Genomic DNA, 72089 nt, shown 5'->3' with positions numbered 1-72089 from the left:
GTAGCAGCAGCCTTGTCCTAACTGATTTCTTTCCTTTGAACGGCAAAGGAAGCATGCCTAGCCACATTCAATGAATATCACATAGCTGGAAACATGTCTTGCATCAAGGCCTGAACTGGCTTCAGTTCTGGGACACAGAATTTGTGTGCAGGAGCTCACCCCTTTCCCAGCTGCACTGTGACACCAGAGCTAATCTGAACAGCTCCAGGGTGCAGTGCTGCACTATGTCGGTGTGTCACTGGTGTGAAAGGGCAGGGAGAGCCTCTGCTGCGTGTCTGTTCGGTGACTAACTCACTAAACTGGGCTCCCTATTATTTCTGATTATGTGGATTGCATTCATGTGAAATAAAGTAGGAGGACTCATCTCTGAAGCTCTTAGCTTGCATGACCCTGTTTGCTGGTGCCTGGACTCCTGCTGAGCACACAACAGCTGCTACTGGGTTTGTACCTTGCCTGTAGCTGCATTTTCTTTAAGAATATACAGTGTTCTTGCAAGGAACAATTACTGCTTGAAAGTCCTTCTGAAGTGCTGCCATATCATGACCTTGTGTGACAAATTAGGAATCAGGTCTGCAGTTGTGCTCGATTACTCAATGTACCCTGGTTCTGACTCAGAGGTGCTGCCTCCAAATTCACTGCTGGCTCTGACTGTACACAAAGTTAAGCACTGTTCTAACCTGGGGCTCAAATGTATCAAATAGACAAAGCCTGAATGTGAATTTTCTGTAACACTGATCTATTTTTTGCAGGCCCTGTGGCTCCTGAAGAGCTTTCCTGCTTTCCCTCTTGTTTCCCTGGCAGAGGCACATTAGGCAGTGTCGTGGTGTCACACTTAGCATTTCTTGCCTTCTGGGCTGATTAACATTTATTGACTGCCATATGTATGACCTCTCACCAGGTCTGCAGTGAAGCACCTGGGATGTCTGAGAGGAGAGTCAGATTTTACTGTCAGTCTTTTGGTTGCCATCGGTCTACCTGCAAGGTATTCCTTTTAGCTGAGTCACTGCAGCTTTTTCCATCTGTTTCCTGCTGGCTCAGAGCAGAAAGTGTCACTTACCACCATTGGGCTGCCTAGGACAGGGAGAATTCCAGTGGGTCCTGCTTTTGGAAGGAGGTTCTAGCATGGGGAACACCAGCTTGGGCAACACTGCTTGGACAGGCACACTGGGTTGAACATAATTCCTTACCAAAGAGGCTTTTCCTGGCGTTTCTGAGGGCTGTGAGCCAGAGGACGATCCCAGTGGCACACTATTTCTTCAAAGACAGTAGAAAAGTTAAAACTACTCTGAAATCCTCTGAGCCCTGGAAATGTTACAAAATATTTATTTGGTTAAAGCCAGAGAGTCTCTTCAGATGCTCCAGAGTAATGAAGTGGTGAAGGAAAAAATTACAAGGGAGGAGAGCAGGTAGATGTTAACAAAATGTATTGCAGAGATTTGCAACACAGAACTACATGCAACCACAGCTACCCTCTGCAGTACTCACTTGCCCCTTTTTTTACTTCCTGGAAGTGGTAATGAGATTAAACTCTTTAAGGTCAGCAGTTGAGTTTAAATGTTTGAGATTTTGTGCCCTGTCCTGACAAAACAAGGGCTTCAGAGCATCCCTGGGCTTAAAGCTAAGGACATGATGAGGTCATTTCTTGTTCTGGGACAGGCAAAAAATGAAACCTGCAAAACATGGAGGACTTTTTTAAACTTCATAGAGGTCTTTCAGACTGATATCATGATGCAGCCAACCCTGTGACAAACTCCTCCAGACCTCAGAGAGGTTGGATTTCCTAGGAAGTGTTCAACTTAATTTTAGCAGGGAGAGGTGTAGGATAGCAGATAACAAGAGGCAACATGCTGATTGGACTGTTTTGCTGAGTGAGAGCCACAAAAAGCTGAATGGGGAACACAGCTTCTCTTAAGAGATCTTGAAGGACTGGCCCTGGCACCATGAGCTCTTGTACTCTCAAAGATGAACGTTTGTACTCTCTAGTGCCCACCAAAGGCACTCAATCATGCTCTTCCTCAGCTGGACAGGGAAGAGAAAATTTAATGAAAGTGAGTTGGGATATCATCAGGGAGAGATCACTCGGTCATCACAAGAGCAGAAAAAGAAGTAAAACTAAATCTTAAAAGCACCTTCCCTCACCCTTCCCTTTTTCCCAGTCTCAATTTTATTTCTCATCCTCTAACTCCTCCTCACAGTGACACAGAGGGATGGGGAATAGGGATTATGGTCACTTCATCATGTTTCTGCAGCTGCTTCCTGTTCTCATACCAGGATTAGGTATCTTCTTCCTCTTACAGAAGCATTATGAATATTAAACTTCTAATCATGTAAGTACAAATACAAATGTCAGACATTCTCTCTATAAAGTGAACATCAATGAGCATGTCTGGGGAACTGTGTGCCAGAAATAAATGTCATTCAGCTGTCACTGCATACAGCACATATTCTGAGTTTTGCAAACTATTCCCCTAACATTACTAGGTGGATGGAGAATTATGAGAAATTTAGAGTGATAATATTTTCAATACATAAAAAAAAATCATATTTACAAGAATCTAAAAAACCTTTTAGTTTGAGAATTGCAGTTGTTACACCTGTAAATATCCAGAAACACTTTCCACTTGCCAAGTGAAAATTATAAAGAAATTGTAAATGAAAACACTAGAGAAGATCAATAGCTACAGTCTCTGGTGTGCATTGGTTTGTGTATTCTTCTTGCTGCTACAATTAAGGATTTCTTGTCATTATCACTTTCTGTGTATCACTATGGTTTTCTATAATTTATTGTGGAGAAAAGAGGGAGAGACATTTCATTCATTATTACAAATCTCTTTTAGGTGTGCTAATCTGCTTTATATGAAGTGATTATACTGACAACATCAGCATTTGGACCCCAATTTATTATGCAGATAACTTGTTCTGCCTTAACTAGGATATGTCCACTTGGGGTAGAATTAGAATTGCATTGCTTTGTCTAAACTTTGTGAAGGACCATGCCTAACATCTCAAGTGGCTGCAAATGCCTGATGGTGCTCTCATCCACAAATTTCTTGGCCAAGTCACCTCAGTGAACTGTAAAAAGACATCTGTGTTGAAGTCTACAACTCAGACCAACAGCAAAGATTGTTTTTACCTAGCTGACATAATTTTGTACAGTATTCCTGTCACATTTCTGCACTTGGAGCAAGCCACCACTGGTGTGCAAATATGGTATAATTCTCATAAATTTTGCCAGTATTGTAAGCTATTTTAAAGGTATCCTTGTTTAAATTGGATCAGGGACACAGAGAAAGTGCTCTGACAATCTCTTCTCTACCCCTTAAACAGGCTATGCCTATGCTTTACCACTGCTAAAGAGCAACCTCAATAACTTTTTTCTTTGATTTTATGAAAGGGGTAGTGGAAATTTCCAATTCATGAGCAAATAAAGGGGAGAGATATGTCAGTGCAATATGAGTAATTAATTTTCTCCCTGCAATGCAGAAATGCTCTATATTATTACTTTAACATAATGGCAAGCTTTTGTTAAAAACGGATGCCCTTTATCTGAAAAAAGAAAAAAAAAAAGAAAACCAATCTTCAGTCACAACAATCAACTATATAGATGGATTTATTCTTAGCTATATCTTTGTCTTGTATTCCTACTGAAATTTAATTAAAAGGAAAACTATTGAACCAAAGCACAAGACAGTAGAATAAATTATTGTGATATATTTATTTTTATAAATGATTTTGTGTTTCTTCATGCCTTATTCAGACTCTAGATCAAAATGGAAACTGTGATTCCAAGGCCTAAGTTTAGAAATTACTAACAATAAAAGTAGCTCATGATACTATTGCTGAGCCATCCTGTCTCCTTAGATAGTTCGTCTTTGATGCTTTGTGCAGAGTAGAAGAAGAAGCAGCATGTTTCTCATCTCATTCAATTGCTCACACACACATCAGTCCTTAACATTAGGCTCCTCATACACTCAGATTAATTCAAAGCATAAAATTGCAACCAGGGAACTGCTAAAGCACCCATCTCAGTGAGACAGAGTCTTTTACAGTATGCTGCAGCTCTCTCTGGCAAAAATTCAAGTTACAATCTGGCAATATCTGAAGCTGTTAGAACAATTGCAGTGAATCCCACGTTCCAGCTATTAGAAAGCAAATCCTGCCTTCAGTTCCAATTTCAAAGCTCCCCAGCTTTTCACACTGCCTTATTCTTCTGTTTAAAATGGCAAGGATAAGAAACAGAGAAGAGGTTGTTCATTCATTTTTTTTTTTTTTGCTTGCCTCTTGCTTAGTTTCCAAAAGGGATTTGCACAGTACATAGTCTTTACATATTCTCCTGTCTCTCTAAAGAATCTGCTGTTTCCCCCCCTTCTTTCTTCCTTTGGAAATCTCTTTTTTACGCACAGCATCTCTTTCGGAGGACTTGTTTGTGTGTGCCATCCATCTTTTCACCTTTCTTTATGTACGTATTTCCGGTCTCATGGCTTCTGAATTCTCACCCACATTAGATTTCCTAATTTACCAATACAGAAATAACTCCTTGACTCATAAGTAATGACATGCTTGAGTCCTTGAAAATCCTAACACTTTATATTTCCCATTCAAATCCTCTCCTCAGGTTATTTATCTCTGGGCTTCTTACAGGCATCTCAGACTGGGAAATTTTGACATAAGGCCCTTTAGTAAGTAGTCCATCTCATAACTAGCTTCTGATGCAGGTTTTAATTTATCATAAGAATGAGTCCCTAGCAGTTTCTATGTGACCCTTTTGTTAAGGGGTTATGCTCTTCAAAAGAGCTTGGTTTCTTTGAGGAAGCTTCCTATCTTTATTTTTTTTTAATTGCCATTGTAATGATTTCTGATGCATGCGCTCACTTCACATCTCACTTTCCTCACTCTTCATCCCACATTCTGAGGAAAGTTCAGAGCAGGTTTAGAATTCAATGCCTCTCACCAAGCTACCACAATGAGAGGATATATTTCCTCTGGCCCAACTGTTGAGTGTTAAGGATACACTAAAAAGAAAATAAAGCTTATTTATCATGCATTCTTCTTGGGTCTCAGGCTTTGTTGGGTCTCAGACTGTGTGTGACAAGTATGTAAATTAGAAGGTGTTCTGGAGTAAAAAAAATTGCATCAATTCCTTTTAATGAAGAAATACTGGTTATGCAGAGAGATGTAGCTATGTAGCTTATCTGTGTGCTTCATATCAGAGGAATCACTGAGATTTATCTCTTTCTGTTGATATCTTGCAGATTAAATAAACACAATTGTGCAGTCTTTGGTGCTCTTCCCATTCTCTCTCATTTCTGTTACAAAACCTGAAAAAAGTGGAGCCAGTTTGCAGGCTGGATTTATCATTCCAAGATTCCTGGTAGGAGGTTTGTTAGGATGGCCAAAGTTCTTGCCTCACCTTTGTTCCTTCCAAATAATCCTCTCAGTTGAGTCAATCCACTTGTTCAGACTGACATGCCAAGTGGCCTCCTGGGAGAACAGGCAGGAGGAAACATAAGGTGAAAAATCACTTCTTGCTCATTTTCTCTGTATAAAAAGTGCTTGGCTTTACAAGGTATAAAGACTTCATAATAAGACATCATTCCTGTGTGACCAATCCCTTTCTGAATCCTGACTCCAATCTAAGGCAGGGTGAGGGCTTGAAACCACATCATGAGGAAATACTAAATGAAACTTGACTATGGTCTCTCCCATTCAGAAACTTCTAGGACAGAAGAGCCCACAAAGCACACTAAAAGAAATTCAGTGTCCTCCCACTTATGGTCTCTTTGCCAGTTTGGTGGTATCCAGCATGGTGGCATATGTTTTGAGATATGCTTGCTTAGTGTAGCCTGTGTGCCCCTCACAAAGGGGCCTGGAGGGGCCTTTGTGCTTCAAAATAAGGTGAGTCGCAGGACAAGCTGGTAGTGTCACACTTGTCAGAGGGTTTCCTGTCAAGAACAGTGACAAAGACAGTGACTTGGGATGTCAGGCGTATTACTTAGTATTTACAGCTATTTCTGGATCAAGGGCTAAGACAAGAATTGGATATGAAATTGCCCTTCCCTCTAAACAGAGTAGTATAAAACAAAGAAAAATGAAAAGCAATTTCAGGAATTGTGGGGTGAAAATTGGAGAGGAGTAAATTGTTCAAGTTGCTGCTGAAAGAGACAATTATGAACACTCTGTGTGGCAGTCAAATTCTCTGTACAATTATTGTCACGGTGCTGTAGTGCCTTGGAGCCCTTTCCATGGAGCAAGACTTCACTGGTCTCAATAATTTTTTCCCACATGTGTTCACCTTTTCATAAGAAAAAGACATGCTCCCAACTTTTTTATTCTCTGTATTGCAGTGAAAGGAGGAGACTCTCTTGCAATACTCCACATGTACAGTTTCTGCAGCTCCCTTCAGTTTGCTGTGTGCTGCCCATATGAGCATGTGTTGGACTGAGCTACAGCCCTGCAGGAGAAAAGGACAAAGACAGCCCAAAGGTTTCAGGAGCAGCCAAAGTCTGTGGTTACTCCACAGTGTCTCCAATATCAGTTTAAGGTATTGCCGCTCTTGCAACAAATGGGCTGATACAAATCTGTGAGACTAGGTTACAACGTGGCCTCTGGAGCTGGCCTACCTTTAAGAGCCAAAAATGTGCTTTAATCTCACTTAAAACCAAAACCAACCAATTTCACTGCATTGAAACTCTGCCTAAAAGTATTTTAGTTACTATTGCAGTGGTCTGATGGATAGGGACTGATAAATGAAAGCTCAGGGCTTTAATCCCCTGCCACAGCCAGATGATCTTGAGTGATTATTTGTGTCTCACTTTCAAAGTAGCTGATCTGAAGCTCCCTGACATGTGCAGCTCTGGACCTCTCCAAGATGAGTAGGCACAAGAAGAGGTAGTCATTTCTCCCCAAAGATGTTACCAGTCTCAGGAAATCACAGACAGGATGAGTGTTGTGCCCTGCTGTGAACTTCCTGTGTGATATATGTTTTCAACTTCTCAAAGGAAAAAAAGCCAAACAAAGCATGTAAACGCTTCCCAAGAAATGATCTGAACAAGTTATTTCACATGTGTAGCAGCTACCTTACAAAACATTTATTTGTAGAATAATAGAATCATTTAGGTTGGACAAAACCTCTAATCCAAGATCACCGAGTCCAACCGCTAACCCAGAACTGCCATGTTGTCACTAGAGAATTTCCCAGATGAAGGGTTCACTTTATTACAGTCAGGAAACTCAGGTGGGGAGAGTGAAAATGGATGTTTCTAAACCCCACCTCCCTGGTCTGCTGAGCTATGGCCAAAATGATCATCTCTTTTCAAAGAAGCTGAAAAAATTAACAAAATAACTATTGCTCAGGGGCAGACAACTCGCAATTTGCTGTTGAATATGGAACAATGGGTGAGTCACTGTTCGATCCACCACAGCCTCCTAATTTGTTCTCATTGCAAGCTGAGCTCTCCTTTCCAAGCGAGGCTGTCAGGAGACTCAATGTCACTGGGGCTCTTTTGTTGCTGCCAGGAGCACTCTTCTTGATGGGCAGTAGAAAATCATCTACTTTTTCACTTCAGGTGCTCACTGCACAATTGAGGCACTCATAGCACAATTCAGGCAACAGCAACTAATAACCTGAGCATTGCTGCTGCATTGATTTTTGGGTGAGGTGTTCTATCATTTTATGGCACTGAATTTAGACACAGTTGCTTTAATTTTCTCCTGAGTAAACATAATGAAATTTCTATGAAAGAAATATGCTTTTCCCTGTAATTGCATAATTCTTTGTGTTTGGTTTTTTTTTTTTTTTTCCTGCTGCAATTTTTCCAAGGACTGACATTTTTATTTCTGAGACAAGACAATGACAATTCCCTTCTAAGTAATCCCTCAGAACTGGATGTAAAGGACGGCTTGATAGTACCAATGGCAACTGAAAACTAGGTGGTTTTAAAAATGAACAGAATGAGAATTAACTGAAACTAAGTACATTTTGACTGGGGTGTGTCCCCTTTCTGTCCTCTTACTATGATCTTACTGGATAATGTTTTTCTTTAGTATGAGGACTTCATAATGTGTTGTTGTAACTGAGGTAAGAAATGCTCTCCAGCATCACAGTGGGAAAAGATTTTGTTTTCTCAGGAAAAAACAAAAAACAACTCTTTTCCCTAGTGAAACCTTGCATCTAGTTTAAAGAAAACTGCACAGGATCACACTGAGTAGAGAGGATTTTTTTTTTTAACCTTTTTGAAATAAAAATAAAACAAGCTGAGAGTTAAAGCACGTAGTGAAAGTTAAAAGCATGGAGGTTTATAACACACATCAGTTGGAGAGTGACCAATTTCTTTCAGAAAAAGTGTAAAATGTGCCATTAAATGGAAAATAATACTTCACTAGGAAAGGTCAGTTCCTCCCTGAAGTTCATAAAGATCAGTATCTCCAGGGTATTACTGTTTTGTTAGCCTTTTGATTTTGGCACAGAGAATTAGACAACTGAGCAGAGGTGCCCAGCTGACCATTAAAAGTGGTATACCAAGAAGTATCTCTCTAGGCTCACTGAAGATTTCTGAGCATGTGAAGAGCTCTCAGACATACCAATATCTTCAAAGAAATAAGGGTAAATTCTAGTTTTTACCTGCTCCATTTAAGAAAATACTTTTCTCAAAAAAAGGAGAGGAAATGAAATTAAATTATGCCACCATTTCCCTAACCACTGACTTCAAAATTAAAGGCAGCCCTCAGATATAACTTTCTAGGTTTTACTGTTCTTCAGATTCTAGAGCATATTTGTGTCATAGTTTCTGTCCTAAAACCAGGAGTATTAGAAAATCATTTTAAATTAAAATTTACAGAACCACCCTATTAATGACATGGAGGGTTACAGGTTTGAAGAATAGCACCTAACAATGCAAGAGCTCACCCTGTGCTTTGAATCCTCTTCTTTGTCTGTAACTTTCTGCTGTAGAAAATACATTCCCTGTTCTCACTCCCAAATTGTCCACATCTGTCACTATTCACACTATGCCACAGTCTCCAGACTTTCTGTTCGCATTTTCAAATACTTCCTAAACTGATTCAGTCACAAGTAGTTGGCTCAGCTCATGGACTATCAATTTTCTCTTTAGATTTAATACAAATCTATTAAGCCCATATGCCTGGCTGTGTGCTGAGCGAGTTAGAGAGCACCCACTTGAGATACTCTGCTGGCTGCCTGGAACAAGTGGTAGCACTGGGATGGAAAGAAACCAATTTGTTGGTGAGAAGAGCACATCACAATCAGAGAAGAGGCTTTCCTTAATGGGGCAAACATGCTCTTTTCTTGCTTCTCCTCTTTCAAGCAGTGTACTTTGCTGTATATAGCCAAGGACTGGAAGTAGCATTAGTCAATCCTGCTGGAACATCTTCTGTATCCATCTGTTTCCTCTGTAAATGGCTCCCTGAAGAGGTTTCACATGCTGCTTTTCCAAATGGTGCCTATGAAAGTCTATCAGTTATCATTCTATACCTGTGGTGATCTACAGCAGGTTTTTCTTGAGATGCTGTTAACTGTCAGCATAAATTGAACAATTGTGCAAATTTAATTTACACATTTAATACCACCATGGAGATGATGATTAAATTACTGTTACCACTTTAAAAACATACTGTCCCATGCAAATAGCTAACAAATTACCCAAGATCTTCACTCAGACCTTGGCCTAAAGAATATTACTTGGCAGCTGTGGACACGTTTGGTGTCAGACACATTAATAATGCTCTGATCTCATCCCAAAGAAATTATGTCCCAGATAAACATTTGTTTCACCAGAGGCAAAGAAGCCCTGTCAAATGGTGTTGACCAGCTGCAACTTCCAAATGGTTGAACACACCTGCTTTTGCATTTCCCTCTGCTCACCCGTGCACATTCTGGGCAGCCAGCACCCTGACATTACAGAGGTCACAGTCTAACATGGATGCACTGAACTGGCTGAAAACAGGTAAGAAAGTGTCTGGAAAATCACCTGGAGGTGTTCACAGCAATGGGGAGCACTGGGCACTGCAGAGCACCTGAACCTGTGAGCATCTTTCAGGCCACGTTCCCTTGTTTGCTGTCATTAATGCCAGCCTGGACAAGCAGGCTAGGGTCTGTGCAAGGGAATTTCAGCCCAGCAGGAGGGATGAGCCTGGATGTCAGTATCCCCAGTGCTGAGGATTGCATTTAGTGCTCAGTGTGCAGCTGCAGGCTGAGTACTGGGGAGAAGCCTGAGCCTGAGGCAAGAGACTCTGAAACTGCCAAAGGGTACAGGGACTTGTGGTGCCAGCCAGGTGCCTGGACACTCCGGGACATGGAAGGAGCCGAGGGTTCTAGACATGGCTCTGCTTGGACTGTGCTTGTGAGGGTGTAAGAGCCCTGATATTTCTTCACTTGGGGTCCCTCCTTGAAGACACCCAGCTCAAGTTGTCATTTTGTTGTGGTATTGTGATTAAACTATTTTAAGGATTGAGACATCAGAGACTTTGCTGTGGGAAACCTGGGGTTGAGCCGGTAAGGAAGCCTTGTCTGACTGTGGGGTGTGTAGCTGCCAGGGCAGCTCAGGTGGTGTGAGTGTGACTGCTGGAGAGGTTTCCGGGCGGCTGCACAGGGAAGTTTCCTTAATGCCCATTGCAGGACTGTGTGGTCCTGTTGGTCAGGTAGCACAGGGTTCCAATAAGCTGCTGTGCCAGGACATGGTCTTTGCTGGGACTTCCACCTGTGATGCTGGTGAGCTCTGAGCAAGGTGTGGGGAACCCACCTGGGTGCGTGGGATGGGGCAACCCTGGATGTGCAGACAGACTGGGGAATGAGGCTGGAAAGCAGCACCATGGAAAGGGACCTGGGGGTCCTGGTGTGTGGCAAGCTCAACATGACCAGCAGTGCCCTGGCAGCCAGGAGGGCCAGCCCTGTCCTGGGGGGCATCAGGCACAGCATGGCCAGCCGGGCAAGGGAGGGGATTGTCCTGCTCTGCTCTGCTCTGGGGCAGCCTCACCTCGAGTCCTGGGTGTCACAATGTAAAACAGACACAAAGCTGTTAGAGACTGCCCAAAGGAGGGCAATGAAGATGGTGAAGGGACTGGAGGAGCCATTTGAGGAACGACTGAGGGCACTTGGTGTGTTCAGCCTGGAGGATACTGAGGGGAGACCTCATCACGGTCTGCAGCTTCCTTGTGAGAGGAAGAGGAGCGGCAGGCACTGATCTCTGCTCTATGGTGAGCAGTGACAGAGCCCAGGAAACAGGCGTGCAGCTCAGCCAGGGGAAGTTCAAGTTGGATACTGAGAAAAGGTTCTTCACCCAGAGGGTGGTTGGGCACTGGAACAGGCTCCCCAGGGAAGCGGTCACAGCACCAAGCCTGACAGAGTTCAAGAAGCATTTGGACAACGCTCTCACAAGAATCAGACGGTGTGGTTCTTGGGGATGGTCCTGCGTAGGAGCTGGGCATTGATGATCCATGTGGGTCCTTTCCAGCTAAGGACATTCCATGACTCTATAGCCCTGCCATGAACCGAGCGAGAACAGAGGGGCTGAGGGGCCGAGCCGTGCCAGACCCCGGCTCCGGGAGGTCCCCGCCGTGCCCGGCTATCCCCGCTGTTCCCCCGTGCCCGGCTATCCCCGCTATCCCCCTATACCCGCTGTTCCCGCTATCCCCGCTATCCCCCTATCCCTGCTGTCCCCGCTATCCCGGCCATCCCCGCTGTCCCCCGTGCCCCGCTATCCCCCTCTATCCCCGCTATCCCCCCTATACCCGCTGTTCCCCCGTGCCCGGCTATCCCCGCTATCCCCCTATCCCCGCTGTCCCCGCTATCCCGGCCATCCCCACTGTCCCCTGTGCCCCGCTATCCCCCTCTATCCCCGCTATCCCCCTATCCCCGCTGTCCCCGCTATCCCGGCCATCCCCGCTGTCCCCCGTGCCCCGCTATCCCCCTCTATCCCCGCTATCCCCCTATCCCCGCTATCCCTCTATCCCCGCTGTCCCCTGTGCCCCGCTGTTCCCCCTATCCCCGCTATCCCGGCCATCCCCGCTGTCCCCCGTGCCCCGCTATCCCCCTCTATCCCCGCTATCCCCCCTATCCCTGCTGTCCCCCGTGCCCCTCTATCCCCGCTATCCCCCTCTATCCCCGCTATCCCCCTATCCCCGCTGTCCCCGCTATCCCGGCCATCCCCGCTGTCCCCCTATCCCCGCTGTCCCTCTATCCCCGCTGTCCCCTGTGCCCCGCTGTTCCCCCTATCCCCGCTATCCCGGCCATCCCCGCTGTCCCCCGTGCCCCGCAGTCGGGCGCCGCCGCAGCCGCCCCACCCCGCCCCCCCGGGGCGCTGTTCACGACAGTGTCGGGCGGCGCTGCCGTACGGCCCGCGCGGTTTCCGGCGGGCGGTGCGGATGGCGTCCGGGGCGGCGGGCGAGCGCGGCCGGGAGCGGCGGGAGCGGGCGGCGCTGCCGCCACAGGTGGGGTCGCCGGCCTTGCCCGGCCTTGCCCGGGCTGCTCAGCACCTCGCCGTTCCCCGGGCTTGGCGCTGGGTGCTGCGCGGGTCGGTGCGCTCCTGAAGGCGGCCTGGCCGCGGCGGCTGCAGGCGGGGAGGCCGAGGGAGAGCCCCTCTGTGCCTAGGGCAGCTGGGCTGCGGCACCGACGGTGGCGGGACGCAGTCTGGAACTCCTGCGTGACACCCACCCGGTTTCGTGCGTTTTGCCACTTGTGGTATTGATCCTCTTGGTATTTCACTTATTATGTATTTCTGTGCTTACACTTTTGGAAAGAGCCGGAGTCTTTACCGTCTCGCTTCAGATCTTTTATACATTGATAAGATGGCACCACCCTCACTCCCCGGCTGAACAGACCCAGCTCTCAGCCTTTCCTTAAATGAGACTTAAAAGGCGATAACTTCTCCTTGTCTTATGGCCCATCTTTCCTAAAGAGTCTGTATCCCTCCATTGCAACATTCTGGTCATAGACTGATAATAACTTGAAGTTGTGTGCATGTGTTAAGAAGTGGGAGCCTGATTTCATAGGGTCAGTTTTGTGCCTGGTGATATGTTACTGTACTGTAAGACAAGAATTAGGAGGCTCCCACTCTCAGGTGCTTTGGTAGAGATGCTGTGACTTGGAGACCCATGCTAATCCTGGTGCATTTTGTTCAAAATCTGCCTGGTTTTGGTATTTGTGATGATTCAGGTTGTCACTTGTAGGTAGAGTGAATGCTGAAGTCACAAATGGCACATCACTTAAGTGACATGGCTTGTTTTTGGGGTTTAAGGGAAGTGTAAGAGAAGTGTAAGAGAAATACTGTGGAAAGAGGATGAGCTTGTGATGATAGGCTTTTGACAAAAGGAAGGCTAGGGTAAGCAGCCTAGTCAAATCTTTCTGGGCAAAGATATTGTCAGAAAAAATGTAGTGGGCAAATGGCCTGATTAGCCTGATGCTGACAGAGCAGTGATGCCTTTTCTCAAGGCAAAGCAGAAAGAGAGAGGATTTTATGTACTATATCATGTGGGCATCTCCTTTATGGAACCATTTCTTGGCAATAAAAGTTCCCTTCAGTGATTTCCCCCCTTTTGACAAGCAGTTGGAAGGAAATTAACTTAGTAACAACGAGTCACACTGCCCTGCAAAAGTTTGTTGATGTTGTTAGGATGTTTGTTGCTTTACTCAAACTTCACCTTTGCTCAGTTCAACCTCTTGGATGTTCAGAAAATGCACTTAACAGAAGAAAAGCTTATGTAGGGCACTGTTATCCTACTTTACCTTTCCTTCTCAGCTGGTGCCCCTTGTACAGCAAGTTGCCTGGGCCAATGCCACTGGCTTAGAATCATAGAACAGCCCTGGCTGGAAAGACCTTGAAAGATCACTTGGTCCAACCCCTTGTGGGAAAGGCATCCTAGGTGAGATTATTTAGTCCTCTGTTCAGTCATATCTTGAAAAACTCCAGTGGCAGGGTTAAGGAAACTCTCCTGGCTGATCATTCAGGAAGCACAGTCCCCAACCCAGGATGCACTCCCACCACACGAGGCTCTCACTGCTGGCACTGGAGCCTTTTGTGGAGAGCAGCTCCAGTGAGCCAGTGTGTGCTCTGCTTGGTTCCCTATACACAACACTCACACTCAGACAAGCTTCCCTTTCCAGCTTGACCCCAGGTTTTCCATGGAAGAGTCAGAGACATCTGAATCCTTAAAATAGTTTAATCATGGTGCAGAACACGAAGTCAGTTTGAGCTGGGTGCCTCCAAGGAGGGGTCCTGAACAACCAAATCTCTGAGCTTTTATACCCTTGCAGTCTTAAGTGTGCCATAGTCTGGGCTCATCCTGCTGAGTCCTTGGCTCCTGCAGTGGCTCCGAGTGCCTCAGTGCTCTCCTGGCTGGCCCCACAATGAGAGACCCAGAGGTCTCTCATTGTGCACAGGGGCAGCACCACTTCAAGGCCTTTTTGCTTGAGGCACAGGTTGTTTTGGCACAGTTCCAGTAGTTGCTAGAAAGTTTGGTATCTTGAGCAGGGGGGCTACACTTCTCACTGCACTACGTCTCAAAGAGTTGCTGCACTTCAGCACCAGGGTACGCTGTTAGGATATGTCTCAAGAGTTGTTTGATGATGCTGCAGCTTCTTAGGTCCTAACTCTCGGTGTTAATTCTTGTAGGTTTAGATTCTGTTCATCAGCCTTGCTGAAGAATATTAGAGAAAGTGGTTTGGAGTTTTTAGAATTAAACCAAATCTGGCATTTTTTATTATTGCTAAGCTGTAGTGTATTAAAAGGTGTGTATATAGGATCTTTGTTGAATTTTGTAATTTTCTTTGACTTGAACAAGAAACAGACCATCATTGTATTGTTCAGCATATTTTTAAAATGCCATGAATACAAATTACTCCTACATGAATATCTTAAAAATGCATTTGCAGTATTTGTGTGATACTAGAGAAAACCCAGTGCACAACACTAATTTTCTGGAGTAAGACAAACTGATTTTCTTTGTACAGCAGTGGGCTCAGAGTTGGCTTTTACCATTCAAAACTAACAGATGGGCAGTAAATAGATCTATAAAGATGCTACGTCATTGCTTAGACAAAAGCTGATCAAGTATTAGAACCACTGAGATGAATAAAGAGCAAAGGAAGTGGTTGCATGGTCATGTTACCCAGTTCTGTGTCAAATAGCTTATGCAGCCCTGGTCTCAGCATCTCAAGAAGAGCCAAAGAACCTTGGGCACGGTGGGAAGAAAGGTGCAGAGATGATCATGGTGCAGACTGGCCAAGGACTCTAGAGGTTTTGAGACAAGGAAAGATAGGGAAACAGAATGGAGTATAATTTGTGAAATGCTAGCCACTATGATTCTTCAAGTTCATTTTTTGTGGAGTGTAGGAATGGATCTGGAGACAATGATGTTGTTTTCTACAGAGGTTGACCATTAGAAGTGCTTGGTCCCTATATGGCTGATGAGAAACCTCCCCAGTGTGACTTTTCAACTTCTTACTGAAAGTCACAATATAGAGTCTGTGTTATATTTCCACATTGTTATGTTTTTACTTCCAGGCAGCCTAAAGCTAAGTCAGATTCTCTGATTTTCAAAGATTCTCTTGGGTGCATTGGGATAATACAGAAACATACATCATTTATCAAATATTTTTCTTTGCTTTTGCTTGTGGAATTGCTGTGTTTGTCATCTTATGAATGTTCTTGGAACTATTTCTTTTCCATGCAGTAAGAACAAAAGTTGAAGTAAGGAGAGGACATACTGAAGGTTGGGAGTTTCTCCCCCTGCCCCCTTTTCTATACCAAAGTTTTAGAATGTGTTAGCAGAAGTGTATGATGAGCATTTTATTCTATACAAGTCCATGTGGGCCAAAGGAAGCTGTAGAGATTCTTTTATTGCTTATTTGGCTGATAGGGAAATTTAGGAGTGAAGCTTTTTTTTTAAAACTCATTCTGTGTTTCGTCTTCCCATTTATGGACCAAATAACTAATATAGCTATGTAAAAGGGCAACATTTTTAAGACTTCTCCTATAGATACTCTGTTATTTCTGTGAAAAGTCAATTTAGCATTTTATAATGTGAAACTGTGAGGATGTCATAGTTGCCATGTCAATACTCTGCTGTCTGCTTTTCAGAACGGACGTGTTGCTGCCTGTGTGAGAACAGATTAATGTCCTAAGTGTATTGACTTTCTCTGCTTTACTTTGATTGTGGCTGGACTGCCTGCTGCAGTGGAACAGCCAGGCAGTCGAGGGAGGGGATTGTCCTGCTCTGTTCTGCACTGGGGCGGCCTCACCTCCAGTGCTGGGAGCAATTCTGGGTGCCTCCATATAAAAAAGACATTAAACTAGAGAGTGTCCAAAGGAGGGCCACAAATACAGTGAAGAGGTTGCAGGCATATGAGGACTGACTGAGGTCAATTGGCTGGTTCAGTGTAGAGAAGAGGAGACTCTGGGGAGATCTCCTCATGGTCTGCAGCTTTCTTGTGAGGGGAAGAGGAGGGGCAGGCACTGATCTCTTCTCCGTGGTGACCAGTGAATGGCCTGAGGGAATGGTCTGACGTAGAGTCAGGGAAGGTTTAGGTTGGATATTTTGGAAAGGTTCTTCACGCAGAGGGTGGTTGGGCACTGGAACAGGCTCCCCAGGGAAGTGGCCACAGCACCAGCCTGGCAGAGTTCAAGAAGTGTTTGGACAACGCTGTGAGGCACATAGTGTGACTCTTGGGGTGTCCTTTGCAGGGGCAGGAGTTGGCCATTGATGATCCATGTGGGTGCCTTCCAACTCAGGATATTCTATGATTCTGTGAACAGAACAGGGAGAAAACTATTGCAACACATTTTCTCAATGTATTTTGATTGTCTTGCTTAGAAAAGCAGCAAGAGATTAGCATGAACTTACCATAGCTGAGTAATGCAGTCAAGACAGTTATTTGGTGATTGTAATTCTGGAATCCCTTTATTTTGGGAAAGACAGTTGGAAAGATGTGTAGTCTTTGCTTCTGGTAATCTGAGAAATTTGCAGAAATAACTGTACTTTAGTAGATCTGTTTCTGGAAAGATGAGATGTTCAGCCAACTCACCTTAAGGAACTTTTTGTTATGAAATACTGAACTTGGACTTGTTTTGATGAACCAAATGCCACACAATTCATTGATCAAGATTTCTCTTTTAAATCTTGGAAATGTATTCTTCTGTTTGTGCACTGATAAAACCCAGTGGCTGATAGTGTTTATGATAATGATCAGTAATCAAATAATTAAGTGTTGACATGCAAATCATTAGAAAGCTGCAGAAATAGCATCTTGTTTTGATGAGCATGATAGTTCATGACACTGATATTTTGGTTTACAAGTTTACAGCAGGAAAATAATCTGATGGGTGTTGTGCTAAGTGCAGAGATGTGTATTTTTCCTAGACACGCACACTTCTTAGCAAGACTTCAAATTTTGGATTATTCTTGCATCTGTTGTTTCATATAGTATTTTTGTATTTTAGGGTTGATTTTCTGTTACTTGGGATTTTTTCCATGGACTTTGAGTGTTTCACTCTTCAGCCTCTGAGGGTGATGTGATTTGGCCATTCCTTGTGCAGAAAATCCTGCCTTTTAATTTTTAAGGATTAGTGACAGATCAGAAGTTGAATGCAGATAAATAAGACCTTGGTCAAATAATGTATATTATTGAAACAATGAAAATAAATTGATACCATAAAACAAGTTCATTGCACAAACAAGAAATTGCGTGTTTAGTTTTACTTTTTTATATTTCTGAAAATTATTTCTATTTCTGAAAAAATTGATTTGAGATTTGCAAGCCATTATTTTTGGAAACATCTCATTTGATGCTTTTGATTAGACTTCTCCCTTTAATTTTTGGTTTACATTTTTTGTTTTATTTTCTTTGAAAATACAGCTTAAAATTAAAGGAAAGAAAACAACCAACAGTGTATAACAGTATCACTGAGTTCACAGAATTAGAGCTTTAAAGAAGCTGTGAAATCAGCAGGTTTTGCTGAAGCACGATCAGGTATTTCCTCCTAAAAGCCTAACAGTTGGCTTTTCGCAGTGATCAGTATTTGCTGAGGTGATGGAGGGCTTGGCAGTATTTTACATTGCAGTTTTCAGTGGAAAATTACAGAAATGTCTCCTTAGGCAGAAATTAGTAGCAAAACATGTCTCTGTTAGGGGTTATAGTTGCTTCTGTGCTGTAATAGTAAGCACCTCCTTTTTCTTCTTTTCCTTTTAAATCCTTCATTAAATGTTAAATCTCCAACTCTATCTGCTGAAGGAAATAAGTATTTCAGCACTTAAATCTGTGGTATTAGAAGAGTAATGGTAACTGAGAAATGAATACTGCCTTTTTACAAAAGATTTTTGGATTTTTGTCTAAGCACCTCTATGCATTTTTTGCAAGCAACATCTTTGAACAGACAGGTCATTTTTGAAGGTCAGTGATGAGGACAGATGTCACATGAACAAGAAATACCTATTTATGGTTTCCTAGCAGTAATAGCTTCTAGTTATCTCTTGTGTCTGCACAACAGATGTGTACCAGCTGAACCTCTGCTGCCTCCCAGATGTTTCTGACTGAAGGCTGATATCTCCTGTAGCCTGCTCCTTAAATCACATCTGACTTTTGATTATTGATCGTGAGAAGCTTAAATGATTGAAGTGACCTTTCTTCTGTGTCTTTTGGCAGGTGAAAATGACAGAGTGGTGACATTTCCAGTTGGCAAAGCTGTGTCTGGAGGAGGTGGTGGTGCAGGCAGTTCTCTGACTCAGTTGCAAGTTCCCAAGTTGGGCTGGAAGCTAAGCTCTTTCTTGTGTTTCCACTCTTGTCCTCCTTGGGAAGTCTTAGTGGATGTAGCAATAATTGAAATATTGAGACTCAAAAAATAATCTAAGCATTCACCAAAGTAAGTGTGCTATTCAGACAGAGAATTGGTATAAAGTTCCCTGGAGCTAAGCACTCGTGTAACCAGGGCTCTCTGTCTCTGAGCTTTGGGGTGATGGAAAAGTGGGAGGGTAATACAGGGCACAGCAACCTTTCTGATAGCTGATTATCAAAACAGTTAAAATAGTGGGGTGGTTTGTATGATAGCATGGGAGATGATCCTGAAATTAGAAAGAAAAGCTCATTGTATATATTTTGAATGCCTTATCTTGATATTTGAAGGACTGGCTAGGTGTTAGAGTTTTTTGAACTTTCCTAACTGAAAGCTATTGCTGAAATAAGTTTTCTCCACACTTCTTTTCCCCTAGGTGCACTTTGCCCCTTTGTTCTTTGAGCCTTGATGATCTTTCTAGAGTGGCAGCTTGTAAAGTTGTTCTGCAGGAAGCTGCACTGTCCTTTTGGTGGGATTTATTTTGTGTCAGGGAGGTCCTGGAAGTGACTTTGCCTGAGACTGGAGCGGAGGAACAGGCCTGGGTGGGTAAGGTGGTGGGGGTATGTGAGGGGCAGTGCAGAGAGGAGAGGTGTGGAACGGAGCCTTGCCCTTCAGTGGCAGGTGGCCAGGAGAGCAGCTTAGCTGGTGCTCTTTCCATTGAAGGTTTTTGTCATACTGTAATGGTCTGATGTGCTGTAGATTTTATTCTGATTGCTTGTGAAGGAAAAGGGAGTCTTTCTTCTTTTGGATGAAGTTGACTATTGAGTCATGGGGATTATAATTTAAAGAACTAGAGGTTGACCACATTTATAGATGGAAAATTGCAAGGTCTTTGTAGCAGTATGGAAAACTTCCCCTGGCCTTCATGACAGCTGAAGCAGTAAATAGAGCTGAACTCAGGAAGGAATATTAGTCAGGTTTTCTGTGAGCTGGGGAGTGAATTTTTAGCTCATCCCTCCATCCCTTCTGGACATCCTTGAGGGACTGCTGTGTTAACACACTCCATTTATTGTGTGACCTGTGACTTGGCTGTTGGCAGTGTCTTTGATCTTTTCTGCTTTTTCCTGGTGCGGGATGATGTAATTTTTATAGCTTTTGGATTTTGCGTCTGCAGTGTATTACAGGCTGCTTTGGAGCAAATTTTATTCATTTAGTAGATTATGTTGTCAGCTACTGGGTGGGCTGGCCTTAATGACCTGCTTGATGGAAACCAGAAAGCACTTTCCTTGAACTTGGTTTCCTCCCACATTCAGATGGATCTGTGAAATTCAAATCCCTTTCGCCTACTTGTGGTAAAGTCTGTAAAATTTGGATCTCTTCAACCATGGCAAGCATTGCTGACTTATTGCTGTAGCATAAGTACTGTTCTTGTAGCACTGTAACAACAGACCTTACAGAGTGCCTTGCCAAACTTAGACTTCACCTTGTTTTTGTTGCAAAGGAGACCATGAGCAATTTTATTAGGATGCTGCAGAAGTGTGTAGTGCAGCATGATGCTTGTCCTTCTTTGACAGGTTGTTGCTCATAATGTGTTCATGTGTACATGCACAGGCATTTGCATACTTAAAGCATTACTTTTGAAACAAAGGTATTTCAGAAATGTATCAACTACTATTTATGAAGAAAAAACTGAAAAATATTGCTGTGGTACCTAAAACATACCTCATTTGTAAAGGGGGAGAGTATAAATTATTGGATATTCCTGTGGTATTATAAGTATTAATGAACCTTAATGTGAATTAAATGCTTGGAATCCTGTGGCTTGACTGATGTGAAACTATTAGAGTTGGTCCTCATAGATGGAATGGTAAGTCTGACAGGAGGATTAATTAGTTTTTCTTTATTTTTTACATTTTATCACATGCTAGTAAGCCCTGCAGCTTTTGAAAAGAAAAGTAGAATATGAAGTTAAGTTTTGAAGCTAATAAAGTAGTGTAGGCAGTTTTTCCGGCTCACTTCCACTTGAAGTGATTGTGTGTGTGCAAGGGGATAGTATTATGAACAATAAAAATTGAATATGATAATTTGAGGGAGCTATATTTTAGAGACAGAAGGATTTAGAGGCTATTGCTGCTAACTTTCTAGTCTTGTGTTAAAATGATAGTTTAGGTGAAATTATAACATTTCATATTTTTAGGTCTCTAGGCATCATTCTTATTTTTTTCTTTTTTCTTTTTTTCTTTCCTTTTTATTTGATCTTACATAGATACCTTGTTAAGAATCTTCTATATTTTGTATCCTTGTCTAGGAGACACAAACTTCCATCTGATGCTTTTGTTTCTTTTTAACATCCTGGTGGTCAATCTGCCGCTACACATTCATCTTGGCCAATTGTGTTTCATTTAGTATTCAGGAGACAGCAGTCTGTAGTCTGATGATGATTTCTAGTCAATCTGTGTTCTAAATGAGTATTTGTGTACTTCAGCCAAAATGATGATCCACCTCTTTCATTAGAATGATGTATCTCAATTACTTAAATACTTGCCTTCATTTCTTCTGTTTATTTTTAGATCTAATAAAAAGTATAAAAGCTCAGTTTGTGCCTTACTTATAACATTACCTCATTTTATTTGTGACTTTGGCAGCACAAAGAAAATAGCAATGTTATTTAAAATATACTTGTTATTATAGGAAATGATAAGAGGCTAAGTCTTCCATGACAGGCAGAGAACATCTACAATGAAGAAATGTTGACAAGGTGATCTTGAGTGGCCTTTATTTGTGGCATAGATTTATGGGCTGGAGAATTGCAAAAAGGGTGGAAGGGAGCTGTAGACTCCAGCTGCAGTTCTTTCTCAATCAAAAATGAAATGGAATATGGAGAAAAGTGTGCCTTTTTTTTTTTTCCAGTCTACTTGGCAACATGTTTTGTGTTTGCTTGTGGGGTGAACAAGCTTGGAGTCAGGATTTGGGTTTTTTTTTCCATCTAGAACTATATTCAGGTTCCCTTTATGTCCACTGTTTCATCTCTGTCCAGTTATAAGCTTAAGTTTGAAGTGTGTGGCTCATAGACATTTTGTGAGTTGCAAAGCTGAGGTTGTTATCCTTCACTCATCCAAAAATGTGGCATATTTACTAACTTTAGTTTTAGTCAGATGAGTGTATTTTTAAGACAAAAGGGCCATAGTTGTCTACATGGATTAGAAGAGAATATATCAATCTGATCTATTTCTGCATGAATTTTCAAGGGTGTTGTCCCAGATGTTGTAGGGTGGCCGGGGTTACCTATCTGTATGATGGAGAAGTTGCAGGAAACACGCCTGCATTTTTTGGAGTCCTGGGTGGTTTTAGTGAAGCTCCGTTGTATTCAACTACTATTTCATTCTCACTGAATTGTAGTCCTGCTCATTCTTTTGTTATTTTGTTTACTTATGAACTAGAAAATGTTTTGGTGTTGGAATAGATATTTGAATGTGTTCTTAACTCTGTGCCTATGTTTTGAATTTTAAGAGGTATCATTCACCTTTGTAGACTGTCAGCTTCATTCTAGAGATAGAAGTGTCAATCTAGGCCTCTTTATTCAAGCTGATTTATACTATTTTTTGTTTATGTTATAATATTCCTTTGTTTAAAATCAAGAAGTCTGGGTAGCAGCCTTGCTTTGCTTGCATTTAAGTGCATTAGAAAGTTTATCACATGGAGCTGCTAAGAAAGTAGGCAATTAAGGTTGAAAAGGGTGTTTTGTTTGGGCACAGATATGTAGTGGGCTTTTTTTTTGAGTTCATTGTGTTGTGCCACTTTCAATATGCTAATGCCAATGTTCAAAAACACAACAGCAGTCCTATCTTGTCTTAAAAACAAAATCCCTTTTAATCTTATTTTTTTAGCATGTATTTCTGTTCTTTTGAACCCTTATAGTGTATTGGTCATCTTCCTGCAAGCATTATTTTCTGTCAGGACAAAAGCTGTAGATTTCCTTCTTGGCTATATCAAAAAAAGAGATACTGCCCTGTGGTAGGCTGGTTACTATCTTCTGCAGTGAACAGGCTTGAATCTGGAGAATTAATAGCTGGTCAGGAGAAAAGACCTCAATTGTTGTCCAATCTCCTGAGACTTTTTTATTTGTTTGTTTTAGATATTGGTCTTTCTTAAACTTGTATGTGTTCTGTTGGCTTATGTTTGACAACACTTTCTGGTAAAATTGGTGTTTAAGCCAATTTTAAGTGAATTTCAAGCTTTACCTTTAGTTTTTGTTTTGATTCTAGTTATTTTAAAAGAAACCCCTCAAATAAATAAAAACCCAAGAGCACATTAAAATTTGCACAAATTATCTAACACAAAATTAGGATTGCAATAGTATAACTTTGCTCCTGTTTAATTAAGGTATGGTGATATATGGCATATGATATATGGGATAAAGAATTTCCTAAAGACAAATTATACTTAAGTAAATTTGCTTCTGAGAGTCATGTTTGTGCTAAACATAACAGAGTGAACTTCAGAGGCTTAAAAAAATAATTATTATATTGATGTGGCTTATAAAAATACTTTTTAGGAATTGTAACTGTTCGCAGTGATGGTTATTTTTTCGGAAGAAGTAGTAAAAGTATTTCTAGTTTTATCTCACTAACTAGAAAGAGAGGAACATTCTGAAGCCTGAAATGCAACATTGTGTGTGGAAATGCTTCTGAGCTCTACCTGATTATTTTTCTTCTCTGTTCATCTTAGGCCAAAATTAGTTATGAAAAGGAGAGTTGCAAGCTGCTAAACGATCTGCGAGGTGAAGATATATGGATCCCTGCTGATGTGAATGAATGTGTGGAACCACTAGAAAAGGTGACAAAACTGGAAATAATTAAATTGGGTTGTAACCTTTACAGAACGTTTGTATGAACAGAAGATTTTGTGGGCTCTACGAGAATCTTTAAACACATCCCAATTTCTGATTTCTTTATGCTTTGATATTAGCATTTTTTTAAGGTAGACATTATCTTTTATTTGCCAAGAGGAAAAAAATCTGTCATTCAATTCCAGCTTTAATTTCTACCAAATGCAGAAAAGGAAGTGCTATCAGACAACGATAGTTCCATGGGAAGAAATCTGGAGGAATCAAGGCTTCATAGCAGTCTCATTTGTGTTCATACACAGGAGAAGCCTTTAATGGAGGCTGTGAATATCACATCCTTTTAATTTGCAGATATTTCAGCAGTGGAAAGATGTGTATTGATAATGTAGTGATACCTGAAGAAATAGGTTTGACCAAAATACATGTAGTGTAGTAGATATTATCTGTTTAGTTGTAGTGCCTTAGTTCCAATGAAAATGATACTGAGAGAGGGAAGAAAAATTGATCATGGATGTGTGAGGTATGCCCTCCCTATTCCTACCACCCCAGCCCTTCCCCCATAGGAGAGAGTGAAAGGGTAGTAGAAATAAAAGGTATTTGTGTGTATTTCGTCTTTCTTCAGGAGGTTTGGTATGCAGGTTTTGATTTTTTTTTTTTGTATATGGATTATTTGGTTTACTGGATCTCATTTACAAACATTTACTTGTTGGAACATTCTATACAGAAAAAAAAGAAAAAGGATAAACATTCCAAAAAAGCTAAGAAGGAAAAGAAGAAAAGTAAGAAACAGAAATCTGAAAAGAAGGATGACTTACTTGATAGTTCTTCTGTAAGTAAGAAATTTTAAAATAGTTCAATCTACAGTCTTAAAACTTGAACCATTTTAGTCCCTGTGCATATGCATAGTTAGTAAAATTATGGCTCATTCTTATAATTTTCTGTTGGGAAAAATTGCTGCAAAATTTGTCAGTTTTAATGTACTAAGTATTTAATCAATTTAAAATAGGCTGTTACGTGAGTGCTTGTGAATTTTATGATATTAAATTCACTCATTAGGAACTAAGGGAGTTATAGTTTTTCAGTAGAGAGAAGAGAGAAAATGAAAACCAAAATCTTCATTCTGATATAGAGAGAAAATTTTATAGATACCCTGTAGTCTGTGGTATGTGATAGAAAGATGTGTCTAAAATTGGAAATAATTGACTTTGATTTTAAGCACAAATTACCTCTGCCTTTTTCCACAGATGTTCAACTTTGGACACTCCCAACAATGTGGGAGTTGTACATGGGTCTGAAGGACTTGTACATTTGAATCTGTAAGGACATGACTTCACATGGAAGGGCACTCTGGCAAAACAGTGCAGAGACTGCATTTGAAATCTGGGAGCTGCCTTCTGACTGCATTGTGGAAAACATCTTCCCAGCATTTTTGGTGCAAGTCAGGTGGCACTGTTTTAACTTTCAGAGTCGCTTTTATGGAGTGAAGGAATGTCCATTATAATGAGACTTATTTTTCAAGGGTTAACGCCAGAGATAAACTATAATATCAGTGTGGGAAGTAATCAAAGGCACAAATGTCCCACAATCTCCATGGGAATCACCAAAACCCTTCAGATCACAACAGAGACTCCTAGGATGCAACACAGTTCTGGCTGTAACTTCCATCTAAATTCTTTTACTCCTAAGACAGGTTCATGTGAATAGCAAAGAAACTCTGTGCAATGCAGTCCTATTGGATTCAAGTGAAAAATCTCTGTACACTGTTTGCAAATGCAAGTGCAGGAAGCTGGATACAAAAATAGCAGGCAATAGCATGTACCATGCTTTATATTGTGCTGTGTAACTGATCTAAGTTTTTAAATGTGAAACATACTCAGTAATGCATGTAGATTTTTAAAAATTTTGGTTTTGTTATGCCATAAACCCAACTGGTTTTGATTTTGTTTTTATTCAGACTGTTTTACTTTTAGTAGAGTTACGGAAATAAGCTGCCAGTATGAGGTAATGTTGCATACTGTGATGTGCTCATGAAGTGAATTGCTTTGAACATGGAGCAATCTCCTATGGGAATATTAATATTCTAATTTTATTATAAGTATTTTAAAATATTAAACAATATTATATTAGTAATGCTAATCAGCATTGATTTTGATTATTGATATAATTGCTAAGTGTTGCATGTTATCAAGTAGTGTGTTAAGGTATTATTTTTATTCTTTCCATTAAACTCTCTTTTTAGGATTCTTCAGTTGAATGGGTTGAATCAAATGTGTCACAGTCAGATGACACAGAAGTTGCTTGTAAGGTCAACAAACAACCAGATGCTGCAAAAGAGCCTTCCGTGCAGGTGGGCAGGCTCACAGCCACTTCAGAGTTAAATTCAGCTTGTGAAATATGCTTAGGTTTCTTGGGAGCTCTTTTGTAGAGTGTTGAGCAAAATCTATTTTACAGACAAATGTCTTTGTGTAGCTGGGTAAATACTACTTTTCACTGATTGGAAGACTTCTCTACCTAATAGTTCTGAATGTTTAACAAGGCACTACTCTTAATGTTGCCCAGGACCAACTGCTATCAGGTTTTGAGGCTCTTACAAGTTAGTTTCATTTTCTTGAAGACACCATCTTAAAGATCTTGACTAGACATGTTACCTTTTTCTTCACAATTTCTTCACAATGATGGCTGCTTTACAATTGAATAAATTGGCAGCTGGCCCTAGGTGACCCTGCTTGCGTGGGGGTTTGGACCAGATGACCACCAGACGTCCCGTGCTCATCCACATTTGTTGATGCATATTGCTTGGTGATGTGGGCATAGATATTATTGAATCACTTGAAGATAGATAATTTTTCAGTTCCTTTTCTTGCCTTTATAGAGTAATTGTTTACAATGTGTATGTCACTGCTTGCTTTTGAGGCTTCAGGTTTAACCTGTGTAAAGGTAGTAGATACATCTAGGCTTTTAATATGCTGCTTTTCTTTAGTCTAGGCCTCATTTTAAAAAATCTCCTTGGTCTGGCTTAGGTTCTGAAAATGCAGTTTTCTAGCTTTCATGGTGGGTACAGTTCACAGAATTTAGATGTATAACTGTTAAGTTTGAAGGTGAAGTTAGTGCCGGGATGTCTGAGGTATGAACTATGCTCAGATACTGATTGCAGATTTTGTATACACTAGAAGAGATGTAAGAGATCATGAGATCAGAGTTAGCTGAGATGTACAGTATTTGTTTATGCTAATGATTAGTCTGTACAATATGCATGCTTACTAATGTTTTAAATACATTGTAAATATTTATTTTATATTACAGGGAGACATGAAATTCATTTAAGTATTAAAAAATTGGAAGATTAGAGTTCTTAAAATCATGTTTGCTTTTCATTAAAGTATTTCATATGTGTTTGTAGAACTTACACTGTTTATTGTCAGCAACATTTGTCAGTAGTTGCACTGCTTTGATTTGGCGCATAAGCCATGTTTTTGTTGGAATTATGAACACTGATTCTTTTTGTTTATTATAAAGAGAGAAGAATGGATGAATTTAAACTTCATGTCATTGAAAACAACATCAGTAGCAGCTGTCAAAGGTGAAAGACACAAAGAAAAAGTATTGGAACGACAGAAAGCTCAAGAACTTGAGCAGGTAGGAGGAATTAATATGTTATTTCTTTTCTGCCTTTTACTAAATTTTGTGTGATGAATAAAGTAATTAATTGGTTCAAATATGTAAGTCTTTATTGTTATTAAAACTAATGCCTGATGTGATAATGATTTTAATTAAATTGGTCTGTTGGAATGGAAGGCTTCATACATTAGGCTTGTGGAGAAAAACCTTTTAACTTCTAGGTAACGAGAAAGCTACTTTTGTTAGTACTAAGTTCCGTTAGTAACAATGACAGACTGGCCTTCTCCATGGTGTGTGAAAGGAGCACTCTTGTTTAGTGTGGTAAAAGCTTACTTAACTCTGAGCAGTTGTGGCTTTCATGTCTCAGTTGTTGGTGAACACATGGGTGACTCAGAGTCTAGCTGGAGAAAGGGTTGAATTGAATTAACTCTTTGTACATACAGTTGATGGCTTCTGCATTTGTTCATTTACCTTGTTAAATGCTATGTAGTCTGATCTGAAAACATAGTGACGGATCACTGGGTAATATTTCTTTGTTCTCGCATCTCACAGCAGGCTCTTTCTTGCTATTAAAGTTCCCAGTTAGCTGTTGTGCTTGGGAACCAGATTGACGTGGATCAGTGCTTTTGTGTAGTATGCAGTGCCTTGGTTATTGTCGTTAGACAAAGGATTAATATTTTGAATTTTTTTTCACCATGATTTTTTTTCCTGAACATTATTTCAGAGCTGTTGGAGGACCATTTAATGTGGGTATCTTAAATCACCAGAATGTTAGCATGTATTATATGACTAATGACAATTTATATGTCATTTGCATATGCTATGCAAACATTTAAATTATTTCTGTTATAGGCCATGCTGTCTGAGAGAGAACTCAACCCATATTGGAAAGATGGTGGTACAGGTTTGCCACCAGAGAAGGATGAAGAGGCTTCAGTTAAGAAAGGTTAAGAGCAACTTTCAGTAATAATCTTAAATTTCTGTCTTGAATTTCTGGACTCTGTGTTGCTAACAAATGACTCCTAATGTTGTAACAGGATTATGAATTATATATATATTATTAATAATATAGTAATAAAGTAAAATTTTGATGAAAATTCCATAGTGAATATTGGATTAGTATCATAGTATGTTGTTTTGCAGAATTTCTTTCAATGGATTTTAATCTTGAGTTGTTTGACCTTCAATATCCTTACAGAAATTCTCCATTTTGAACTAATTAAAGAAAAGCATGATTTAACCAAGACAAGATAAATTGTTGTCAATTGATTTGGTTCCTTTCATTCCATTGCACAAATTACAGTTTTAAAGTATTCACCCACAGAAGTCTGAGTCACATCAAAATGAAGCAAATTACAGATGTGAAAAATAGTATTTCTGTAGCCTTTTCACTTTTTTCCTTACCCTGGGGTTGTCCTGCCCATTTCCAGCAAACACAGTAATAAAAACCTTATTCATAATGTCATGATAAATTTATTATGTGGTGAGAAGGCTGCTTGTATACTGTCAACAGAGAAGAGTTGGATATGTGCATTCTGAGAGCCTTTCCCTGTGGACAGTCTGTCCCAGAAACCATTAGCCTCATGCCCACTTTTAGGAGTCACAGAGATCAGAGATCTATAAGAGTTGATAGGCATCATTGAGTGTGTTTTCAGAATGTCAAGACTACTGCTAGCTTCTCACATGGGAAGTGTGGGTTACTCATTCAATTTCTGAGAAAGGGAAAAAGGGAATTCACTTGTGTGTAAGGAGTATGCCAAAGAATGGACACAGAATGTGGGAGTGACAGGAAGGTTCTTTAATGTCATAAAGAAACTCCAAAACTTCTCATATGCCATTCCTTTCTTGGAAACTGCTTCTGATACACTAGAGAAGCTTAAATTAAATAACCAGCATTAACTTATGAAAATATGTAATTGTATTTGTATATTAATTCTATTTTTCTTTTGCACTCCTACAATTTTTACAATAAGTTTAGGTGAAGCTTTAATGTCACATACAGAATAAGGTTAAATAGGAATAATTAATAGGAGATGTAAAAACACAACCTCTTGTTCTCTTGTTGTTTTCTACTTTAGTTACAGTGGTAGAAGATGCTGGATTAAGTTGGCTGCGAAAATCATACCAAAGGATGAAGGAGCAGGCTGAGAGAGAGAAGCGAAATTTTGAGGAAATTGTAGCTGAGAGATATGGGGTAAGGATCTTCAGTTAAATTTTCTTCATCTTAATAATGTTTGGAAAAGATTACTTTCATATAAAAGTACATGAAGTATGAAGGCACGATGTATGATGTGAAAAGAAGTGGGAAAAAACAGACCCTGAAGCTTCTCTCAAGTGATGAAGGGTTTAGTGCTACCCAGCCTTTAATATATTTTTCTTGTTAAATGTTTTTAATATATGAGATCTTATAGCAAATTTGAAATACTTCAACAACAATACCCCATGGCCCTAAAAGTGGTATGACTTCTTTGTTTTTTCTTCTAGTCAGTGGAGGTATTTCAGTCACGATTAGAAGAAGCTGAAAAAGCTGCGTCCAAAAAGGAAAATTATCATAGAAGTGGAAGATGGAAGAAGACTGACTATTCAGAAAGTGAGAAAGAGAAGAAAGACAAGAAACAGCAGCATATTGAAAAGGTGACACGAGATGAAGATGATAGAGACAGACACAAGTTTGGGGTATATTCCAGGGAGAGGTATGGCAAAGCGTGGGCGCAGGATGACAAGGATTACAGAAGAGAGGTGTCAAAAGCAGACCAGGAATGTGGATGCAGTAGCACGGACTCAGTATCAAGGGATTGCAGCTCCAAAGCAGAAAAATACTCCCGTGAAAAACGAAATCAGGAATGGAATTCATCTCTAAGCAACTTGAAACACAAATTTTTGAAACCCTCTGAAGATGACTTAACATCTTACAGTGCACCCAGAGACTCCAGGTTAAAGCAGTCCTCATCCAAGGAGAACTCAGCTCATAGCTCTTTGAGCAGCTGTTTTCAGAAACCCAGTGAGGATACTGCACTGTGGACCAAAACACACACAGAAGATAGCAGTGAGAAATTAAAATCTGACCAAAAATCATCAGGTACTAGGGAACAAATTGATGGCAAAAGTTGGAAAATAACTCCAAGTGATGAAAAAGAGAAGTTGCAACAGGAACATGCAAGTGATACCCCTGAGAAGAAACAGATTTTATCTGACAGTAAAACATCATCCTCTAGGTATTCTATGAACATCTTTATTTGGTTTTTATTTGCTGTATTTTTCATGACAAAATAGAACAAAAGTTCTATCTCCTTTTTGACATCATAAGCACTGATTATATCAGATCTCTTTAGTTTGAGGAGGAGTCTTAGCCTCCAGCTAAGGGCAGCTAGAAGAAGTAAGTTAAGCAGAAGTACTGAATATCCCCCACCTGATCTGTCTCCTCAGCACATTTGAGAGTTGCTAATGATAGGTTATTTTCTGCTTCTTTCTAATGTTAGTTCACACTTCGGTAAAATTGGCCTCTAAGGCAAAAAACCTCCAAAATATCTTAACCGTCATTGAATTTATCTTTAAATGTTAGAAAATGCTGACTAAAAACTGAAATAATTAATACAGCAGGGATAGGTTTGCCACTTGAGAAATGAGCTCATATGCTAAAGTAATAGCATATGAAAAATAGTAGAAAGTATTTAATAGAAAATATGTTTTCTGTGGTGAAGAGGAAGCATTAATAGGAGTGGGAAAGGAAACACAAACTTAATAGGAGGAAATTAGGTTTCCATGACTTTCTTTTGTGAGAGACAATGGAGAGTAGTAAGGAGAGGTGGTCAGACAAGTGGTGGAGAACTGACCTTTTGCTCTGCTCATGGTCTCCTGTTCCTCCAGTATTAGCAGTGTGCTGGTTCTTCCAGTGGTTTGACTATGTCATTGTTACTATGAATATTTTCTTTCAGATTGTTCCAATAATTCACACATGCATGCAGATAGATGAAAAGAGATATATAGGGTTAGAAGTGTAGAAATGTAGAAAAATATATATGTGTGAATATATAGAAAATGCCTATTAAGAGTTCCTCTTGACTTCAATGAAATGCTTCAAATGTATTGGAATTTATTAACAAGCAGGAGTTGAGCCTCAAAGAGTGGAGGGTTTCAGCTTTCTATGATGGTGCTCTAATCTTTGCAAACTGGGGAGTTGGTGAGTTCTGAGAGGTGTCCCACTCAGTGCAACGCTGGCACAGCCTGCTGCGGTCTGGGAGAGCTCAGAGGGCCTCACACAGCGCTGCTTTTTGTGGTGTCGCAGCATGCTGGGCTGCAGTCATCAGTAAATTCACATCCTGGCCACAGGCTGGCACAGTCACTGGAATTTTGAAAATTCCACTCAGGCTATGGTTCAGGTGAGTAATGATCAGAGGCTGCCAGGGGCTGACTGAGGGTTTCTGTCTTCGTTCCCCACTGTGGCAGGCACCAGGAGTTCCGGGTGTGGACAGTGTGCTCCCACCTTAGCCCAGTAAGAGTTCCTGCTGCAGTCAAGGGATACTTCATTGGTCCACAAAGGCCAAAGCATAATGGGAATTCCTAGGATTGCAGAATGGCCTGGGAAGGGGAGGGCTAGGCACAATATGGAGGAAAATGCACTACTGCGCTGCTGTGGAAAAAATAAATTCCATCCCATCCAGCCAGACCTAGTAGAACATGTAATCATTGAGTAGAAGTTAGTGATACTGTTGCCTCAGTATTGCTTTCTTTAAAGAAGCAGCTATTCTTTTCAGTTTTTAATTTTTTTTTTGTGAAATAATGGTGATTTACTTTTTTTAGTTGCAGGTACAAAAACAATACCTTTTTTTAACTGCCACATTTACTAAGTACAATGGTAATTGTAACTGGACAAAGCTGCAAATTTTGGGAAATGAGATTGTGTGCGGAAGTGGTTTACTTGCTCAAGTTCAAAGAATTCAATTATTATGATAGGAAAGATAATTATTTTCTTCACAGAAGAGAACTAGATGTAGAAACTGTTCAGCTGATATTTTCTTTTGCATGTGTTTTCCGTTCTGGAGCTGTTAACCCAACTGTGCATCTTCTTTGATATTTGAATCATATTTCTTAGCCAATGCAATTACTAAGCTGACTCATTAGTAAAGTGGGGTTTACTTAGGCCTGCAAAACCATATAGTCTCTGCTTACTGACATAACTTATATCCAGGTTCTTCTAAGATGACTTCTTAACTCCTGAGATTCTGTGTGTTTTGAAGTAGTGAATAACTTGTCTCCCTGTTTCTAGTGGTCAGAAGTGGTTTTTTTGGTATTGTATTTTGTAGAAAATTCAGACTTTTGGAATGTTTCAAGTTTGGATTGGTGCAGTAGATACCTGTTGAGAGTAATTTATAAGCTGCTATTTTCTTTTTCTTCTTAAGGTTTCAGGACTTGTAATGCGTGTACTCTTTTGATAGTGTTGTCAGTCACAAAAAGTAAATCTTTGAGGTGAAGGCTTGAATTAATAGGTGTTGCTGATTCAGTTCCTCATCTCTCATGCTGAAAGTAAGGCTTTTAAATTTTATCTTTTCCAAAGCACAGAGGAAGCCTCTTCAGCCTATAAATCAAAGTGTTTTGGACAGTTATGACACAGGTTAATTAAAAGTGCTGATTGGATGTCCAAGGGATCTCCCCAGAGGAAAAGTCCATCAGCTAGTGTTTGCTGGAAGTCACACTTAATAATGTGACTGCTTCAGAGTTTAATTTGAGACAAGATAAAAAGCAAATCAAAGCAATGTCTCAAGTCTCAAAAAGTTCAGACAATGATTCAAGCACTAGCACCATTTAAAAAAAGCATATATGAATTATTAAACACCTTTTGTTCCCTTTTCTGAAGTAGTCTACTTTGCTTTGAAGGATACAGCTTAAGGAACAGTGGAAACTTAATATTTGAATATTTGGTTTCTGGTGAAATTAAATTCTGCTGAGTTTTAGGGGTTTGGATTGGGCATCTTGAAAATGAAGAAAAGCAACTTTAGTAATTTTCTCAGGGTGGGGGAGGCCTGGTGCTTAAAGAGGACACCATCTTCAAAGATTTCTCCTTCAAATCCTACAGGGTTTTTCCATATCAATTGGTGAATGAATTCTCTTCTCTAACAGCGGGAACCACTGTCATAACTGCACTCTATTGTATCTTTTGTGTTAGATATTTACTTTTAGAGTTAGTTGGTTTTAGTCTTTCCTAGGGCCAGAGAACAAGAGCCAAACTTACTTGATGCCTCTTTGTAGTATTTCTTGTAATCCATATTTAAAAACATCATAAAATTCATATGCTAAATTTTTAATATTAACATTAAGGTACAATACTCTTTATTACCAGCTGGCTTCTCTAGGGGAGACTTCATATTTTTAAAACAGTGCCAGTTAATTTTCCTTGGAAACTCTTCTGTATCAGCCATAACATATTCAGAAGTAAAGATTGTACTGCGAGCAGATAAATAAGGGAAAATAAGTGATCTTCAAAAGGTGGAAGGCCACTTGACAAACAGAATAACTCAGAAATTGGTGATTTTGCAGAAGCTGAGATGTAAAAGCATGGCCAAAGCCTGAAAGAAGAATTAGAGTAGGTTAAAATAACATTTTCTGCTTCTTTCCCTTGTTTTTTTCCTGCTTATATCTGGTACTGACTTAACTGTTTTTTCATGCTGGGAAAATGTTTACAGATAGTGCTTTTCATTTGAGTTGTTCTCAAAAGTTAAAGGAAACAAACCTCGTAAAAATTTTATTCAAGGTCTTTGGTTTCAGAGTCCTTGGCAGCTTCTGTCTGCAAATACATTTTTATAATATGTTGTTTTCAATTGTTTTGCCAATAGACACATATATACAAGTACAGTAGACTTATCATTCTGAATTACACAGGTGAATACTGCACTGTTTTTCTGTGGCTTAAGTGCAGCTGGTGTTTTACAGATCATCAAAGGATGAGCCGCCTCGGGTGCTTAGTGAAGAGGAGATGAACAGACTGGGAGCGAGGATTGTGAAAGCAGAACTCATGGGAGACACGGTAATGGCTGTGGAAAACTGGCATGATTTACTACAATTTTTTTTCAAAGCTCACAGTGATTTAATTGTTTGGGTGGTTTTTTTGAAAGGGTATTGATTCAAGCAATTAAAGACTTGCAAAATTTGGTAGGATTTGAAGATAGTGCTTTTACAGTAATTTCTGCTTTAAATGCAGTAGTTCATAGACTAGAGTAGAGGATTCAGGACCCTGGCTTTTTAGGATAAGCAGCATACCTAAAACCAGTTGTTCTCTGCCCTTTTTAGAGTATTTATTGTCTTTTTATAAAAAAGGGAGCAGGTGAAAACTACAAAGCTCGCTGTCTTGGTTACAAGGTAAACAGTGTCTGGAGCTGTACTCATTTCATCAGCTTTGTCACAAGCAGGTGCTTGTGGTCCATAGCTCTGCTCTATAAGCGGGCTTATTAATTGGGATATGGAACTTGTAAAACTGAAAGGAATAGTATATGCCATTGCAGCCAGCTCTACACTGAGAACAGCTGTGGAATGCTTTGTGGTCCTGCTCTGATTGAGGTTGGTCTGTGGAGCTGGGAGAAACGGCTACACATTTAATGTGTGTTGTTTCAGCCAGCTACCTGAAGGAACAAGAATTTCAGTCTTGTGCAACACTAAATTTGGAGGTTTATGTATTTTATTTATTATATTAAACATGGCTATAATGAGTTAATTCCCTTCAGTAGTACTGTCTGGAAGCTTCAGTTGTAACAAGGTCAGAGTCTGTTAGTTTTTAAGCTGTGTTTTTCAAGTGCTTGGCTCTGAATAGCTGCTCTTAAAGAGCTATTTTCATATTTTTAGAAGCAAATGCTATCACTGTGGGCTTTTGTATTTATTTTTTAACATTAATTTTTACTGCACCTGTTTAGTTTGCCTCTTGTAACATAATATTTACACCAAAATCTGCATATTTAAGAAATAATAAATAAATATTTATTTATAATAATATATAAAACATGTTATGTCTCCAAGTGGTAACTTAATATTACTCAAGATCTATTGATTCTTTGATTTGTGGAAAGTTTAGTATGTTTTGTCATTATTGCTGGACTAGGACATGGTGTTGATCCTTGTTGAAGCCCTTATCAGATAATTCAGATTTTGTTAGGAGAAAGTGTCCATTTTATAAATATTTTCAAACCAATTTTATGTTATGAATTCTTTTTCCACAGACTTTAGACATAGACTTAAGTATGTAGCGTTAAACATTTGAACAGCAATACCTCATATAGAAATCCTGTCCATTTTAAATGTTACTAACTTCAAAGGCGAATTAAAAGTGAGTTGCAGCAATGTATTTTCTACTAATGTATTTTCACTGTTAATGATTTAAATAGATGTGTCCGTATGTTAATCTCTAGTTTTCTTAGTTAATACTAAAAAAGTACACTAATGAGCAAAAATATATTTATGGAAGTAATTATATGATAGGTTTGTGAGGGACAGGTGTAGTGTAAGCTATCTATACACTAGTTGCTAAAGTACTGTGGAGGGGAAGGTTTTCCAAAGCTGATGGAAAACAGCAAAAATTTGTAAACTTTTTTTCTGATACTGCTCAGCTTCAGTAGCATTGCCTAAACAAAACTTTGGGCAAATTATCTGGTCTTTTTTGTTTTGAATCTGATGGGAACTGAATGCAAGTGATTTGATGAAAAATATACACATATTATGTGGGGAGAGTGTAATTAATTTAATATTCTATAGTTTTGTTTTGTTTTGACCCAGATCATGTGGCAGAAACCAGTACTACACTTTTAAAAATTATTTTTATATGTATAGTTTTCTATATATGAACTCTGAATCAACCTAATTTAAAAAAAACAAACCTAAAACAAAACAACAACAATTTAAATAATGAAATAGGTAATATAATACATATCATCTATAATAGCCTTATGGCATTTTAAATATTTTTAATGGTCTTTCTCTAATCAGATTGAAAATGCTGCTTGTTTAAGCAAGTTCATTGCCACACACCAGAACAGTTGGTTATGTAACAGCATGTACTGGTGGCTGCAGCTCGAGGTTGGCCATGTGGGCCAAATGAATTCTGAATTTATTTTTGTTACTGATTTGTTGCCTGGTGTTGATCAAATGGCTTAATTTTGGGGAAGCAAATATAGGCATGATGGTTGTAGTTCAGTCACTGAAACTGACAGAGGGGTTAGAGTATAAATGGTTCTATTCTTTCCAGGTTGATAGGCTGGCAATTCCTAGCAATCCAAGATATTCTGAAAAACTTCTATTTAGTTAATAGTCAGATTGTCAAGAGAGCACAGGAGCATCAAAACCAGTTTACACAAGACTGTAAACTGTTCTTATTTTCTACCTCTTGTACATTTTAATTCTCAAGATAAGGTCTGAAGCACAGAAGTTGGACATGGAGTGTAGAGAGCTGTGAAACTTCATAGCAAAAATTTCTGAGAGATATTTCCCTAGACTCATAGAGCTGATGTGTATGTGTGTGTGTGTACAAGAAAAAAAAAAAAGGATATGACTGTAGTAAAAATGCGGCAAACCCCGGATGTGGGGAAGAAATGATGATGTCTGGCTCCAGATCAGAAGGCTGAAGGATAGCTTTATTAAAACTATACTATATTACATTAATATACTGTTTAAAGAGATACTATACCATTCTACATGCTTCTTGGTTATCTATCTATCTAACAAAGTCTTGACTCTCTGCTGAGAGTCTGAGACACAGCTGGATCCAATTGGTCATTGAACCCAAACAACCCAATCAAGCAATCACTTCAGGTAAACAGTCTCCATATCACATTCCACATGGGGAAAACAAAGGAACCGAGATAAAGATTGTTTTCTCTTCTTCTCTTTGTGCTTCTCCAAGAAATCCTGAGAAACAGAATCATGTCTCTCTGTCCAGAGAATGTGAATGGCACATATGATGTCTTTAGGCTTCCTTATTTAGGGTCTGATACATATAGTAATGCCTATGCCTAATTATGCTAAGCATTTATTAGTAGAACTTCATAATGCTTAAGAATACATTTTCTAGTCTTTTTATGGCAATACTTGTTCCTGTACTTCAGATGCCTCTATTCTGAACATTTTTTTTCATGTTGTATCCTGTAAAGACTTGTGTGAATGATACTGATGTTTTCTTTAGTATTTTGTGTCATTATAGTTTAAAATGTTATACCAAAACACAAAAAATGAAATGAATGGTTCATTTTTATATGAAAATCTCCTAAAAGTTTAAGATAGTCAAATTAATGGAGTACTATCACTTTTGTTAAAGGATTTAGCTTCAGAACTTCAAGCAAAACTTGACAGTGCTCGCAAGTTGAGAGAGACTCAGGGACAGATTCCAGCAAAGGCTGGCAGAGAGGTAAGTGGAAAAATATTCTTCTTTTCTTTGTGCTAACACTATTATATGTATGATACAGGTAGCAGCTGAATTAGAGAATATCAGATGTACTTAGGAACAGTAGAAAGTGTAACTTCCAGTGAGTGATTGTCCAAATTAAATTGTACTTTTTGTTGGTAAACAAAACTTTCTCCATGGTACCTCAGCAAATTCAATAGATTTTTTTTTTACTCATAATATTTTCTCAGCAAGGATAAACATCTTCCATTAAAAATTAAACTGATATGTGCTGGCTGTTACATACTGCTGTGTCTGAATAAGCTGGCACTTCAAATGTTATTTGGGTGATGCTTAAGAAATGTAAGAAAACTTTTTCTGTACCAACACTGATATAAGGAAACAGGGACAATATTTTAAGTTGTGAGCTCTGTCCTCATGATGGAGAGGAAACTTTCAGGCAAAAAATTAGTATTCTTGTTCAATTTGACCCCAATTCCACAGTAAAAATTCAGGTGCTAGTGAGTTGGGTTTGAAAAGCTCAGTAATTTTTTTTATCCTAAAAGTCTTCATGTCAGACCTCATACACCAATTACTATTTGTCCAATCTTTAGAGGGCAACCTAAACTGAATTACAATGTGTGGTCTCTGCCTGACTACCTTGTGGCGATATTATTTATGTCTCACACCTGAATTCATAAGAATTCAAAATTACAAAAGTTCTGTGTAGGTAGATTCTGCTTCATTGCAGAGCAGTTCTTTGGCATGTTTTTCATATATGTAAAAAAAAAACAACACTAAATAAAGCAGACTGGAGTTGTGTAATTACACAGGAAAAAATCCATTCAGATTTTAAATTGGGAACCAAAGAGCGTGTTGTGGGTGGGCCTCAGAAATTTTGGTGGACACCTATTCCTTAGGTACTGAGTTATGGATGACAATTTTTGTCAGGCCTGATCTTCAACCATATTCTGATTTTTATCTTAATTTTTAATTAGGGCATTTTTATAACTAACAGTTACTGCAAAAATAGCAGTTGTAACTGTTTATGAATATCATTTGCTTGTGCCTCTTTCCTGTCTTCTAGCCTGTATTACATGGTGTTTGAGTGTCAGAAGCCCATAAGAGTCAATTACTCTGTCCTAAGCCCTGTCTTTGTGATGCCAGGGTATTCTGGGACACAAGCAGGATGTGTTTGGTACTCCTGTGCATCAAGGGCCAGTGTTGTTGCACTGAGTCAACAGCCCAGATGTTCAGAAACCATCCCATAGCACAAGGGAAGCTGATTGGTGAGGGGCTGTTTGGCTCTGCATGACTCAGCCTTCCTGTGGCATAGACCACCCAAGTGCCAGCCTCAGCCGCTTCAGCAAGGTGTATTGCAAGTGAAGTACCCGAATGAGTTTCCACAGAAATGGTTTTCCAAATGGATATCCTATTGATCCCAAAGTTTGGTAGCTGTGCCTCCATTACCAGTAACAAACATGAAGCATTTTGTTTCAGGCTGGTCTGTCTCTGAAGCGGAGCAGCATGGCCAGTGCCATGCTGAGGGATCCTAAAGTGTGACTTTGCCTTATTTCAGTTTCTGTTGGGAGGGATGGGGAGATAAATCAGGAAGCAGTGAAGGCAATTTTGAATGCATCTCCCTAGGAAGTTTTTTTTTTTTAATTAATTGGACACAGATCAATCTCCCAATTCTGTTCCCTGTGTGACTGAGTGAAGACTTAGGCTAGTATAAGGGGGTGAATGAATGGCTGGGGTTTGTACAGAGGACAGGATCAATTCTTTTGATAGTGGTGCTGGTTTATTCTGCTTTAAAGTGATCAAGAAACTATAGACTGAATGGACTGTAAAGTGCTAACTTAAATCCTATTTTAATTTTATATAATTTTATTTTGTTTGTAAGTGGGAGTAGAGGCAAATATGGCTTTTACAGTGGGGCTTAGTGACTAGTTTTGTAATTTTTTTGACTTAGACAAGAATTCTACCTTAAGCTATCTCAAAATGTGGTTATGAAGTACAGTTTTCAAAAACTGATGGTTTTGTGTTTCTCAGCTGATATATTTCACTAGGTCTCAGCTTGGGTAGAACCCCAGTGTTGTTCACTGCAGGCTGCCTTAAGTATGTAACCCTATTAATTTTATTATGAATATAGTTAAATTATCTGTTAATGGAATTTGGGGTCTTAACGTGTATTGTAGTTAAATGCTTGAGCCACATTTAGATTGTGCTTGTTTTATCTTTAAGTTTGAGCAGGAGGCAACCTTCCGGGTCTATGGAAATCAAAAAACTTTTGATTTCATTTGGGACAAAATGAAATTATGTTTATTTTCAGATACTTATTTCCTAATTTGTCATGGGCATTTTGAGAAAACAAGAATGCACTTTGAGTCCTAGTGAAACTGTATAAAGAGAAGGCTGCTGTACCATAGGGTTTCTGAGTTGGAATAGGTGATGAAAATGATACCTATTGAATGTAAGGAGACAGTAGAAAATTATGGAGACTTCAGCAGTTAGAAAACAACTTTCATGTGTTCACAGTTTACCTCTTAAATACATTTTGTATTTCTGTTCTGAAAGTGTTACACAACCCTAGATTTTATTACATTGATTATGAGGATGTCACCTTTGCCATTGTCAGTACCAGTCACAACTGATGTCATTTATACTTTTATTCAGTATTTTTATTTAACAAACTGTATCTGGAATGTTAGCACTCCTATGGGGCATATGATTTGCAGTGGGTTTTGCTACTACAAAAATTGGAACATAAAAATTTAAATGGCAAAGGGGCGGAATATAGAATATATCCTTTGGAAGGGACTTATTATGAACATCTGGTCCAACAACATGGTGTTGGATGAATATCGTATAAGAGCATGCATCTTTTAAAACTCTTTTCAATCCCAAATGAAGTATCACTTAGAAGAAAAGCTTCTCAACCCTAAGCTTTTTTCTGTATTCCATAGAACATAATTAGTATGCAGGGAACAGAAAGTAGTCTCTGCTGAGCAAATGCTAGAGACAGTTTTCAATAATGATGAATTGCATTTGAAAGACAAAATCAATACAAAATTGAATGAAAGCTGGAAGGTGGTACTTTAAGCAGAATAACATGATAGGGTATAGTGTCACTGATTATTTAAAAGAAGAGAGTTCTGAAAAATAGAAACAGCTACAGGCTTTTCTGTTATGCATTTGAGAATATAGAGGGAAAATATGAATTATTTAATCACAGAAAATCTTCATTTGAATAACTGAATTTTCTGTGGAAGTCCTTCAGCCTTTGGTCTAGTATGGGTGTTTTTCTACTGAAGAGTATTCAGTGCTTCTGTGAAGCCTCTTGGGCATAGAAGATATCCATAGAGTAAGACTTGAATTTTGGCAGACCCAGCATTTCACTTTAGAATTGCTGACATGATGCTGCTTTAAAGGAGAAAACCTTTTCTGGGCTACCTGTTGCATCTTGAGAGTAACAGACTTTAGGCTATTGCTTGTGCATCTCGGGTGGAGAAGATTTATAATGCAGGGAAAAGTTAGTTTGGTGAGTTTTATGGCATAAGTGGGGTTCATCTTTTACTGAAAACCTTATTAATATTAGGAACTGCATGTACTTCAAGCACTTCTGCTATTTTTATTTAATTATTCTTCTTGAGTATAAGTAATAAGGTTGATTATGTTTCCAACACCTCCTATCTGAACACAAATTTTGATGTATTGAAGTTCTGAGATTTAATTTGGATTCCTGAGATTCATTAGACTCCAGACTGAGGGAGAATTCTAGGGAAATTAGCTCAATATAAATAATATTTTAAGAATTCTTTTTGAAGGACTAACATTGGTTTTTAGAAAATAAACTGAATAAAACAGCTTGCCTTAAATCTTAAATCCTTCTTGTCTGAAGGGGGCCTACAGAGAAGCCAGAGAGGGGCTCTTTGTTAGGAACTGTACTAACAGGGCAAGGAGTAATGGATGCAAACTGAGAGAGGTAAAATTTAGGTTAGATATTAAAAAGAATTTTCATACTGTGAGGGTGGTGAGACAGTGGAACAGGTTGCCCAGGGAGGTTGTGGTTGCCCTGGTCTTGGCAGTGTTCAAGGCCAGGTTGGACAAGTCCTTGAGCAACCTGGTCTAGTGAGAGGTCTTGCCTATGGTGGGGGCTTAAGGGGAATAAACCCTTAATATTCTCTGATTCTATAAAATTACATCCACTGCATCCCATTGTATGTAGTTTTGCCTTAGGAGAGACAGGATGGAACATGAACATGCTGGATCTTTATCCAGAGAAATTATTTGCTGCATAGTTACTATCCTGAGACGAGTAAACCATGTGACATTAGGAGTGAGTAGCTGAGAGGAATCAGATGTGGAACAAATCTGAAATAATGTTCTCTTGGTTCCATTAATGATAATGGGGAGAACAAGAATGTATGTTTATTTTTCATATGTTGTCAAGATTGACCTGTTCACAAATAGCTTAAAAATGACAATGATTCCTTAGAGAAAGAGACAGTTATCTCAAAATAAGGTGGTGTGTGTGTACATGTGTTTGTGTATATGTGTAAAATTTAGATAGTGATTAATACTTCACAGAAGGAAGTGAAAGAAAGAAGGAAAAGAATGCTTCTGATGTGTGGGCGTTTTTATTTAAAAAGAAACCGAGCCAATTCTAAACAAACACAAAGAAAGCAAAAGCCAAATCACCCTGAAAATTAATGTTCAAAATTGCAGGTGTGCCAGGTTGTTAAATTTTAGGTTTGGGAATTGAGACTATAAACATAGATATTTTTCTGCAATGAAAATATTTGGTTGTCAAAATTTACCTATAATATGTTTTCATAACATTCATTCTGACTTAACTAATGCAGAACCTAAATACAGCTGTAGTATAGATGGACCATATATAAAGTATTGTATAAAAATTATTATAAATTGCTTGCCATAAACATATAGATGAGACACTTTGTAAAAACTAGAAGGTTGGGGATTAATGATCTTCACTAAATACACAGTAAAAATGTGAGATTTTATTGGGAACTTCAGGTGGTGGGGAGATACAGCAACAGATGGCTCATGGCCCGTTTACTCTCAGATGTTTGCAGCTCATCATAATTATTGATTCCTGTTGTTCCATCACACTTGAATCTTGTCTGCAAGATAGTTGTGCTATTCTTTCTCCAGCAGAAGTTTGTGTTTCGCTACAGACTTGACTAGCTCTGAAAGTAAAATGGAATAATGAAGGGGGCAGACTTCTGCAGAACAGCTTTCATAGCATTAGTGCATAGTTTTAAAAAATAATAGGTGTATGCTGTTATTGATTAGTTTATTTCCTGAACACTCTTGTTGATGTCAGTAAGAGTGGATTACACAATTATTTTAGACAAGGACATATTAAGACAAAGGGATATATCTTCCTGATGTAATTTATATGAAATTAGCTTTTGCAATTAAAATGTGTTAGAAAAATTGTATCAGTAAGTAAAGGATGTAAAACATCTTACCATTTCAGTACATGTAAAAAGTATAAAAGGGCAGAATGACTAAAACTTCTTAGAATGCAAAATGAGAATACAAAAACTTCCAAGTGTGCTTTAACACCAGGGCAAAAACCGTATCCAAGTGCCACACAGCACTTATAACTGATGGTGCCATTTTTTCTGGCTGTGTTTTTCTTGCAATACCATGTTAAATTTCTACATATTTTTACTGCTATATTTACCCATTCACTGTGTTAAATCATAAGTTGATAAGATTAAATAGAAATCTATGGACTTAAGAACCAACATGCTGCAATATTTCTCTTTTTTTTCAGTGTCTGAGTATATATATGTTGTGTCAGATGTCCTTGCTGTAGAAACAAGCCATCTACTCATTACAGTTTTTACAAATTTTCTTACATCTCATACCTGCAGTGGCTCATTGATGTAGCTAAGTGACTAACCATTTCAAAGTGTAGCTAACAATTTAGAGTATCAAACTGAATATTTTGAACTTTTTTTAAAGTTGTGTTTTCAAGGCTCTGTGGCTTCCTGATATCCAGGATATTATTATAAAGTTAGATTTAATTGCTTTAGTTTTCCCCATTTCTGGGTGCATCAATGGGCAAACACATTACAAGCTGCTGTAAGTTATATGTTACTACTTTCAGTTTTACTTCCACAGGCTGGCAGTATGACTCTTACTGAATTTGACTTTAGATCTGTGTGTGTGGCCATTCTACTCAAGAGATGATATTCTGATCACCCTATCTTCAAGATGCTCTAAGAAAATAAGTACTGAATGGAAATAGATTTCTGCATGCAGGGCTAATGTCAGAGACATTAATTGTAAAGAGGAGATTAATGAGGATTAATAAACTGCTTATTCTGAGTAAGAAATGGTTTAGCCAAAATAACCTCTTTGTAATATAAGGACAAAGAATTGCTGAATTTTAAGGGGCATCTGATTTTATATCAGAACAAATGAAGTTCTTTACTTATTGTGTTATTAACTGGTGTCACTCACTGGTAGAAGAAAAGGAAAGAAACCTAATTCTTTTCTGTGGTTTGGAGTTTTTGGGGTTTTTTTAGTCTAGTGCTTTACACACAAGCCAAGATACAGATGCTCTTCTGTAGAATAATTCACCTCTGCTTTTCAGCTTGCATTAGGTTTTTTAATGCTTCTCTTCACTGTTAAACACAAGGACCTAATTGCGGCAGGCCGACTTTCTGATCTTGTAAAAACTTTTAAAAATCCCATTACTGTGTTATCACCTTTTGAATGTGTAATAGTGACTCATTATATATTTATGAAGTCTTTCTTGAAATACTAAATTTTAAACCTAATTTTTAAAAGTTTGCTTTTGCTTTCCTTCCTCATGCTGCTAATTCTCTTAGTCTTATCTTTTTCTGCTTTAAGAAACCCAAATCAAAGATACAAATCGGTCCTCTGCATACAAATGTATACAGAGGACTGCTGTTATAGACCTCTGACCATTTTAATTTCATCTTCCTGTGAGATGCAAACTTCAGTCTTGCCATAGAAAATGGTTAACCTACTGATTTTTATAAGTATTACCTTGAAGGTTACAGCGCCACTATTCACAACTGTTAGAGCCTGAAATGGAGCTTAAAGGCTTTGAAACCTGTTACTTGGGGACTCCAGGTTGTGAATAAAATGACTTCTGAATATGAGACATGGTGCCCTTAGGAATAGCCAGCACTGAAGGAGGCAGATGCTCTTTCTGCACAGAATGTACCCATCCTTCTGGTAACTGGTGATTTTGTGTGAATCAAGCTGAGAGCCTAAGAGAAGGGTAAGTGGAATGGGAGGGGAAAGAGCAATTGAAGAGAACAAGAGACTGGATGGAAGAAATAGCTGAGTCCAGCACTCTGAGAAATGCTAGATACAATTTAGACACTTACTGATACTATAATGTAAGGACAGAGTTTTCCAGTAGAGGAATAAGACAATATTCAAAGCATTTCCATTTGGCAGAGACTCTAGGTGGCATACTTAATGCAGCATCTGATTTGACAAAGCTAGCATTGGTTGTAGAGGCTAGTTCCTTGCTGAAGACTGTTCCTTTGTTATTCCTTCATTACACTGTGCTTGTACCACTTGAATGTAGCTCTCAGTAAATGTGTGTAGAAAGCCTTCAAATCATGCAGCACAGCATCCAGCTTTTTGTTGGCTCAGTAATTGAAAAAGAAACTTTTTTTTCTAACTTTAATTGTTCCCTACTCTACAATACGCTGACTCTTAAAATATATTTTATTCTCTATAGCTATTAGCATTGAAAAACAGTTCTGAGTGGATCTTATCTCAGATGCTTGGCCTGACTACTCCATTTGTTCACCTGCTACAGTGTCAGTTCCTCAAATTAAACTGTGCACCTTATCTGGCAGGGGATTTACACTTCCTCCTGCTGGGTTATGGAACAGGGATAATCTCTGGAGAGTTCAAAATTCTTATTTGGATCTATATCTTATTTATTTATGTGTTTAATGTAAAGCTTTTATCTTTCAAAACCAGACTTGTCTGCTTGTTTTGTTCAGTTGAGTGTTAATTGCCATATAGCAGTTTGTACATTTACTGACAACAACTATGTACTTTGCGTTTTTAATTGGCCTGAAATAAAAAGTCATGTTCCTTAATTAATGGCAGCAAACAATTCCTCTCTTATTCTGGAAATGCACCCTATTTTTATTCATTTCAGACTGTAAATTACATTGTTTAGCATTCATCACAAGATTTAGGGATAGTGACTGAACCTCTTCTCCAGTTTCAATTTTAACATTTTACAATTGGTATGTTAAAAGTACTTTAATATATGTTTTTAAACTTACTGTTGTAATTAATAGAAATATTACTTTTTATCATAATTATTAATGAATATTTATTATATCAGAGTGACCACATTGTGTTACCATATACCATGTCATATAGTCATGGCAATACAAGAATGCAAAAAAAATATCAATAGAGAAAAGAGAACATTAGGTAACTCTTGCAGTTGCATTGATATCCGCACTCATTTGAAAAAGTCTATTACCTCTGTGAGTGGTGGATTTTTCCTGCAAAGACTCTTTCTCAGTATGGTGTAATTGTTCAAGTGTAGAGAAAGTCTGGTTTTTATTTTAGTTGTGTGAACTTGTCCATTACAAATGTTAGATACATTGCCCCAGAATTCCCAGGTTCAGCCTTTGGCACATTTTAAAGTTTTTTATTATATTGGCTGCTTTCCATTATTTTTGTACTGAGACCTGTTTAAGGGATATAGTATATGCTGAAGGATGTGGACATTATTTGTTGGAATTCTTTTTTGGATGCTCTATAGTGAAAATCATTATTTCATAGCAGCTTACATAAAAAACTCCTTTTACTGTTATTTCAGTTTTAGGGTGATTTCTAAAGTTTTGGGTTTTTTCTTTTTTATTTCAAAAAGTGCTTTTGTATGAAATACAAGTAATTAATATATTATTCAAATGTCACCTTCTGATAATGCTGTAACCACTTTAAAAAAAAAAAAAATTCTACCAGAAAGCTTTTTGCTTCTGATGTGTTTAGAAATAGCTTTACTAATTACTGTTAGTAAGATTCTCCTAAGAATCAATTTTTTGCATGAATGCAATTGTTATGCTGTATTTTTAAGTCCGTTCTATTTAGATGGAGTTTTGAGTTCTGAAGGATGTCTTTACCTCTAATAACATCTTTAATCTTCTGAATAATGTTTGGCTTGCATCCATTGGATTCATTTTGACTCCTAATATGCATTTGCTGTTAAACTTTAACATGACTTCACATTATTCTTCATACTGTCCATAATTATTTTATCCTTTTATCTGCTTCCTTTAATCTCTCTTTGAAGGACCACTTCTATTTTTTTGTACTTTGTATTCTAAAGTTAAAAATTACTATAATTTTTTGCCCTTTTTTTCTCCTTTGGAATATTAAATCTAAATACATTATAATCAGTATTACATGCTTTGTGTCAGGACTCAGGACTCTTGGAAATTAGGGAGAAAAACACCTCATAACCTCGTAAGGCAGACAAAACCTTGTCAGCTGTAGGGTTCTGACCCAAAGAATTCAGTATGTGTTATATGTATTGCTCCCCTCTCCATTCCCTGTCCCAACTCATTCCATGGTTCAGATCTAGAAGGTACTCTTCTGTTGCTTGTACAATAGTGTGTAAGCAAGCAGAAATGGGAAGAACAAAGAAAGTGCAAATGTTGCATGGATCTAACATTTTAGAACCCTTCTTCAAAGGCAAAGAAAGTCTGATACATAGAACACTTTGTGAATTCCATTAACTTTTGGGAAAATAACAGCCTGCACATCAGTTATATCCTTTTTGAAATATCTGTATTAAGAATTTTATGAAGACAAATGAAGACAAATTTTGGGGTGGATGTCTTTAAAAGGAACTAAATGTTTGTAAGTTGATATAAAAATCTGGTATTTACTGTTCTTTGCAGTTGTTGAAGCACTGCTGTTGTAATGACTATTGGTTTTAGTGATTTGTATTTTTTAAAAGTCAAGTATACAGTGAGGTTAAAGTTTAGAGACTGGGAATGGAAAAGTTCATTCTTTTCTTGTCTCAGTAACACAAAGGTGTGGGGAAGGAGAGACCTGAAGTTAGCATCTTTTTGGAAACACTATATGGGCAGCAGGTAAAAGGAGTCGAATGACTGGAAATATGCTCCTGGCAGAGGATTTCACATTAACTTGGTAGATTATTCACTGAAAACTGTAAACTGCTGTGTGGATTTGACTAGTCCTCTTGAGAGAGCTTTGTATACCTATTTGGCCATGTGGATATGGTGAGCTTTTCCTCTACAAAGGTCTGTATCATTTCAGGTTAATTAGTAATGCTCTGGATTTTTGAAATTTCACGACAGTATCTATGGTTATGTGTTCAGCTGCCAAACTTGCAAAGTCACCCATCTTTTAAAGGAATTGTGGCATATGAGAAGTTTACTGTGATGCATTCTTATTGATGTTAACTTCATGTTTGCTTTCTGTATCTGCTGTGAATAAGGTTTTATGGCATAGTAAAACCTGGTCCCCCCAGTCTGGCTGTTTGTGTCTGTTACCTGTGACATTTTTATCACATGATGTGTGGGGTGAATGCACACAGCTTTTTCTCCTGTCTTTTCTCCCCCTCCCAACAGGGACAAAAGCCCTTACCTTGTGAAGAAGGGACACATGAGGTACAGGTTACACACAGATAAAATGTGTCTGGCTGATGCTGGAAATAAGTAGTATTGTATTCTCTGAAAATATCAGTATTGGACCCAAAGTGGTGCTGGACATCCTGGTTTGCTTTGCAAAATGAAATTTGCTTTTGGTGTTACCAAAGAGAGAGGTCTGGCTTACTCAGGCAGCGTTTTGGTTCTTAACTTCTACTTTCATATGACTTTCCTTGGAAAAATGTAATTAAGCTGTTGAAGTATACTTTAGTATCTACAGATTTTCCAGACTTTATTTCCAAATTTGGCTTTCTGGGACAAGCTTTCCCTAGGCAAGGATGGCAGGTGGAAAGCAGTTTGGTAGAAAATAGCTTGAAATTGAGATTAATGAAGTTGTTTATGAGATTTGACAAAGGCTGTCCTAATATCATCTGATTAAGTAGTGACCCCATTATGTGCTCTAATCTTTGGAGTGTAATCAGGAAGTTCACAGGCTTTTAAATTATTTTTAAAAATATTCTTGATATTTAGAAAGTGAAGTACTTACTTTTTGGTGAAGAGTTTCTGCCTTTTTTTCCTCCTTTGTGTGTGTGTGTCTGTGTATATATATAATGTATCTATCCCCTATAGATAATATCCCCTATATATAATATATCTATCCCCTATATCTATCTGAATAGGGCCCCTCTATGAAGTGGGGCCCCTATGAAGGACTTTCCATGAAGACAGATTCTATAACTTTTTGGAGAACAGAAGTGAGGGTGGTCATTCTCCATAACCTCAATCCATAAAAGAATTGGTAATGGGCTGTAGGTTTTTAGAAGGTTTTTGGAAATAGAGCATTATAATGACGGTGGTGTTTATTAATTCAATATTATCTCTTTAACTCTTTCAGAAGAATTGTGTGTCTTCACGAGATAAAGCTTTATGCAAAAAAAAACCACCCAAGAATACAAACTTGGTTCTTTTGGAAAGAACAGCTCTGCATTTAACTAATTGAATGCATTTTTAATACTTTTTTTTCTTTTTGAATGTGAAAAGAATACCTCACTAAGGTGAAACTGTCTACTTTGAGTTATACTGAACACACAAAATTTAAAGAATCTATTACTTAATCTTTAGGATTTAAAATATTTATTTAATGTGGATTAGGTATTTCTTTTGGTTTGTCTGTACAATCTGTTTTAAAATATGTCTTAAAACCTGGCACAGGCTGCAAGCCTTCAAGAAGATGAGCAAGTGGTCCTTGTCAGAACAGATGGAAGTGGAAGGGCATGGCCTGTGATGGGACCAACAGAGCCACTGGAGCCAAAAGGAGGGCGAAGAAAGCAGCAGATGGTAGGTTTTACAAATCTGAGTTTTGAACTGCAATTCTTCAATAATTTTGTAGTTTTACTTTTATGATGCCATAATTAATGAGTATCTTATTAGAATGTCAATAGGTAGTTAAAAAGTTCGTTTTGGAAGATGATTGTAATTAAATATTAGAGTACATATTTATTAAGTATACATTCAGTTTATTTGTAGATTGCATTTCCCAAGGGATCGCTTTAGGGCTTATTTAAATGTATGTTCAAGGAAAAAGTTATCACCATCTCTTCTTAGTTTATATTACATCAAGTTATGTAAATAATGAAGCTTATCAGAGTTGAATATTTCTGAGTTAAGAAAGATTTTGCTGAGATAGTCAGGTCTTAGGGGCTAATTTTACTTTAGTTCTATCAAAAAATATGGCTACTGATGATAATAATAATTATGAACTAATCTTTGTAACAAAGTGCTTTGGGGAGCAATAAGAAGCTTGGAAGCTGGAGCAATATTTTATTCTTAGTATAATTGCTTCCAACAGTAAATATAGTAGCACTTTGATCTTTTTGAGCTAAGAGGAAGTGACACTACCTCATAATTCTAGCAAGCATTCTTGACTAGTAGGACAGCTTGCAATAGCTGCTATGGAGAAGTAAAAGACACAAGAGGGTGAGGAATTTGTTGTCATTGTCCTGTTGTTTCTATTTTGGAAAATGCTATCCTGCTTTTTGTTAATGAGCACTCCCTGTACTCCTTTGGAATTTAGTTTAGTCCTATCCTAAGGGACATCTCTGTTCCCTTGTCTACTCTGTCTAAGGTAGCAACATTTCCCAGAGGTACCATATTCACACAAGTTTTGAGTACTGTCTATGATTACTGTGTTTCACTGATATCTATGACTTTACAAAAGCTTTAGAGTTGTCAGTAATGAAAATTGCTTTTTAGAATATTTCATTTTTATGAGCTAATTAACTGTACTGTCTGTCTTTCCTGGGTGGTAATGTTGTAGCTCTGATACCTTAAGGATGTTAAGGATATAGAGGCTTTGGGAAGAAACTATATTTTTATTTAGACATACTGATGCAACTGAAGAAAATGAAAGGTGTTTTTCTCCTTAGATAAAATGGAATTTTTAACCCAGTTGTTTCGGATCTGTTTAGCTTGATTCATGATTCTTTAAAATTGTTGAATTTGTTAGGGTCTGAATTTTATAGCTGATCTTTCTGATTAGGTTAGTATTTCTTTTTAATGTGTTTGCTTCCAGATGCCGACTCATGTAGATAAAGAGAGAGTAAGGTATTTTCAGGATGATGATAGTATGAACCTGAAGGATTTGGTCAAAAATGAGAAGATGAGAACTGCAGAGGATCAAAACTCGCTGTTCATGCGTATGGCATCAAAGGTAAGGTGCTGTGTGTGCTTTTAATTAAACATGTTATTATTAGATATATCAGGGAGGACATGAGGGCTGAGTAAAAGGAAGGCCTGAAGGAAGATGAGAATTGTTTATGGTTACGTAATTATGCAGGACTGTCAAAAATAGGGGACATTGTATATTCTAGAATTTCCAACTACAAAGCGAGGATTTTTCTAACATTGTGGAACATCTGGGCTGATTCTTAAGATCCACTTTAGAGAGTAGCTGGAGAGATGTACGTATTTTAGTGATGTGAGTCCCTGTCCTATTTTAAATGGAATTAAATTGTCTAGTTCTGCCACAGGAGATTATGCTATAGAACTCTAAAATAAAACGGAAGAGCTCCCATCACAGGTATTGAGGCAATAATTTCAGATGAAAGGGTTGATGAAGGCAAAATGTTGGTAATCTTGAATCTGAATGAGGCCATGACTGTACATATAGAAGAGGCTGTTGATGCTTGATTTGAGAGTCACTGTGAGTCTGCAAATGTTGTCTCAGTGCTGGTGTGATTAAAAGGAGAATCAGAATTTTGGAAATTATGAAAAGGGAGAATTTAGCATTTTAAAGCATGTAGTGAATGCATCATGCACCCATATCTTGAATGCTGTCCAAGCTGTTAAAGCATACCCTGTAATCAGGGGCACAGAGCAGTGTCCATTTGAAGAAAATCTAAGTAAACAAAATTTCTTCAGCTTGAAGGGAATGGGTGGACGCTTAAGGGAAGGCAGCTGCTGGACTAGAACAATTAGCATAAAAGTTTAATAGACTATGACTATTTTTGTTTCTCAAATGGGAAGTGGCCACAGAACAGATAACATGAAGGAATGGTTTGACTTTTTTTTCAGTGATGAAGGTAATTGTAGAACTTGTGTTGTGGACCATGAAATGCAGTGGAGGGCTTGATTGTGAGTGGGAGCAAAAAAAGATACAGCAACTTAGTGAAATACAGTTTTATTGTTAAATATTAAATAGGGAGATGTAGATAAGTTTTTCCTCGGGATTTCCATAGTAAATGCTGAGAGCTGCAAATGTGTAGAAGAGTCCATTCCATTGTTTCCCCCATGCATTTTAGCCATTGCTGGAGATACACTTTGCAACATAAAATAGTCACACTGGGTGAGAAAGCAAGTGGGATTAGTATGTTTCATTTTAAAGGCTTTTTTCCTTTTTGTTTCATTTTTGGTTTTGTTTTTGTTTTCTTGTTTTGTTTAGTTTTTTGAAGGATAGAATTTGTTAATAATGTTACAGGAATGTATTGTGTTTTCTTGCCTATGCAAATATTTCATTTTAATTTTGAAAGGCTCTGAATTCCTACTAACTTCAGTGAGCTTTGGATCAGATGCTAAGTAATGTGTTTCTTTTTTGTTACTAGGCAAAGATATACTATATCGCATTATTTTATTAGAACAAGTTTCTTGACTAACCTTTTAAGATTGAGCCATACTATTTATTTACTGGCCAAGTGTATTGGAGCATGTGCTCAAAGTAGATATTTTGTCAAAGCCATTACTGTTGCAATGTCCATATGTTAATTCATGGTACTGTAGTCTTTCAATCCTTCACAATATCACATTTTGGTTTTGAAGGTATTTTTGTTCGGCTTTCATAAAAAGAAGCATCTAGATGTCAATTGTTCTTACCCATTAAGATCTAAAATGCTTTTGGTAGTTTCTGTGCAGGTGATTCCCAGATTCCATCACCACAAAATGTGATGGTCTTCCCCAGATAGTGTTTGTTTCTTGATCTTAGGTTAAGAATGTGGCTCCTAGGCCTCCCTGAGGTTTCCATATCTTTCCATGTCTGTATAATGCATTCTTATTCACAGCACAAGATCAGTGTTACCATTGAAGTGTTGGCAGCAGTCTGAAAAATTTGGGTGTGATCTCAGATATTCTAGATGATTATTTATGTACTTTATAAGCCTGTACTACATGGAGAACCTGCATTATGATCTGGGGCTCAGTAAGTTAGTCTTCAAAATTCTTGCATCTCTCCTCAGTGGTTTCAGCAAGGTGTTATATTCCAGCAGGAAGTCTATCAAACAAACCTCTTTTTCCAGTTTTAGTTTGATAACATAGTACACAAATTTGACACATACAAATTACTTTCTCTTTCTGCCTTCATTTGAGAAATGAAAAAATTATCCTCAAAAATTAATCTGTCGTTTTGCAGAGGAGTGGTGGGAGGAAATGGCTGCAAGTCTGCACTATTATTTCCTTCAGGGATTTTCCCAGGGCTTCTGTCACTTTCCCAGACTATGTCCAAAAGAAAGTTCCAGCCCCATGGCTGTTGAGAATGGAGGAAATAGGTGCTGCTCTCAGAAACGGGAACAGAATGAGAATGACAGACCAGCACGTTTTCTGGCTTTTCCACAGCTGAATGCTCTGCTCTAGATCAGTGTTGCTTTCCTCATATTTAGTGCTTTAACAGTATTTCAGGTGAAATACAGGCTAGTTGTTATGGAAGATAATAACATAATTGTAGTTTTGTAGAGAGAGATGGGTATGTTGAAATAGAAGGGTATCATTTATGAAAGGATTTATTTTCTTGAATAGGACTTGGAAGAAATATCAGTATGTAGACCCAAAGTCTCTCTTCATGAAACCTGTCTAATCCCATTGCCAGGTGAAAGTCTGTGTGTTATCTCATGCCAGACTCCCACTCAGATTGACAGAGTAAATATCTGCAGTGTTCAAGCAGTACTTGTACTTATTAAATCTTTTTCCCACTTCTCCTTTTCTCAAGAGCTTAATGAGGTGAGATGGAGGGATTTTGCTATCTCCTTGCTATTTGTTTACTTGCTGAGTCTTTGTTTTAAATTTAGATTCAGATTTACCATTGCCCTCTCATCTATTTTTATTTTTGTAGTCATGGTTCTAAGACAGCCTTTATGTGCTTGAGGCCTTTAGCTCCTGTTCCCCCTCAGCCTGTCTTTGAAGGTGGGTGGTGTGGGTGTCACTGCCTTTCCCACAGCTGTCCCATGCATGCTCTTATGTCAAATTTATGAATACCACGAAAAAGGCCCAAATCTTTAATTTACAGTGGTGAAGAAAACCTTTTTAAAACCAAACACTAATCTTTTTGATGTATGGAGAAAAAGCAGGCCTAGAGTTTGATTTGTTCATGTTTCGCTGTTATGTCTCAATGAAAAAACCATCAATTTAAATCACTATTTCTACTTTTTATTTTCTTCACCTTTGAAAGTGATTTTGTTTCTCACTGTTGTAGAAGCATGATTTGAGGATATAAAGAAGTCAATAAAACATTCGAAAACTGTTTTTTTTCTGACATTTCTAGAGTACAAAATATGTGCGAAGTCTTAAGATTTTCACTACTGATAGCTTTAAGTACCCTGTTTGTAGTTTCTTCAGCCTCTGACTGTTGTAAGTGGTTCAATTTTCCCAAATACATGCTGTTAAGACTTATGTAATCCTTTCACTCATGTCAATAGATGCTTGTGGGTGTTTAGAGACTGATTCCTAGAACATGACCTCAAGAGAAATTACCTTGTATTTGTATGTATTATTTTTTTCCCCTTTTTATATTTTACTTCAAGAAAGATAGAACAATTAATTTGAATTGTTCATCAGGAAGTTTTAATTCTGGCCAGAAACTAATTTTATTTTAAAATATGTGCAGTAATTCCTAAGAGGAATTTAGCAGTGAAAAATAAAATGCTTTATTAGTAATGCTGACCTTCCTTTATGGATTTAGGCAAGTGGTATTCTGGTATTATAGGTTTGCAAAAAGGAAATTTGCATGTTGTGTTTCCTTGCTTCTCTAAAAGTCTGTAAAATAGAAAATTTCTTTCAGGCTAATCATTTTTACCTGCTGTGCAAATCTACTTGTTCACGTTTTTGCATTTCCATCATCATAAACCAAAATAATAGTCTTGAAAAAGCCTTAGAAGCTAAAGTGAAAAGTGCAAAATGTTGCTGCTGCTGCTACTATTATGTAATGAACCTTTTCCTTCTCCTTCTTCACATGGTGAAGCAGTTTTAGCACAATATTTAATAGACATGATAAAGCCAGCAAAGCTCTGGTGCCCTGTTGCTTTTTACATTTACTTAAAGATCATGTGCATGGTTTGTTGTAAAAATTACTGCAATAACCCAAGAGAAGTAATTTCCAACACCTTGTTCTGCTACATTTCAGTTCAATGCACTAAGCATCCTTCTGTGTATGTTATGTGGAAACAAATCAACAGCAGTGACAGTTGCATTAGGGAAGAACATTTGGGAACTAGAAGAACTGTGTAGATGTAGCCCATATTAAATGACTACATAAGCATTTAGGATTCTGCCAGAATTATGTTAAAATTACAAGATATGTTGCAAATGAAAACTTGTGCAGGACAATCTTTCCTAGACATTAAAATTATGGCCAGGAATAACTGTAAAGTGAAATGCTAATTGGAATTTTAATAGTAGAATTCTATGGCTGAAGGCATTTTTGTTTAGTTTACATTTTATGCCATTGATTTTATATAAAAAGTTTCATCTGTCCTAATAACTACTTACAGCAAAATCTACAGTTTATAGCAGAAACAAAAAGAGGTTGGTCCCTAGCCATTGAGCAGTCCTCTGTCAACTGTTTTTTGCTTGACTTCTGCTGCTCAGAGGTAATCCTGAGCTACCTTGCTCACCAGCATAGTGGGTAGTCTTTTCTTGTCAGTGACACAGGCCTTGAAAGAACTCTGTGCACTGATATCTTAAAACCTTTGATACTATGTGTTTAAAATATTCTTTAATTCAGTGTGATGATAGGTTTTGAAAATGCCTATCCACTGAATTATATGATGAATTAAACCTACAAATTCAAATGTCTATGTTCACAGGGAGACTGGAATTGTAATAAGGTTTACATGATAAAATTCTGCCTTTGTTTGTCTTAAGCAAATACTATTTAAATTCAGAAAAACTTTTCTGAGGTGATTTTGTTCTTCAGAATAGGTGCTAAATGCTGAATAAATTTAAATGTGATGAGATGTATTCTTATTTCACTCAGGTTTGTATTCTAAAATAATAGATTATTCTTCTTAGCAGCTTCCTGAAATACATTATGATACAACATTCCACAAATATTAGCTCTGTCATTTAAAGACGTCAGTGTTGCCATGACAATTTAAACCCAAACTGATACATTTTATACAATCTATAGACTTTTTTTTCACAAATTTTTCAAGCAGATGCACTTTTATTAGCTTATATGGAAGCAACTCCAGCTATGATTGCGTTAGCAAGGAAATAGGAAAAGCAGAAGTTCAATAGTTGCATACAAATTGAAACAAGAAAATAAGCAGAAAAGAAACAGTACCAAAAAGCTGAAAATAATAACCCACACTGGAACCACGCAGGTATCTTTTGTTCATCTGCTAATTGTGTTTAATAGAATTTCCCATTTCATCCATAAATTTCAAAAGAAATTTGAAGAGGGGAAAAAAGTATACTTGAGGTATTATACAAGTATCATCTTGATCATTAGGAGTTCTGTCTTTTAAGGTTTCCTTTCAGTATCATAATGATACTCAATTGTTTAGCAGGGTTTTTATTTGAAGGGGCCACCCAAAAAGCAACTAGTAGCAGCAAAGGGAGCAATAAGAGGCACAACTTGCAGCAGGCTCGAGGTGGAGTGAGTAGGAAGCCAGCAGTGAATAAGACTCCAGAGGTTTTACTGTGGAATAAGAAAAAAGATTTGGTTTAAAATCAAGCTACGAGATAAGGTTCCAGTGGCCTGAACATAGCTTGGCAGAAAAATGAGACTGACCCTGGAGTGTATCTTGCACAGATTTGCAAGTTACTTCAGGAAGTAGCCCCATGCCACGGTGCCTGATGGCTTCACTAATGTAGCAAATAAAAAAGGGCTTCAATTATTTAGTAAACAGAATGTTATATAATGAAATAATTCATGTAATTTATTCATATTATTCATGGTAATTATCATGATAAGGATTTAATCAGAAAATACAACACTGTAATTTTTCCCTCTCTCAAATCATTCTAATTTATGCATAGTCAGATGCTTATTTCTTTCTAAACTCCTGTGCTGAATGGTTAGAGATCTCACTCCTTTCCTTGGGCTTTAGCCACATTTGTACTATATTTGAGCTGCCCAAATGAAAGCCCAGAGGGCTCCTGAGAGAAGTTTGGATGCCTTCCCTGACTGCTGTTTAAATGTTTGTGTATTACAGGCCTCTCTTAGTCAGGGCAAGCACAGTTGTGGTTCTTCTCTGTTGGTTAAAGGAAAACTGTGTCCTGGTTGTGGGAAATCAGGTGGATGGTAGCAATGACATAGTTGCACAGTTATGCTATGAGATCTGGGAGGCCATGCCATTTTGCCTGGTGCTGAGCTGCCTTTGTGTCCTCCGGTTAATCAGTGCTTGCCAAAAGAGGAGGGAAAGCTGGAAGAAAAGAGGGTGTATATGAAGGATGAATGTGGCAGATGAACCCAGAATAAAGAAAAGTGAAGTAGGAAAAAGAAGACTGGGGATTGTAGAGCTGATCTGTCTTAGGAACATATCAGTTCAGCACAGCTCTGGGCTTTGGTCAGATTCTGGTAGAAGCAAAGATATCAGGTGCATTGCCCTTATGGATACCTGAATTTCCTTTTTAAGCTTTAGGTAATTCAATGATGTATTGTAGGACATCCAAACTTTAATAGATCAGAATGACTTCCTGTGTCTTTCTGATCCCGGAGCAGCAAGGGTGATACCAAACAATATCAGTCATGGTGAGAGAACTAAATAGACAGCATCCAAAATGCATTGGTTTTCATGTTCAGCAGGTGTGATGATTCAGAACAGCAGCTTTCAGCAACTCTAATACATAGTTCCTTCTTTGGGTGTGTTCTAGCTCTGTCTTTTGTATCGAAGAATATATGTATGAAAGAAAACGGTTTTTAAATTATTACTTGCTTTCCTTCTGGCATTTTAGAGAATGATTTCTTCTTGTTCTTTCAATTCCCCTTTAACGTCTTTTTGAGAGATTCAGTTATAGCCGAATAATGCAATTTGCAGAACTCACTGGGAACCTTGTTGCACAAATAGAAGTATAAATGTTTTACAAGAGGGATGGAGCACATCTCCTATGAAGACAGGCTGAGAGAGCTGGGGTTGTTCAGCCTGGAGAAGAGAAGGCTCCAAGGAGACCTTAAAACACCTTCCAGTACCTAAAGGGGGATTAGAAAAGAGACAGAGAGCAAACTTTTCACACAGGCAGATACAACAGGGGTTAATGGCCCCAAAAAGAAAGAGGGTAGATTTAGTTTAGTTAGTTGGGAGAAATTCCTTACTTTGAGGGAAATCAGGCACTAGGACAGGTTGCCTAGAGAAGTTGTGGATGTCCCATCCCTGGAGCATCCAATGACCAGGCTGGATGGGGCCCTGAGCAGCTTGGCTTAGAGGAAGGTGTCTCTTTAAAGTCTCTTTCAACTTAAACCATTGAATAGTTCTATGAACTGTTGGTCATGACTGTACCAGAAGAAACAAAATCTGGATTTGAGACAGCACCTACTTTATAAAAGTTTGCTAATTTGTATGTAAGAATTTTGCTTTGCATCCCAGATATCATGTTATACACAGCAATTTATCCATCTTGAAGAGAGGCATCTTCCAGGCTATTAGTATTAATTCTATCACAACGGATTCTGTGGAGTATTTTGAAATGTACTATTGCTTAAAAGAGGTTGTGGAGGTTGTGTGTAACAAATGAGGAATTTCCATGACTACTTCCAAGTGCAAGCAGAGCAGAGTAGTAATGGTGTTCTGTGTGATACTCCTGGTAGCCAAAATGTTGTGATTTACCCTCTTCCTTTCCTTTCTAGTCTGCCAACTGTCGTGTTTCCTGTGTATTTCCATTCTCATGACAGAATTTTTATTTAATAAAAATCCTAAACTTAATGCTTAGTAATAACAAAATGCTGCTATTCTCTAAGCAGTGCTTCTGCTGCAGGTTTAGCTTTACCTTATTAATGCTTTTATGACAGAAGAACAGGGACTTGATTTTAGACACCCATACCACTACATATTTTTTGTAAATCTCAGAAATCTCCTTTTTCTGTTAAATGTAGAATTACAGCATTACAGTAAGACAGAAGAAGAATGGAGTTAAACTCTTGAACTGTTGATTTTAATCTGCAATGGCTTCCAGTAGGAAATGCACATAAGCAGTTAAGTGTATTATAGCTGAATAAAGTAATATTAAGGAGGCTCCTTCTCAGTTGTTTCATAAGAAAATTACTGAACATATTTAAAACAAGGTTTTAGTCTGTGTTAGAAAACTGCAGTATTTGGGAAAAGCAAGAGCTTTTGTCTTTTTTGGGGAAAGTTAATTATTTTAATTTTTTTTTTTTTTAATACCAGATTATCTACAGAAACTATGCCTGGGGTATTTGAAAATATTTCTTTAATTTTGAGACTGTGCTTCAGTTATGATAGCATGCCTTCCAAATGCCTTCAGTTAACATTAGTCCTTTGCTACCCCAGTCAGTATCCTAAAATGTATTAAGATTTGTTGCGGCGTGCAAACAGGTGCACTCAGAAAGACTTGGTATTGAAGGTAAAGACTGTTTCCTTCCGAAAATGGCTTAGTCCTGTTCCCTTGGTAAGAATAACTGTTGGCATATTTTCACAGAATGTGAATATGAAGTACAGAGTCATGGTCTAGTTATTTCACAAAAGATGATTTAATGGTAGTTGTAAAAGGAGAGGAGGAGGAGGAGAAGAAGGGAGAGGATAAAATATATGATATAAATGATATATGAAATTGTGCATCTCTTTGAAGATAGCCAAAGTTATGTCAAGATAATATTGAAATACCAAACCCTTAATTTGTAATGGAATATAATAATATACTCTTCTCACTGCTGTCACATATCTATATTTTAATATCTGTGCTAAGATTGTGTATGACTGCTCTCAGGAGAGGTACCTGATGATTCCATCTGCAGCAGATGCCATATGAAAGGAAGAAATGCTACTGCTTATGTACTTTATGCTTTTTTCTAGGAAGGAGGCTCTTTTTCAAAGAGCTAAGTATTTTTTCTTGCTGCTTTAGAAATGAGTGCAAGAAGTTCTACATATCAAACAAGTGCAATTGTTCTGCATATCTTTTCAGCTCATGGAAAAAACAGACAGAGATTACTACACTCTGGATGACATGTTTGTTTCCAAAGCAGCCAAGAGAGCACGCAGTGGGGAAGAGGAGGAAGTACAAAGAAGAAAAGCAATCCGTGAGCACCAGCAACTTGCTGCATGCATGGAAAAGTGCCCCTACTGCTTTGATAGCAGTGAACTTTCTAAACATCTTATTATTGCAATTGGCACCAAGGTAAGAAAATAGCGATTTAACACAAATGTAGAAATAAAACAGAAATTAAGTTAGAGTGTTTAAAATTGTGAACGAAATTGCTTCTATGGAAGTATTTATTGTTCTGCATCTTACTTTCCTTGCTCTTTCAGTTTATTCCACAACTTCATCAAGGGTGAGGAGGAAAAAGATATAAATCTGTCATGAGTTTTAAAGCTAATCTTTGATGTCAAGACTTCATGTTTGTAGAAGACAAGAGTAATAATAAAAGATCTCAGTGCAGAGATTAGACTGTCGGTGGATTTGTGGAAGATTAAATCACACTTCATTGGAGGAAATTTGAAGTGGTGAAGAGCTGTGTCTTGATATCAAAGAAAATTAGGTGGAGAATTCATTTTTTTAAGCTTAGAATCCTTTGAAAGAAACAGAAGTTTGGTTTGGAAGCCTTTCTGGTTCTGTTAATGCTTTTAAAAGTTGCATAAATATTTGGATTTATAACATATGAAATACTTGAATATAGTCTTTTTTTCATTTTTTTCACTACGGTTTTCATTTATTATTGATGTTTTGATTTGATCTAAAACCCTTTATAGGTAAAGGAATTAGGTGCATAGATATGTTTTGAGGTACATTGCATAGATATGTTTTGAGGTATATTGCATTCCTTTTTTTAGAGTTTATATATATATATATATATATATAAGTACAGATACATATTTATGTGTATATAATCTGTGTTTATCTAATAGATAGATAAATATACAAGGTATCCTGGTCTTGGCTGGGACAGTTAGTTTCTTCCCAACAGCTGATACAGTGCTGTGTTTTGTATTTATGTGAATAAGACACTGATGTTTTTAGTTGTTACTAAGTAGTGCTCAGGGATTCTTCTGCCTCTCACACTGCCCCACCAGTGAGAAAGCAGGAGGGGCACAAGAAGTTGAGAGGGGACACAGTCAGGACAGCTGACCCTAATTGACCTAAGGGATATTACAGACCATATGTCATCATGCTCGGTGGATAAACTTGGGGGAAATTTGACTGTGGGCCAGTGCTTGGGAAGTTGCTGAGTAACAGTTTGTGGGTGGTGAGCAATTGTACATCACAAGTGATTGTACATCACTTGTTTTGTATGTTGTTGTTATCATCATCATCATCATCATTGTTATTTAATTTCCTGTCCTTATAAACTATCTTTATTTCAACCCACCAATTCTACTTTTTTTTCTGGATTCTGAACCCCAATTCCACTGGGGACAGGGAGTGAGTGAACAGCTGTGTGATGTCTAGCTGCCCTGCCAGGTTAAACCATGACATGGAGTACACTGTACATCTTATTTATATATGTATTTATATATATATATATATACACATATTATTAAAAAATGCATACAACTATGTATCTATATTAAAACATACTGGAATGCACTGAACAGTATGATTTCATAGCAGCTATGATACCAGTTAGTTTATAAGGCTGATATTACTGCCTTGGTGGTGGAACTGCTCTCTGGATTCTACTGGTTCGTTTGATCTACTGGTGGATAATGGGCCCTTCGGAAAAGCACTAAAATTGCTAATACCTTGCTGAAGTTAGTAGCTAATGGCTTCTGTTGATTTGAATTTAGCAAATGATCAATTTCTTAGCCTCAGCAATGAGAAGGTCTTTAATGTTGGAAAACTGGGCACTTGATTTTTTGTTTGCTTTTCCTAGGTGTACTTGTCTTTACCAAGCAGCCAGTCCCTTACTGAAGGTCACTGCCTAATAGCCCCTCTACAGCACCATACTGCAGCCACTCTTTTGGATGAAGACATCTGGGAAGAAATTCAGGTCTGCTGAGAAACTGTCTCCTGTTCTAACACTTTTGTAAAATAATTTTGTTGTGGATAATAACATCCTTGTCATAAGTATGTATTTGCATAATTTGCAGTCTGGCAGCTCTGTTCGATTCCACTAAGGGGCAGAACATTCTCACATTGTGGATGAAAATTAGTGGTCAAATATTAACAGGAAAGAGAGGCAGGGTAAATACTGAAGCAAATTTTCAATTTTTAAGCACTAGAAGAAATTTCCTGGAATGCTGCAGAATGTACATCCTTGGAGGTCTTTGAAACTATGTTAGAGGAATTTCTATTGGAAATGAAGAAGGTACTGCTGATCCCTTACAGAAAATAGAATAACTGGCTTCATAGGATTTTCTTGGGAGTGCCAAGGAAAATAAAAGAATTTTCAGAACAGGCAGATCACTTAAAATGAAATAAAAATATGTTTTTTACATAGCTCCATTTTTTAAATCTGTTTTTGGGTGGATATTAAAAGAGCGCTATCTTACTCTTAAAATCAATGAGATCCCTGTTCAAATCCAATTTTGTATCTTTTTTAAAAAGAATTATTAAAATAAAGTGCCAGCATATTGTTGTGCTTTCCAAGTCTCTTATGAAGACATTTTGAAGTTTTTGACTTCTGTTTTCTTTGGAGGTGGAAAATCAAGGGAGGTATGTGACAAGCTTCTGCCTAAGAGATTGACGGTGTTTGTCAGTCCCCTATCCTGCCATCAGGATTATTACGAGGGGAAAACAATTTACCACCTCTTAAATGGAAATATTGGAGACTATGTCAGACTAGAGAAAGGTTTCATTTTTGTAGTTGCTGACATTTAAAACCAGCATCATTTATAAGTTTGTAATGATTTAAATAATGTTGGTCTTGCCTCAGGTGTGGCAGATGGATTCCCTGACTTTTGAAATTTGCTCCCCCACATTGAGTCTCATGTCTGGTGTTGTTTCATATAGTAAATTATGCTCCCTTCCAGCCAGAAAGAAAAGGAGGTCTCTTGCATATGACAGACATGCCTAAGAAAGTTAGAGAAGAAGCAAATAAGTGCAACAAGTAGGATCAGGAGGAACAAAAAAGCATGCAGAAAAGTGATAACGATATTTATCCTCGATTTTCTGTTTACCCTAATCTCTTAACTAAACAATTATGAATTTTAAATTGTATGAGGAAAAAAATAGAATAATGAAAAGATAAGCAAATGCAGTCCCTGTCTTCAGCATTAGTCTATTACTTGTTAGAAAAGGCATTTAGTTGATAAAACCATTAGCCTTTGATCCTGTGAATATATTCATAGACAGAATATAGATATTCTTAGATATTTCTTTGCAGTGAAGTATTTTGAAAAGTGATGGATACATGACTTTTTTTTCCCTCAACATATATGTATTGCAGAAGGAGGAGTCTGGAGAACTTCAGCAAGAGTATAAGCAGACAGCCAGTGACTAACTAACTTTCTGATGCCAGAGACATATTTTTTATTACTGTTGAGGGGAAAAAATTACCACACTTTAAGTATTCACAAAATGTTGTATGAAGTATGTGTTTTAGCTAACTTTTTTTGCTAGTTTTTTTTTTTAAGGATATATTGGAGTAAAGCAAAAAGAGTTCCTTTATGCTGTATGCCTTCAAGCTCTTGAATTTAACATATTGTGTAGTTTAGACACTGGTGTACTCACTTGCCAAAGCAAATATGCATGGAATATTTTTAATATGAAAAGATAGAAATCTTTACAAATTCTGTGTTGACTGAACTGTTGCATGTATTAATGTTGTGTTTACCCAAGCAAAAGCCAAGCCTTCTTGTTTCCCTTTATGGATGGTTTTCTTCTTTCTGGTGCTAATTATTCTTGATGCTTTGGCCTACTCAGAATTTGGAGGAAAAATCCAGTGTATTTAAAAACAAGAAAATGCAGCTGGGGAAAGTTAGCTAACATCTGCTGATATTCTAGGCTTTTTGGTGGATTTGTTATTTCAGTTGATACTTCAGGGTAGCACCTGTAAGTCATAGTCTTTCCCAACCTTTGGTATCTCACCATACTGCTTGCTTCGGTGTGTTTCACAAGTAGAGGTCTGGTGGCTGGAGTGACAAGGAGAAGACAAAAAGTTGTTAGTCCTTGTTAGCTTGTCACTCTGTGCTGTAGAGTCCCATATCAGTCATAGAACACTGGGCAGTGTCTTCTGGCTGTAATTCATCAGTTACTTTAGGGGAATGATAGTAACATTCTCCTGACACAGCATCAGTGAGGAAAAATTCAGGGCACAAGGGCCTGCTTTGAAGAGCTTAAATGCCTAGCTTAGATATATATTTGCTTCTTAGACTTTTAGTTTGATTCATACTGAGCAAGATGGCAAAAGGATGGAGAGCTCAATTTCTAGTCCTGTTGCATTGACAACCTGGTAGTGATTTCTTTTCCTTCTGTTTTACTTCAGTACTTGCTGATGTTGCTGATGTGTATTTGTTTATGTATGTTGGATTCATCAACTCTCCATTTACATTAAGATAGGAATCTTAAACATTTAGATGTTATTTGCCTTTTAATGGTGCTGTTTGTACTTCTGAGCATTGTTAATTGGGAAAAAATATCAGTGCAAAAAGGACTACCTATGGATTATGTGAATCTTAGGGCTATGATACCTTGGTCTATGAGGTTCCTAGAGTTTCAGTGATTTCTTGGTTTACACTTGGAATGGTATAGAAGCACATGTAAGACAAAAATCTTCATTTTTAAAAAGCATTTTACAAGATCTTGAGAAACCTTCAGAAATATTCTCCCTATCAGAAAGTTAGATCTTTTGTGCACTTGAAAATTAGTTTGAATGACTCTCAGGAATCATCCCTTGTTCTTGATAATTTGTTTACCATCTGAACATTGTAAGCTATAGAGTGATGCTTTTGCATATCTTGGAAGCAAATGCCAACTGTCAAGAGCTAGGGAACAGCCAGAACCAGCTGCTCTGCAGGAAAGCAAGTCAGGGGTTCAAGGTGATGGACAAGACAGGTAGGGGAGGTCATCTCATTGACAAGGTACACTCCCATGGTACCAGGCCAGGAGTGTTCCTGTGGCAGTAGGCAAGGTCATCCATGGCCCTGTGATGGCCAGGCAGGTTCACAGTGGTGACTTAGCTCTGAGATGAAGTCAGGGCCAAGAACTGCCAGGTACTGGCTGGGCACAGGCATTCCTGAAACAGCTCAGGCAAGACCAAAAGAGACAGCCTGGGCTTAATTGCAGCTCCTGAGTGACAAGGGCCCAGGCCCACACTTCTCACCACTCTTTAATACCCATCTCTTCCTGCTGGACCTGATCCAGTTCACAACTGAAGTGCATCAGAGCTTCCCACCTGCACAGGCAGCCACAGCCCCAGCAGGTAGGGCCAAACCCCTGCAGGACCTCTTGGGTGTGTGCAGGACCCTGACACTGGAGCTTTCAGAATTGTTAACTGAAATACACTTTGAGTAGGTGCATTACCTTCTTAGGAGTTGCAAGCTTCAGACCTACTGTTAAAGCCATGTTGTTTTATGGAGCACTACAGTTAAGAAGTTCAACATAGTTTCAATTTCAGCTGTAAAAATATGTGGTATTTATTAAAACTAAGTTTGTAGTGATAATTATATTGTGTGTTTCAAAATAGTTTCCTAGACTTCCAATGTTTTTATCATAGGAGATATAGTTAATCTTAAATTAGTAAATAATACAGAATTTTCCTAGTATGATTGCTACGGTTTTCCATTTTATTGTTAATTTATTACACATATAAAATGCTAGTGAAATAATATATTATATCTGAAAGTTCTGCAAAGTTAGTTTAAATAACACATTTTTTTCTTTAAATAGATGTTCCGAAATGCATTGGTGAAAATGTTCGAAGCTAAGGACTTGGACTGTGTGTTCCTAGAAACAAACATGAGTATGAAGAAGAGGTATCATATGGTATATGAATGCATTCCTCTTCCAAAAGAAGTAGGAGATACGGCTCCAATCTACTTTAAGGTAAATAAAAATGGTTTTTTAATGAAGTAATTTGAATGAATATATCATAATTAATCTATTTCTGGATTTTTTTTTTTATATTCAAGTGCTGTTTTTGAAAGTATATATTCTTTGATCCTTCTTCTGGTCCATTCTTTGCTAATACTCCTTGATTTTAAAATAAGCAGTGTGAAATAATTCAGTTTTTCAAGTAGTTAGTGGAAGAGCTGTTTGTCATTGAGCATTTGTCCCAAGTCTGACTGCACTGAAAATACTAGAAGATGACAGAATTGTAGCCTATTGAAGTGCTTTTAAGGATTGCAAAACTTCTTACTTGAGTCTTGTACTATAAACTTAAAACACAATATTTGTGCCTTGGCAAGCATTAAATGAGAAAATAATGTTAGCTATTTTAAGAAATAATAATGTAGATATTGTTTCATCCCCATTTTATTTCAGTAAGCCCAAATTTTACATGTGTCTTAGGCCTCTGATGAACGTTCTACAGCATGATAGATATTTCTTCTACAGCTTTTCTAGTCTCTTTCCCCTGACCTTTTAAGAAAAGTTCGTTGAGGCTTTTGCCTGGAACTGAGTCCTTTGAGCTTTCAGCAACTGACTCATTATTTGCCTTTTATAAGTAGATTTTTTTATTTGATTTTTGAAATACTGTTTATGCTTTCTGGAAATAATGTGATAAGGTTTTGATGAAGTGGGGCAGCAGTATGGTGAACAACAATGCAATAACTTTTACCACATTTGAAACCCTCCACCTGTCAGATCTGACTGCTGTGCTTCAGGTGCTGGTAAAACTTGTGTTTTCTTTGAATACTCAGGGAAAGATTTAATGCAATGTCATTTATTTTGGAAGTATCTACCATTAAAATGTAGAGCAGATCAAATTTAAAGGTAGCTACCCTACACTATACCCAGTTCTATACTGTGGGGAATACAGAGTCACCTTTGGGTTTTTAAGGGCAATCATCCTTCCAAGCTGGACTCTTCTCTTAGTGTTTAAAAGAGAAAGAAAGCTAATTTAATGTAATGAATTCATAAGAGGTTTTGTATGGGGTGAGTAAAAAGAGAATGTGACCTTTTATTTGAAACTTGTCTCAAGCAAAACTTTAAATAAAAAAGAAATAGAGGATCTGAATTGGGTGAGTCTGAATATACTTTGTGTTTATAAAGTAGCTTGTGGAAATGAGAAAGGTTACCAAAAAATAAAGTTACTTTGTTAAGAAGTAATTGTTACTTGCACTACTACATTGTACTTCACTGCAGTTAGTTCTTAGTTTGCCATATGAAGGACTATTTTCACCTTCAGATAAAATAATTTTACAGAAAGCTATAATGGAGTCTGATGAAGAGTGGTCCATGAACAAGAAGTTAATTGATCTTTCTTCAAAAGATATTCGGAAATCTGTAAGTAATGAAGTGTTTTGTGTCCTGAATTTATCATCAAATTCTTCTAATATTTTTCCATTATTAACTGTTTCAAAGAGAGAAGAAAGGGAACACAATTAGATTAGTGCATCAGAAGATGGCATAGGTATGAGGAGAATTACCAGTCTGCACTCTTAACTGACATTAGGGAAAAGATTTCCATTTATTTCAACAATTGGTGGACTAAGCTGCCAGCATTAGTTGAGAACAAAGCTGACACTTTGAGGACATGTACTGGCATAATTTTCTTTATTAACTTTAAGAATTAAGGTAGATCAAAGATTTGCAAATTACTTTCCTGGAACAAATATGATTTGTCCTTTTCATTAACCTAGAACAGCTGTTTGTGTTGCTAAGTTTATGAAGTGAAAATATAAATAGCATTATGATTCTTTTTTTTGTAAAACAAGGAAACGGTACCCTCTCTGTCTCCTGGATACTGAGATGAAACATCTTTATATAAACAAATCTTAAAGGAATAGTGCTGGATCGGTTAGGTTCAAACATTGTTCTGTCATTTTAATATTGAGGTGGAAGATGTGTGTTATATAGCCATATAGTTTTGTGACTGTTATATATTTATTGAAGGTAGACTAGTTTTCTAATTAAGTCAGGACAGTTCTTTACCGTACTACAATGTATCTGAACATAAATTGTTGCACAGTTGTGTGATTTAAACATTATTGTTGGGTAAGAAATGTCTGTAGGCTTCAGGAAGATTGGAGAGTGTGGCTTAGGGACTGAGCTGAGGTTTGGGAATTTCGGGAGTTGTATTAGGAGATGTTAGTCCCTGGCTGGAAGGTCAGACATGGCTGAGACATCACCTAGTGGGTGGATTGTGTGCATAAATTGTGAGAAATGACACAAAGCTGACCTTTTCTTTAAGGTGCCACCTGCCAACCCATTTTCCCTTATTTAATGATTTTTTGTAAAGTCCGTTTAAAGTGTTAAATGGTTCTTGCTATGCTACATTGCTCCTCTGTATTAAATCTTAATTATTTTTAGAGTCAGTATTTTAAGCAATATATAGGACACACCTCCTGAATGTTGTATGGTTATTTGGACTGTATGAGAGAAAACACTTACACATTGGAGGCTTTGTAAATCTCACCTGTACAGAAATGTCTTCAACAATTAAAGGAGTGAAAAATAACTTGTTGCAGTGAAACAGCAGAAATTAGTTGCAGTACTGTATCAATAAATAGATCCACTTCTGTTAGACTGAAGGGTTTTTGTTGTGGCAGGTATCCAGCATCCCCCCTGCAGGCTGACAGAATTATTGTCTTGATTTGGCAAGTTAAGGATAATATCTGTCCATTTACATAGAGGGGTTTTCTAGTAATTTATTGTCCAAAAAGGTGTTTCCCCTTCCTCCTGAGTGTCAGTTTTTTTCACTGGGTAAATATTTCCTATTGCCATAGGAATATTGTCCAAAGTCAACATCTTTAATAAATGCAGCTTTCTAGTGGTTGTCTTAAAATTTCTGCTAAACTGATGTAATTCAGAGATGTGGAGTCAGGGAGGCATTTCCCCACTGTGCACACTGCTGCCAGGTGTCCCCATCTCTTACCTGCTATTCCAGCTGTGGCCTCTGGAGCTTCTGCCACCCAGTCATCCCCTCAGCAGTGTCTTGTTGTCCAGTTGCTGTATATTTTTACCTGTTTGCTTTACTGTTTCTCTGTTGAAATTTTATCCTACATGTAGTTGGTTTGAAAGGTAGTTTAAAATAAGACATGATATTACCAACTGAAAAACCATGTTAAAATTCATTCTCCTGTGCGGAGGTTGACTAAATGCCAGAAATGTTTGCTAAACATCTGAAAATGTGTTTTTGCATTTGTAGGTTCCTAAAGGGTTGCCGTACTTTTCTGTGGACTTTGGTCTTCAGGGAGGATTTGCTCATGTGATTGAAGATCAATACAATTTCCCTCATTACTTTGGAAAGGTATTGTTATGTAAAAGATTAATTTACTAATTATAATCTGTTTTGGGAAGTTTAAATAATTAAACTAAGATGCTGCGAGAACAGTTACTTTGATGTACCCTATCTCAGTCTATTATCTGTCTTTTCTTGATGAGTCATTGTAACTTGGCTAGTTGAATGAAGTACTTGATTTTTTTCACTAGCTGATACTGAGATTGTGATTCTAAATTTGTATTTATTTTCATTTGATCTGAACTGCTGATATTTGACATTACGGGTATATAATCTTATAGATGGAAAATACTTGAATCTACTTAAGAATTTTCATGGGCATAATATTGATACATAGGTGCATTGATACCCATTTGTATAAATTAGTGTGCATAAACATACAGATTTACAGACAACTCCTACTAAAATCCTCATGTGGTTAAATTGCTACTCATTTTACACTTATTATTGTGTAAAATGTATCTACAGGGAGAAAGCATTTTTTTTGGAAGAGTCAGAGTTGCAAAACCATTAAGAGTTGGGGAGAAATATAACTTAGGCACAAATGCACTAATGCATTAACAGTATTGCAATGTTAGGATACTTAAGCAGTACATCAGTGTGCTGTGCTTACAAGAATTTTGCTGAGGCAACCATCTAACAACTGTTCTGTGTTTAAATTGATATATTTTTCAGAATTTCAAGTTTTAATTAGCACTTGAAGAAAATGGATGATCTCATAATTTGAAAATACATATTTCTTTATTCTGTGATAAGATAGTGTTAAGTAATATGGTAATTTTGCATTTATCATGATCTATCTTAATTTTGCTTGCAAAGGAAATTATTGGTGGCATGCTGGACTTGGAACCACGGCTCTGGAGAAAAGGAATCAAACAGAACTTTGAGGAGCAGAGGAAAAAGGTGTTGCAGTTTGCACAGTGGTGGAAACCATATGACTTCACCAAAAAGAAAGAATGAGAACAACCTGGAGTCAAGGACTATATAAGCCATGAATTACACTAAAGGATACTTCAGATATTAAGAATAACACCAATGTGTTATGTGTGGTTAATATATTTTGAATTGTTTAATTGCTGATTGTTTAATTGCTGATGATCTGTTTCTGTTTTGGACACTGGATCACATGTACATGCAAGCCTGAGAAACCAGATTTGTACAATGAGTTTAGTTTTTCCTTTTTCAGCTTAGCCAAAAGGGTAATATCCATGTGGCCATTTGAGTTCTTAAAAATGTAACTTTTGCTTTTGGAGTTTTTATAATCTTTGAGACAACTGATATTTTTTATATTGTATTAAGCCAGTGCTTAATTATCATGGTCAACTTTTGTCAAAAATGGTGTGCATTTTAAGAACATTTTGATTAATACAAATACATTGCTACAGAAGGAAATTATACAGAGTCTTCTGATTTTGTGTCCTTGTGGTCTTTAAATTGAGGTCATTGCAGTAACACAAGCATTCACGAAGAATGTGATTGATAAATCTTCTGTTGCCCCCCTGCACAAGAATGAATGCAAATTTTTGTATTTTGTTCCAATATGAAGTAGTGTTTTTCAAGCACAAAGGATGTAAGCTGATGGTAAATGACAGCTTTAATAGCAACAGTTACTTCCAGTTACAGCAAAAGAAGAATCTCAAGGGAAAATGCTCCCTGATGGCCAGCAAAGAAGAAAATCATCACAGGAATCTCCTCAGGTGACTCTTCTCCCTTGGGTGTCCCCTCTCATGCCACAGGTGCTTTTTGGTAATACTTTGCCCTAATAGTTTTCATCAAGACCAGCTCAAAATCCCTGCTTATTTTTCCTGCTTGTGATGCTGTTAGAGCTGGTTGAAGCACACTCTGACCAGAGACAAGAGCTGCATGTTAATTGATTGCTGAGCATGGGTGTTGCTAGGAAATGCCTGCATGCTGTTTCAAGGACCACTTTCCACCATTTATTTGCTAGATTTTGTTTTTTTCTTTTGTGTAAAAGAGGGTAGGGAAGTGTGAGGTGGGGAAAGGATGATTCTTGCATCAGTGTCCACCACTTCATATGGAAACTCTGACATAGCAGGCTTGGACTTTACAGGTAGGGAGCTGGAGAACAATGAGAAGAGGAGATATGGAGAGAAGGACATGGATAGAAACATTACAGCAGCAGAAGGGAAAGGATGCAGACTTGTGAACAGAGGGAAAGCTGCAAATGGTGGGAGGCCCTTGGCATAGGAGAGGTTAAGGCTTTGTGTAATTGTCTCAAAGTGCTTCCTGTCCTTTTCCTGCTGAACTGTTGCTCTGTACAGCTCTGTTAACTTTATGAAATGCTTAGATTAAGAAATGGATACTAAATATTACAGGGTTGGAGAAGTGTTTATTTATAGTCTCTTGGTGGTCTTTTGCAGCTTTGTGAAGATCTGGTGCTTTCCCTGTTCCTACCCCACTGCCACATTTTGACAAATATATCTGGTAGAGATAGGAATCTGCTGTGTTGTGAATTGTTTTCTGTAGGATCTTTGTCAATTGGTGCCACTGCAAGAGAAGTAACTTAAAAGTAATCTTTGATGATTGTAGTGATCTAATGTCTAACTGTTCACCAGCAAGCTGTGGATAAAAGGGACAGTTC

At 38.0% G+C, this 72089-nt stretch overlaps 1 protein-coding gene across 3 annotated transcripts; it reads left to right on the top strand.

Annotated features, from left to right (window-relative positions):
* The first annotated feature begins 12355 nt into the window (after positions 1-12355).
* Positions 12356-70879, top strand: CWF19L2 (CWF19 like cell cycle control factor 2). Of its 3 annotated transcripts, XM_077781345.2 has the most exons (18): positions 12356-12444; positions 23508-23615; positions 24350-24454; positions 25865-25972; positions 27142-27261; positions 28096-28189; positions 29322-29437; positions 29728-30458; positions 34171-34264; positions 37535-37624; positions 49483-49608; positions 50843-50980; positions 60112-60324; positions 62018-62134; positions 65974-66129; positions 67450-67530; positions 69395-69496; positions 70307-70879. In XM_077781345.2, exons 1-18 carry the CDS (start codon positions 12379-12381, stop codon positions 70445-70447), a joined length of 2706 nt encoding a protein of 901 aa, XP_077637471.2. In that variant the 5' UTR covers positions 12356-12378; the 3' UTR covers positions 70448-70879. The 3 variants fall into 3 exon arrangements, with proteins under 3 accessions (XP_077637471.2, XP_085431958.1, XP_085431964.1); XM_085575832.1 differs by lacking the exon at positions 24350-24454; XM_085575838.1 differs by lacking the exons at positions 12356-12444; positions 23508-23615; positions 24350-24454 and adding an exon at positions 24939-25068.
* The last annotated feature ends 1210 nt before the right edge of the window (positions 70880-72089 follow it).

This window comes from Lonchura striata, chromosome 1, assembly GCF_050655825.1.
Source record: "Lonchura striata isolate lonStrDom1 chromosome 1, ASM5065582v1, whole genome shotgun sequence".
NCBI lineage: Eukaryota > Metazoa > Chordata > Aves > Passeriformes > Estrildidae > Lonchura > Lonchura striata.
Note: the sequence above shows the minus strand (reverse complement) of the source record. Positions and strands in the feature narration are given on the sequence as shown.

Coding starts and splice junctions, on each gene's coding strand:
- CWF19L2 (XM_077781345.2), top strand. CDS start 12,379: ATGGCGTCCGGGGCGGCGGGCGAGCGCGGCCGGGAGCGGCGGGAGCGG. Junction 24,455..25,864: donor ACTTACTTGATAGTTCTTCT/GTAAGTAAGAAA, acceptor CTCTCTTTTTAG/GATTCTTCAGTTGAATGGGT. Junction 37,625..49,482: donor CAGCAAAGGCTGGCAGAGAG/GTAAGTGGAAAA, acceptor AACCTGGCACAG/GCTGCAAGCCTTCAAGAAGA.